Source organism: Lactuca sativa, chromosome 3 (genome assembly GCF_002870075.4).
Source record: "Lactuca sativa cultivar Salinas chromosome 3, Lsat_Salinas_v11, whole genome shotgun sequence".
In the NCBI taxonomy this organism is placed as follows: domain Eukaryota; kingdom Viridiplantae; phylum Streptophyta; class Magnoliopsida; order Asterales; family Asteraceae; genus Lactuca; species Lactuca sativa.
Window position 1 is genome coordinate 45188091 of NC_056625.2, and position 72089 is coordinate 45260179.

At 40.1% G+C, this 72089-nt stretch overlaps 2 protein-coding genes across 6 annotated transcripts; both read right to left on the reverse strand.

Annotated features, from left to right (window-relative positions):
* Positions 1–5640: 5640 nt before the first annotated feature.
* LOC111912356 (DEAD-box ATP-dependent RNA helicase 21) lies at positions 5641–8102 on the reverse strand. The gene has a single exon (XM_023908089.3). The coding sequence runs from the start codon at positions 7939–7941 to the stop codon at positions 5785–5787; it is 2157 nt and encodes a 718-aa protein (XP_023763857.1). The 5' UTR covers positions 7942–8102; the 3' UTR covers positions 5641–5784.
* Positions 8103–28652: 20550 nt separating this feature from the next.
* LOC111912357 (DEAD-box ATP-dependent RNA helicase 21) lies at positions 28653–33739 on the reverse strand. Of its 5 annotated transcripts, none has more exons than XR_006189067.2 (4): positions 31501–33739; positions 31141–31196; positions 30998–31036; positions 28653–29050 (listed from the first exon to the last, which is right to left on the reverse strand). XR_006189067.2 is itself a non-coding variant. In XM_052769234.1 (2 exons), the coding sequence occupies exon 1, from the start codon at positions 33626–33628 to the stop codon at positions 31502–31504; it is 2127 nt and encodes a 708-aa protein (XP_052625194.1). In that variant the 5' UTR covers positions 33629–33738; the 3' UTR covers positions 29098–31196; position 31501. The 5 variants fall into 5 exon arrangements, 1 of the variants encoding a protein (XP_052625194.1); XR_006189066.2 differs by lacking the exon at positions 28653–29050 and adding an exon at positions 29098–30872; XR_006189065.2 differs by lacking the exon at positions 28653–29050 and having other exon boundaries at positions 29098–31036.
* Between the last annotated feature and the right edge of the window lie 38350 nt (positions 33740–72089).

A 72089-nucleotide genomic window follows, 5' to 3' on the forward strand; every position in this document is an offset into this window, starting at 1 on the left:
AATTTCTCAATGATATATGATGCATGAAACAATACATACAAAAGCAATATCAAATTTAGAAATAATTGTATGCAGTCGATATAAGTAAGGGTGCACATACCTAGCAACTCACATCGAATTCTAGCTTCAAAACTCACTATTGCTTCAATGAACATTATCCTCAAACACCGTGTATATGATATAAAGTGAATTACTAAAAATGGCCAAATTGACCATGTGGTTATAAAATTCCCAAACTCTCATAATTTTCATTATTAACCTATTTAGTAACATGGAAGTGAAGTTAGGTCAAACTCATAAGCTAAAACCCATGAATTGTGAAATATTGCATCATCACCCAAGGCATTACATGTCGAGGTGCACGTCATATTCTTCACCACACGTCGCGTTTTAGCCATCTTCCCCTTTTGGGCAGCATACTTTACATTACACGTCGTGTCCTTTTGGGTTTCTTATGAGAGTTTTTACTTCCATTTTACCATTCTCTTTTTCATCTCTACTTCCATTTGACCATTCTCTTTTGCATTTAACCATTGTCTTACAACAAAATACACACTCTTGTTTTTACTTCCATTTGGCATTTATTTTTTGCATCTCTACTTGTGGTTTCTTTTGGAAACATTTTATGCAACCATTATGGTTTCCCAAACATCACTAGAAGGAATTTAAACATTATTAAGAATTTGGCATTAATCCATTAAGTTCATCATAATGATTATATGGTTTCATTGATCATCAAACTCTTTTTGTGGAATTAAGTGCTCAAAATGTACAAAATACATACTAATGAACCATGTAGCCTTTCTAATCAATCCAATATATGATTTGATCATAATTGATTCACTACTCATTATAGATTTGTTCAATTCGTGTAACTCAATTTAATCATTAAATCATTAATTCATCTCTTCTATTCCTATTTTACCCTTATGGGTAAATAATCCCCATAACCGCTTATAGATAAAGTGATCTTTATGTTTTTGAATCCAATTCACTTACAATGTATCAATTCACAATTTAGAACAACATTTAGATATATAGTTACTTGAAATCAAATGAAATACATCATTCTACCATTAAATCCCAAACCCAAAACATTCAAGCCTTGATTCTTTCATTCTTTGAGTTTGTGTATCCATGATGGATTCATTACAACAAAACTTCATCTATGATTATAGTATCATTTAGGAAACAACTTAACATTTTCATGATAATAATTTGAGATTATAGGGTTTGTGGCTAGATTCTTATCCTAAATGCCAAAATCATAAAAGGAATGGTAGAATTGGGTCTAGAACTATATTAACCATCTTAGAAAGGTTAGAAAACAAAACCTTATCCAACAATTCACCATGAAATCAACGTGGGGTTCCATACCAAGCTTCAAATTATAATATAAAGTTAATGAAGGAGAAATTGTGCCTTAAAATCCTAAATTCCTTCCATTCCTAACAACAAATAGTATATGGTTACTTGAAATAAACTGTATAGAGCATTGCACCATGAAATCAACATCTTAATCCTCTTCTATCTTTCCAATATTATTTTGGTTGAAATGAGTTCGATTCATACCCTCACTTCCTCATAATTTGACAATAATGGTCACATTCTACTAATTATAAGTTTTGAGCTTTGGGAGTTAAATCTTTCAGTCCCTCTTTATCCATTTCATGGATTTAATGGTCAAAGAGTCATTTAGGTGAGTCAAATTTATGGTTAAACACACTTTTAGCTCTTAACTTCAAAATGTTGGAATTTCAACATTTAATCTTCTAAACTTTTACATTACTTAAAATATGATTACCTTTTATTATTTAAATTGTTTTATTATATAGTAACCACCTAATTATTTAAAACGAAAATTTATTGTCTTAAATTTGGGATGTCACACTACTATGGCACAAACTTCACTTGGCCTTAATAGACGTGTTTGTGTGAGAATTTATTTTAAACATGTGATATGCTATTTTTTCACATCGAAAAGGATATCACCGTCAAAGAAATTCAAAAAAGCATAAACATGTCCTTCGTTCAACAATCAATCAAAATTTTGAACTAGCGCCTTTTTAATGGTAGTAAATATATGATTCCCTGAAGTTATCATACAAACAAACAAAGAATAAAACATTATAGCAATGCAAACAAAAACAAGAAAACTTGACTACAACAGGTCAATACATTAGCGTCCATTAAAACCATATCAATATTACTCAATTTAAACATAATCAAGTAAACATGATGCTTCCATCTGTGATCATCAACATTGACGTTACTAATGAAATGATATTGTAAGCCCATGTCAAGCACCACCACAGTTCCAACAATTATATCTACAACAACAATATATCTACAATTGATACATCACATGCCTCATTTATACAACAATTATATCTACAACAACAATATATCTACAATTGATACATCACGTCTCATTTATACAGACAATAAACAACAACTAACATACTAGATTAATAAACATACACTTGAGCAATACAACTTATTACAATGCAATTTGAAGGCACAATAAATTGGACGACATGTGAACAGACAAAAACGATCACCATAAGATCAAAACATGCCATCAAAGCTTGAGCAACCCTTATTTACAATTTACAAGATTGATCACCGCTTGAATAGAAGTTAAAGTACCATAATCATAATGTTTTAAAGGAAAGGAATGAAAGTAAATTGTTTTGTACAAAAATTCGAAGGTATGTAAAAAATATTCAAAAGAAAAGAAAATATAATTTTTTTTTCCAGAGAATAGCAATGAATTTGTTTCACTCCTTAGTTGTTAAAAAAATTTGTTTCGCTTGCTGATTTCAATCCCTTTTAAGAATCCAAACTTGTAAATTTTAGCCCATTTATGATCATAATGGTTTTAAATTGAAAGTATAGACACCACTTTGGTGGAATTCACTTTTTGTTGTTAACTTTACATTAACTCCTTGTTTAAATTATTCTAGGTTTTATTATGGTTAAATATGATAGAATAAAAGTAATTAGAAACATAAGAGCAATGCAAGGATTTACTGTAGAGTGGAATTAAGGCAGTCAAATTATAAATCACATAAAAACATAAAAAATATGTTTTACTTGTCTATGAAGACCTAATGTACGTGATGAAACTAGGATGTCGTAGTCAACACATGATTAAGGAAAGTAACGACAATAGGTTTTTTTAATTTATAAATCGTTAAAGTCATCTCCTACATCACCCCACCCCCAAAGAAAAACTATAAATTACACATACATAGGTAAAATATGGTATTTTGGTCAAAGAATGTAAATAATATTTGTAGACTTTGGGTTTATAACTTTATAAACAAATACTTGAAACAGAAAAAGCATACATGAATCAAAATATCAAAGAAGTCAGTTCTATGTATTCTTAAGTGTAAGGAGCATCCATTCCTGACTAGGAAAGAAGTATGCAAGATAAAAGGGAAATTACTAATTATATACAAGATTGAAGCTTGTAAGCATAGCCATTATCAATTCAATTGATAAATTTATGTTGTAATTTCTTGCAATTAACCGAAAGTAAAATGTTTTCAAACATCTTTGAAAGTAAAGCGAGAGATACAAGTACATAGCAATAAATATATATGTATGCTAGCGTCCGTTCATTGGGATTCAGGCATACTATTATCATCAAGGCTTGGCTCGAAAAACAAAGACATTAGTTCCGTATATCTCATCCTACTGTGAATGCATCGTCCATCAACTGTTAAAGTTTCATTAGTACAATTACTCTTCTCTCGACTTTCAACTTACATATTTTTAGTTTATTTCTTATAGTATAACTATAAGTTTATGGAAAAACCATCTCAATGCATAAATATAAAGTATTTATTTGTAGGATATTTATTTTAATTTGGTATTAAATTTAATTTAATAAAAATGACTATTTCAGTAATACAATAAGAGTAAATTACTGAAATCATCCCTATGGTTCGGTCAAAATTACACGTTTGGTCCCTAACATTTTTTTGCACTCGGATCGTCCATGCGGTTTGATTTTATTGCGTTTTTCGTCCCTTATATACATAAAGTTAGGGACCAAACGTACAATTTTGAACAAACCATAGAGACGAAAAACGCAACAAAATCAAACCACAGGGACGATCCGAGTGCAAAAAAAAATGTTAGGGACCAAACGTATAATTTTGACCAAACCGTAGGGACGATTTCAGTAATTTACTCATAAAAATAAATAAATACAAATAATTAAACTTGGTTATAGATTTCTAATAATATAATGTATATAGTTATATTAATAAAAGGTATAGATCAAACTTTTAAAAGCTTAATAACTACAGTGTTGTTTTGGAAAATTATAAAAACTAGATAAATATATATATTTAGAAAATTCTTTAATGGGTCAGAGATACACTATAACTATTATAGGTTTTAATATAAAAGAATCTAGTAGTATTTAGGTTGGAGATCGTTTTAGTATTTAGTAGTCCAATGCAACTCATATTGGTGTTTAAGGCGTCCTCTAATGTTTCATGTCTCTTTGTTTTTATAATATTTCTTTTGAACAACTAAAACACATACATATCCTACTCTTACTTCTTTCATCCCAATGATTGGACTCGAATCCTAACCATAACTATAGTTGAGGGCAATTTTCTACCAACACCCGGAGGATAACACTAGGCTGCAAGCCATTTGGTCTTTGTTTTTTAAGGTGTGTGTGCGTCCCACTCCCATGATTCGTTGTTGTGCAGGAATCAAAACCAGAAAAAATATTTATTTGTTAGTACTAAATTAACAAAAGATGTTTTGGTTACCAAAGAAATTTGCAAATAGGATAAAACATTTCATTTATAACTATAGAGATACAGATGAAGAATAAAATTTTCATATGGGATAGATAAACACAACTAAAATCAATAATAAAAGGATTCCGTCTTTGGGCCAGTAAATTTACAAGGTACCACGTTTTCCATTGCACTAGTATATATTGTTTTTTAGTTCAGCTCTCATATTGTTTACTTTATGTAGAAGATAATCTATAATTTCAGTCCAGTTAGGTTGTTACGCATACAAACTGAAGCGAAACTGATTTTTCGGTGTTGAGAATAAAAAACAGTCAGTTATGGATTTTCATCGTGTGGAAGGTAAAAATTATTACTAGCTAGTTGTGGGACTTGCATGTTACTATAGAAAAGTGATGTTCAGTTGAATATTTAGGGGTACATAAACATTACATGAGTATAATATTTATATGTAACACCCTCAACTTTTGGCAATGTCAATGTGTAATATACCAAGACGAGTCTATGTATTATGTAATGTGATGTCACCAACAAACTTAATACATGGAATGCTGCTAGCTTGGTACCTAAGTACTACTTGACTATTTGAGATGTGTAATGTTCAAGTGTAGGACCAATCCATTTGTGCAAATGCAATACTTACGTGTAAAATCAAGTGATAGCTTCTTATTGCATCGACAGATGAATTTCATGTACAAGGAAGTATATATATATATATATGGATTCAACTGGAACAAATTTCAAGTTTTTGGTTTGTCAATAAGCATGTGGCAATCGTGTCAATGTGGAGAGCTTCATGCATATCAACAAACATACTTTGCAAAATGATATCTGAACCCAGCACAATTATGAATTATCAAGTCCATAAAAACATCTATTAAAACTCATGTTATTAAAAACAGATACCAGGCTAAACATCTTCAAAATTATCAGTGTAAGGCAACATTTAATCTGTAATGTAAAAGAACATGATTATATGCAGCACATGATAATTACCTCAATGAGCAAAAACAGTGTCGTTTCTTCTAGGTGGTCTATCAGGAATGGATCCAGGCTTAAACTTTGAAGCCTCATGCCTAGCAAGTTCAGGAGGAACAGGACTGTTGCTCTGTGTCAGCATCTGCTTCAGATCATAAAAGACTTCAGTATCATGAAGAGTCAAGAATGTTGAAGCTATACCCGTCTTCCCAGCACGACCTGTACGCCCTATTCGATGTGTATACATTTCAATGTTGCTAGGCATATCATAGTTTATCACATAAGCCACATCAGGGATATCAATCCCACGCCCTGCAACATCAGTGGCAACTAACACATTGAATCTTTTTGTCCTAAAACCCTCAAGACTGATTTCCCTCTGCTCCTGTGACTTCCCACCATGCAAAGTTGTCACACGGTAGCCTGACTTTTCCAGTGTCTTTGATACATGGTCAGCGGTTTTTTTAGTGTTAACAAACACAATGGCTGTTTTATCCACAAGTTCATCTAGCAATTTTTGTAGCCTAGGCATTTTCTCTGATTCCTTCACCATGATAACATGCTGTGTAATCAGATCAGTTGCCTTTCCTGCAGTTCCGATTGTAACCACTACTGGGTTCCTTAAGTATTTCCTGGCTAGCCTCTCTACAGCTGGAGGCATGGTGGCACTGAACATATAAGTGGTTCTGTAGATTCTTTTCTCATCAAGTTCTTCATCTTCATTCTCGGGTTTGAAGTTGCTTGATGGCATTGCGTCCAGAACACCTACAACTTGGGGCTCAAAACCCATGTCGATCATACGATCAGCCTCATCAAGAACAACATAGTTACACTGGTTTAGAACAGCATAACGTCTCTCCAGGCAATCGATTAGACGCCCAGGAGTAGCGATGACAACTTCACATCCTTGTCTAATCTTGAATCCTTGCTCTTCAATTGACTGCCCACCAACAATGGAAACAACTTTGATGCCTAAATAATGGGCGAACTTGACAGTTTCTTCCTCAATTTGCTGTGCAAGTTCTCTTGTAGGTGCCATTACAACAGCATAAGGACCTTCGGCCTCATTTTCTTCACTTATAGGAGGGAGTCTGGTTATGTAAGTCAACATAGGAAGAACAAAAGCAGCTGTTTTACCTGAACCAGTCTCGGCAACCCCAATGACATCTCTTTGCTGGAGACCAAGAGGAATGGCAGCCATTTGAATGGGAGATGGGGTCTTGTAACCAGCCCTCTCAACAGCTTTCAATAGCTCATTGCTCAGTTTACTTTCAACCCAACTCCTCATAGGCCTGGGAATTCTGGAACCTTTGTAAGATATGTTGAAATCTTCCCTAAAGATCCTCCAATCTCTCTCTGTCATTTCCTCTAGTTTCTTCTCAGACCAGTGGCGATCCACTCTCATGTCAAATGTATCGTACATGTCAGCAGCCTCTTCCTTGAGTCTCTGAGCAGCAGCCTCTTCTGGCCTTTCCTCAATCCCATCCTTCTTCCTAATCTCGTCTCTCAACTCTTTCTCATTCTTTGCTGCTAACTTTTTCTGCTCTCTGCGATCCATACCAGCGCGGAAGCCTCTTCCAAATAGAAGACGAGCCTCGTGAGGGTTTTGATAGAGAACGTTCATATCACGAGAAGTGTCCTCGGTGTTCTCCCAATCGAAGGAGAAACGGAACTTCTCGCTGGGTTTAATAACCCTTTTCTTAGGCTTCTTTGATCCCAAGTACTGCTCCTTGATAGCATCGAGCTCCTTTTCGCGCTCTCGCTCCGCAAGCTTCTCCAATCGAGCTTTTTCCCTAGCTTTGTGCTCTTCATCACGTTCTCTATCGCGGTTCCGCCGCTCAGAGTCCCGTTCCCTTTCTCTTTCCCTTTCCCTCTCCCTCTCCCGTTCTCTATCCCTGTCTCTATCTCTGTCTCTGTCCCGGCGATCACGGTCACGGTCACGGTCGTAATCACGAGAAGAACGGTGGTTACGGGAAGCGTCATCAGACGACGGAGGGGGTTTAGAGGAGGAAGAATTAGGGTTGCTCTGGAGGAGAAGCTGTTCGGATCGGCGCTTTTGTTCTTCAAATTCATCTTGGCGGCGCTTGAGGGCTAATTGTTCTCGCTCTGCTTTAGTGAGAAATACGGGTTTCTTTGCCTGCAGTTTCTCACCAATGTCATCGGTAGAACGCTTCATGATTTAATCGAAGCTTCGAATGATTATATTCAAGGTTTATTGCTTCGCTTGGATGATTGCAGGGCAGGAGTTAGAGAAGGGAATCGATGCGAATGAAAAACTAGGGTTTGGGCGTCGTAATCCGAATTGGGGATTTGATCGAATGATATGTAGGTTACTATGGTCGAATCAATAAGTAAAGCCATAGGGCAAATTTAAGACCGTAAAATTGTCATTTCACATGTTATATTAATAGTATAACTAAGTATTTGGTTTAGCTTTTCACAGCCAAAAGTTCTTTTTATAAAAAGAAAAAAACAAAAAAATATTTGGTAAACTAGTAACTTTTTGAGTTTTAATACAAGGAAAAGCAACTTTTCGGAAAAGTCAGAAAATCCTGACTTTTTGTAACTTTTTGGAAAAGAACTTTTGAGCTTTTAAAAGCTAAGCCAAACACGCCCTAAATGTCGTACTATATTAAAAGACAGAGAGACCAAGAAGGAGAGAGGAAGAAGAAGAAAATGGTTATTGGTTGATTTATCCAGTTGAGTCATGTTATTGTTACCATATCTTATACCGTATTTTTTTGGAGGTGATGTACATTGTATTATCAATTATGACTAAGTTTGGACCGCCAATTCAACCATAATAACCACGTGATGACCATAACATATGGTTTAATGGATTTTATTTTTAGAAACTAGAAAGGTTTCCCCGCGTTGCGGGGATCGGAAGGTGTATAGTATATTCGTACATTTACAAATGCATAATAATCAAATATGTTCTATTGCAAGATAAACAGGAACTCTTCTACCATTGTAATAACCAACTACCTTTCTTAAGCATATACCAATTCTATATCACTAAATTAATAAAACTATCTTATAAGGATTAACAAATTAGGGATGCAGCAATGTAACGGTGAATGAGGCACAATAACAATGGAGGAAGGAATGTCTTGATAACCAAATGCAAAAAAACGAACATAATCAGGGAAAACGTCCCTCTCTCACACACACATGAGTGTGGAGCCAGCACAATCATGCACACAAGATAACAAAATGACCACTAACAAAATCCCCATGCTCTATTTATTCTTATATTCTCACTCCTCCAACTAATCAGCCACTTTTCTCACTTGACCCTTTTACCCTTCTGGAATATATTTTTTTGGATTTTCATCATTTACAAAAGAGCCAAAGAAATAGGAAAATAACAACTGAAAATGTTAATCAACATACTCCAATGAGCATGCATGCCAACTGTCAAGAACCAACACAATGAAAAGTGGAACCTTCATCCATGGTTTTACTAATCTTGTTAAGCCACCACTGTCCAACAGACCTTCCCTCAAGAAAAACCCACCTGAACTTTGAATGGAAAAATAATTAAAATGAAGATTCGATATATAATCAGCTCAAACGAAGCAAGAATAGCCACAAGTGAATATCCTAGTCAAAATGTTGAGAGCTGTCATGTCTTCTTTGATGACAGCCTCACGACCCACAACTTTCCCACGACTTTTTATCGAGTTCACGGCACAAACAAAAAAATCATTATAAATGTCTAAAAGTATTTAAACGTACAAGAAATAGGCATTGGATTCAAATGAAGGTTCAAACATCAAAAATGAGAAACATGGAAGAAAGCAACAATAATAACCCCTAATCAATTCTAGAGTAGAATCTGTTATCCTTAAATACATTTACAATTTGGTTTTGATTAGCATATCATAGCTGTTTGTGTTTGATCTTGTATGTTGATAGTTAGTTTTGTTTACTTCTTTTTATAGTTTATTTTAGCATATTTCATTCATAATTTAGATAATTTCCATGCATATTTTCCATTTTGTTATTTTATGACTATTTCGGGTACTTTCGAATCTTGTGAGCATAATTGCAGGTTTTCGGGTCTAGCGGAGCGGGAGTGTTCGGGAGTATGGGAAGCGATGAGATTTGATAGGCAAAAAGGATGTTAGGCTTGGTGATTGTGGAGATGGTGCATGGAGCGAGCTTGATGGTTATTTGAAGGTTTGGAGAGAAATAAACTTTAAATTTGCAAGATGCGGGCATACGTAGATTTTTAATCGAGAGAGTGCACGAGCTTTGGAGGATGTGGAGAGGTCAAATTGGGCTTAAAATGAAGAAAAACTTGAAGAAAATGGGCTAGGAGGTGATTGGATTCGATCTGGGCTAGTGGGATATGCTTTGGAGGCCCAAAATCTCAAAGAAGCCCATGTCAGGCACCACCCGCGCAACCCACCCGCGCAGCAGCACGCGGGTCGCGCAAGGTTCTGCAGGGGTAATTTCGGAAATCCATTTGGAAGGCTATTTGAGGAAGGTTGGTGCCCATCTTTTGGAGACTCTTGGACATCCGATTTTTGGAGATTCTCTCTGGAGTTTTGAAGATTTTTGAAGGCCAAGAACACTTGAAGAACATCATATTTTTACCTCTTGATTATTGCTTAATGTTTGGTACAATTTTCTCTAACTTTGTTTCTTTGGGTTTAGCCATGCTTGGCTAAACTAATCTTGGTTGACTTTTGGTTAATCCTTTGAACTTTTGTTGAATGTTGAAGAATTCATGAACATGTTCTTAAATCTTTATGGGAATGTTTTGTGTTTTAACATCTTATCACTACTTGTATGTTTTAGTTCATGAGTTTAAATGTGTTTGTGGTGATTAGTTGGCTAATTTCTTGATTAAGTAAAGGATCCTCAAATTAGCAAGCAACAAATGATTTTTGTATTGTTTTTGCTTCACACAATCATAAAAACATTTCCTCCAACATGGTGGTGAAAGCATTTGACCCCTCTTGGATTTGGTGACTTTTTGGTTCTTAATGCTAGTTGACTTTCACTAATTACATGCTATTTGGAATTAGTGACTTTGACTAAGGAAATTGTTATGAGCTTCTCTAGCCATTTCAACAATTAAGAAAAGTCTAGGTAATCTCAAGCTCCTTGGATTACTATAGCCAAATTAAGGATTTAAATCAAAGTATTGCACCATTGGATTCTAATGATATGTTCATCAAAAGTCAAAGTGAGGAAACTTTAAGTCAACCATCTCTCCCTTATTGATTTTACATCAAACTCTTATTTTTGTTGCATTTGTCTATTTAAATCATAGTTAATTCTAGTTTGTTTCAAGTATTTCAAAACACCAAAACCCCCCCATTTTATTTTTATTATCATTTTACAAGTATTTATACAAAGAGATTTTTCATAGAGTTATAAATTGAACCAATCTCCGTGGATTCGATCCCTTTACCACTATACACTATTTTAGTGTGTAATATTTATGGTTATTATTTGTGTTGGCCTCGACAACCACCATATGTATATGGGAAATGGTGAAAACTCTGAGTCCATACAAAGCAAATATTTCATTTCTTGCCCTCTGGAATATAAATACAAAAGATGCATTAGGATCAAGAAATCTTGTTTACATAGCGTGATTATATTATATATAATATCATTGAAGTTTAAGACCAAAATTATTGAAGGGCAGTTAGTTAAGGACGCGTCACGTAGTATTCAACCACCCGTGTTCGACTCTTTTGGGCTACATATCTCAACCTATTTTTTGTTTTGTAGTAATGAGTATGTATATAAATATATTAATTGGCAGTTTCTTAAGTGTCTCGTATTAAACAAATTGGTGAGAGGGCATAAGCTTTTATGGGGCCTTACCAATTACCATAGTTCGATTCCTACTACCTAGGGCCTTTTTTTTGTTTAATCTTTTCCATTTCTAACATAGTATATAATATTTTGGATTTTTTTATATAAATATATTTTTAGGAAACCTTTTTTTGTGTTCGCACAGGGCCTAAGATTTATCAGGGCCGGCCCTGGTACTATATTAGATTATTATTATCCATTTTAAAACCGATATTAGCAATAAATGTGATTAATTTTGGTCCGCCAGTAACATGTAATAACTCATGAATAAGAAACTGTATTGTTGTAAAAAAATAACTACAAACTAATGGGTAATAAGGGTGTATATGGTTTGTGGATTTCCAAGAAATAAGATAGAGCTGGAATTCGTGATTTCATTCCATGGTGTGTTTGGTTGGCAAATGGAGGTGTAACGACCCAAATTTCACGTCCAAAAATTTTGTTATAACACATTACATAAAAAAAACATTAATAGTTAAAACATTGTTTGATTAAACCATTTCACATCGAAAAGCAAATTGAAAACCAAACAACCAAAATGTCAGAGTGTCAATCCCAGAGTAAGCTAATAACTGCGGAAACAAGAGTGTGTGTGACATGCTGCTACCGTGTCGGCTCCTTCCCCTTGGCTAGAGAGGTACCTGAAACAACAACTGAAAAACGTAAGCACAAAGCTTAGTGAGTTCCCCCACCGTACCACATACCATAATAACCACATAACACACATATATTGTCAGGCATATCTGGGTGCCTGACCTACCCCTTCGGTCCTCTCGACCAGGTATTGCCAAGCATATCTGGGTGCTGGCCTCCCCTTCGGTCCTCTCGACCAGATACTGCCTAGCATATCTGGGTGCTGGCCTCCCCTTCGGTCCTCTCGACCGGATACTGGAGACTATCTATCCCCCTCTACTACTACCACAAAGCACATATCACAATATCATAATCCAACTAGCATGACTGGGTATAACTACCCCTTCGGCCCTATCGACCGGATATCTTGGGGACTATCTCCCCTACCACTACTAACACATAGAATCATATCATATTAGCACATAAACATAGCACAGGTAGTAGTAACCCCTGGATGAGTATCACGGAGACAAACATCTACATACAACTCCTACTGGTGGGCCGACATTGTGGCCGTAGACCCACCGCTACTGGAAGGCAACTCACCTCGAAAAGGCTATTGGTCTGTGTGGGAATTGACTGTCTACTGCTGCTGCTGTAACGCCCGTAGATCAGGGCTAGTCAATTTAGAAACGGTAAGCGTCAAAAATAACTTTTTGATAAAGATTATTTAGAATGGATAATCTTAACTAAGTTGTAGTATATGTTACAAGGATTTCGTACATATAAAGAACGTCCAAATCTGACTTCGTATGAAGAAGTTATGATTTATCGGATTTTCGGCTTAGCGGTATGCAGCCTGAAATACTCGATTTGAGATCGAGCGGTTTTTAGCCAAAACAATCTAAACGAGAATCGAAGATTTCGTTGTTGGTATCGAAGCGATGAAAAGTTAGGCGAGAATGGACGTCAAACGAATAAGTTATGATTTTATAACGAAGTTTTCCTGTCCGGGCCTACTAAAAATAAATAATAAAAATAAAGTCAAAATTAGTCGACGAAGTCTAAACGAAAGTTGTAGAGCGTAGTCTCACCTACGCGTGGATATAAAGAACGTCGAAAACGGAGTTCGTATGAAGAAGATATGAATTTTCGAAGTTTATTAAATAATTAATAATTAAATTTAATTATTAAATCCCGGTATTATCCGAAGGGGGAGTCACCGGGCATATCCGAAGTACGCCCAGCGTACTGTTGTACACCCCGCGTACAGCGAAGCATGACGACCTTCGCACTCGAGTTCTTCGGATGACGAACGCAATGACGATTTCGGACCAGTACGTCCCACGTACTCCGAGGCTCCAACCTCCTATAAATAGAATGCGAGGGCAGCCGACTCAATTGCTCTTTTTTCTCTCTTCTCTCTCCCGTTTTGCATCGTTTTGCGTGCCAGAAGTACCCCGAAGCCCCGGTAATATTCTCGAGCCCCGAAACAAGTCCCGAGATCCCGAAGATCCCGAGAAGTACGATTCCCAAGCCGAAGCTCTGCCCGCGAGAAGTTTGATTTTTGTAGAGATCTTCCAGATCTGCTGAGGATTACTACTTCTGCAAGTTGTAGTGCTGTCCGATCATCTTCTGATCAAGTGAGTGTATAATATATTTCATAAACACAATAATAATACAAGTATGGTTTGAGTGTATTAAGTATATTGTTTATATATGTGTGAGTGTGTAGTTACTTTCTTCTAACACATAAATATGAAGTATTTGCTATGAAATACGTGCTATGTGTTTATATATTATTTGTCTATTTGAGATGGGCATGGAAATTGGAGTTTTATACAGGTGTTAAATGATTTAAACTGTGTAAGTATTTATATCTACAAAATTGTTGGGTAGAACATAGGTAGATGGAATAGTTGGTGACTATGGAGTTAGCGCCTATTGTATAAACCTTGGCGACGATGTGACTTCGTGCCTATTTGATGAACCTTGGCGACTATGGAGTTAGCGCTTGTTGAGTAAACCTTGGCGACTATGGAGTTAACGTTTGTTGAGTAAACCTTGGCGACTATGGAGTTAGCGCTTGTTAAGTGAACCTTGGTGACTATGGAGTTAGCGCCTGATAACTATGGATTTAGTACTTGATAAATAAACTTTGGCAGCAATGGAATTCGTGCCAATTCCTTACGAATAAACGAATGAAGGATAGTTGGTTCTTAGGGTAAAACCATAAGAAGATAATGGGGATGGGTAATTGGGTTGATTGTTTGCTGATTAAATGTAATAATTATATTATTGTGGGTTGAAAACCCTATATGCTCATCAGGCTCCCAAGTCTGACCCACTCAGTTTTCTTTTCATTACAGGTAATGGCACAAGGGTATAAGTTGGTGGACTTGACGAGAGATTTTGGATTATAGATCAGTAGTTAAATAACTATTGTAAAGTTTATTTTATATTGTTTATGCTTTTGGTCTGTATCGAATATGACATCCCAAGGTTTTATTATTTAATGAAAATACATTCTCTTTGAGAAATGTTTGGATAAATGGTTATCATATTTTTGTTTTTGGGAACAAATTCGGCAATAGTTTTCTTTAAGCGATTACTCTGATTTTAAAAACAAAGCATAAACAAATCGGTGTTTTCTGGCCGTGAAATTGGGGATGTCACAACTGTTGTTGCTCCGGACGTCCCCCGGCTATAATTCCCACAAAACGATTAGTCAACCACCGCTAGATGTTCTTAGGGTAAAATGACCCTTTTTACCCCTTACCAAGTCAAGTCCAGGTCAAAGTCAACTTCCAGTTGACTGGACTCGCCGAGTCCATCCCTCACTGATCCGGTCCCACTCACCAGGTCCCTCCCCCACTCACTGAGTCACCCCTGACTTGCTACTCGGGACTATGGGGCCGACTCGAGTCCCAACTCGCCGAGTTCCTCGAGCAACTCGCCGAGTTCCTCGAGCAGATCCCCTGCTCGCTTTCAATCCACACTAGAACACCCCATACAAGGGTTTGGGTTTCGGGACTACGCTACACAGCTAATTCCGCGCACAGGTACGAAGGGTTGAGCCTTCGATGCTTAAACCCCTCGTGATCTGTGGATGTTCATATGACTCACCGAGTTTGAGGAACTACTCGGCGCGCTCCAGGCAATCTTCATAGAACTCGCCGAGTTCCACTTTGGGACTCGCCGATTCCTTCGACCCATTCCCTGAGTAGGCCAGATCTGGGACATGCACTTCACAACCACAGATCCAAGGTCCTAGGGCTCATTTACCACGTAAAGTTGCAAAATTTACGTGCATGTATGGCCCTATGAGCTCAAACATGCAATTCCAAGCTCTTCAAGGGGTCCTATACTCAATGGGGACCTCAAACACCTCAACCACAGAGACTTTATGCTACTAGGATGACCAAAAGGTCCAAATCCGAAGTCCTTGCAGATCATTAACCATAGACACATAGAGATTTAGGTTCTTAGGGCTTAAAACCTCTTTTTTAAGGACAAAAAGGGGACTCAATGAACTAAAGATCAAGGTAGGAACTTTTCTACCTGAATAGAAGCCCTTCACAGAGTAGATTCCGGATCTTCTTCCTTTCTTGCACTCTTCAACCTTCTCCTTCTTTTCCCAAGCTCCAAACCACCTTCAAAATGCTAAAAATCACCCACAAGGACACAAAAGGGGCTAGGGTTTCGTTCTACAGATCTCTGGGAGTGCTAGGGGAAATGGAGGCTGGGTTAGATCGTTTAAATAGGGTGCAAACACCCGGGTTAGGGTTTAAGTCCAGACAGGGTCTACTCGCCGAGTAGACCGAGCAGATCCCGCGTCTAGTCCCGCTTCTACTCGGCGAGTTAGTCCTTCAACTTGCCGAGTCCAAGGTTAATTATGCAATATAAGGAGATTTAATAACCAAGAATACATACCAGGAACCAGGTGCTACAAATCTCCCCCACTTATTTTAGACTTCGTCCTCGAAGTCTGTTGCTCGATCCTGAAACAGCTCGGGATAATGCTCCATCATCTCGTCCACCAGCTCCCAAGTCCATTCCGAACCCTTGAGGTGCTGCCATTGCACCTTCACTAGCTCCATCCTCTTGTTTCTCAAATCCTTCGACTTTCGGTCGAGGATTGCGACTGGGCGCTCAATGTAGTTCAGGCTGTCATCAACCTGAATATCCTCTAAAGGCACTACTGCTGAATCATCCACTAGGCACTTCCGCAGCTGAGAAACATGGAAAGTGTTGTGGATCTGGCTAAGCTCGACTGGCAGATCCAGTCTATACGCCACCTTGCCCACCCGGGCTACAACCCTGAATGGTCCGATGAATCTCGGGCCCAACTTGCCCCGCTTCCTGAATCGAATGACGCCTTTCCAAGGCGACACCTTCAGGAGAACCATATCCCCGAATTGGAACTCCAAGTCGGATCGACGCTTGTCGGCGTAACTCTTCTGTCGACTCTGAGCAGTCTGAAGCCTGCTCCGAACCTGCTGGATTTTCTCAGTCGTCTTGAGCACCACTTCGGTGCTCCCCATGACTCTCTGGCCAACTTCACCCCAGCATATCGGGGTCCTGCACCTCCGTCCATACAACATCTCGAATGGAGGGCGGTCGATACTCGCGTGGTAGCTGTTGTTGTAGGAGAACTCGGCCAAGGGAAGATAGGTATCCCGGCTACCACCGAAGTCTAACATGCCCGCCCGCAACATATCCTCCAAGGTCTGGATGGTCCGCTCGCTCTGACCATCCGTCTGCGGGTGAAAGGCGGTGCTAAAATGCAAACGAGTGCCCAACTTTTCATGAAATCTCTTCCAAAATATGGAAGTAAAACGCACATCCCTGTCCGAGATAACCGATACTGGCATCCCGTGCCGCGCCACGATTTCCCTGATATAGATGTCAGCCAATTTCTCGGTCGATATGCTCTCATGAATCGGGATAAAGTGAGCACTCTTGGTCAATCGATCCACGATGACCCAAATCGAATCCACTCCACGCGTGGTCCTGGGAAGTTTCGTGATAAAATCCATCGTGATATCTTCCCATTTCCACAGTGGAATATCCAACGGCTGCATCTTGCCATGCGGTCCCTGATGTTCGGCCTTGACCTTCCTGCAGGTCAAGCACCGCTCAACGTACCATGCCACATCCCGCTTCATGCAGGGCCACCAATAATCTAGACGAAGATCCCTATACATCTTTGTCGCCCCGGGATGAATAGAGAATCGGGACTTGTGCGCCTCTTCCATCAAAATCTGGCGCACGCCTCCGTGATACGGCACCCACACCCTACGGTGTAGCGTCAATAGTCCTCGGCTATCATAATCGAAGGAGGAAACCTGACCCACCACACGCTCGCTCTTCCGATGCTCCTCCTTTATAGCCTCCTGTTGAGCCTCCCGAATTCACTCCAACAGGGGAGTCACCACGGTCATCCTCATGCATACGTCCCTGATCGGCGCCGCCTTACGGCTAAGCGCATCGGCCACCACATTGGCCTTCCCCGGGTGGTAGAGGATCTCGCAATCATAATCCTTCACCACGTCCAACCATCGATGCTGCCTCATGTTCAGATTCGGCTGATCCATGAGGTACCTCAAACTATTGTATTCCGTGTAAATGGTACATTGAACCCCGTAGAGGTAATGTCGCCAAATCTTAAGGGCAAAAACAACCGCCCCCAACTCCAAATCATGCGTCGGGTAGTTCGCCTCGTGAGGCTTGAGCTGCCTCGAGGCGTAGGCAATGACATGCCCCCTCTGCATCAATACTGCGCCCAACCCTGAAATGGACGCGTCACAATAAACCACAAAATCCTCTACGCCTTCTAGCAGGGCTAAGATCGGCGCCTCGCACAATCTCTGTCTCAGTGTCTCAAATGCAGCATGTTGTTCGGGTCCCCACCGAAAGATCACGGCTTTCTTCGTCAGCCACGTCAGGGGTACGACTATCTTGGAGAAATCCTGAATAAACCTCCGATAGTAGCCTGCTAGTCCTAGGAAACTCCGAATCTCAGATGGAGACTTCGGAACCTCCCATCTCATCACACCCTCGACCTTGGCCGGATTGACTAGAATCCCGTTCTGGTTGATGAGGTGTCCGAGAAATTGCACCTCGCGCAACCAAAACTCACACTTGGAGAACTTGGCATACAAGCTCTCCCTCCTCAGGGTCACCAACACCTCTCTCAGATGCTCCTCATGCTCCTCCTGGGTCTTGGAATAAACCAAGATGTCATCGATAAAGACTATCACAGACCGATCCAACATCGGTCTGCATACGCGGTTCATGAGGTCCATGAACGCGGCAGGAGCATTGGTGAGCCCAAACGGCATCACCACGAACTCATAGTGGCCATAGCGCGTCCGAAACGCGGTCTTCGGCGCATCCTCCTCCCTGACCCTCATCTGATGGTATCCCGAACGCAAATCGATCTTGTAAAACCAAGATGCTCTCTGAAGCTGGTCAAAGAGATCATCAATCCTCGGGAGTGGGTAACAGTTCTTCACCGTTACCTTATTCAGCTCCCGATAGTCTATGCACATCCGGTGCGACCCATCCTTCTTCTTCACAAACAGGATCGGGGCTCCCCAGGGTGAACTACTCGTACAAATAAATCCCTTGTCTAGCAGCTCCTGCAGCTGCGTAGACAACTCCTCCATCTCGGGAGGAGCCAACCGATACGGTGCCTTGGCTATCGGAGTCGCACCAGGAACGAGGTCAATCCTGAACTCCACCTGTCGCTCCGGAGGTATCCCAGAAAGCTCCTCCGGGAAAACATCTGCAAAATCTCGAACCACCGGAACCTCGCTCACTGTCGTCTTACCCGCCTCCTGGGTATCCATCACATACGCGACGTATCCTGTGCATCCCTGCTAAAGATAGCGCCTAGCCCTCGCTGCTGAACATACAGTGGGTCCGCCATGTGGCCTCTTGCCATGAATCACTAACTCTCCTCTTCCTGGGGTCCTGACTCGCACTAGCTGTTGCGCGCAATCTATCACTGCCCCATTAGGGATCAACCAATCCATGCCTATAATCACCTTGTTCCCACGCAGCGGAATGGGAACCAAGTCTACCAAGTAATGCTCCTCGAACAAACGCAATACGCAATCTCGAAATACCATCGATGCCCGCACCGATCGATCATCAACAATCTCTACCTCTAAAGGGAAATCTAACTCGCCCGAAGACTCCTGAAACTTCTTGCTAAGCGCAAGGGAAACAAATGATCGGGATGCACCTGAGTCGAACAACACCTGAATTGGTATGTCGTTCACATGGAACGATCCTAGTGTATACATATACATACGGAGCGCATATCAACATCATAACGTTATAAAAATATAAGAGAGGGAAATAATCATACCCGTCACCACATCGGGTGCAGCGCGTGCCTCCTCGGTAGTCAGCTGAAACGCTCGGCTCCTCACCACTGGAGCCTCTGCCTTGCACTGCCGGCCATCCGTGATCCGCAGGGTCGCTGGAGTTGGCGTCTTCACCGGTGCTGAAACTGTCAACTGGGGGCAATTGGCCTTCTTGTGGCCCCTCTGGTTGCAGTGGAGCAGGAGCAGTGCAATCCCTGCTAAAGTACCCAGACTTTCCACACTTGTAGCAGCCTGATGATCCCAACCTGCACGCCCCCTTGTGTGCCTTGCCGCATTTCCTGCAGCGTTCCCGTCCCTGTTGGCCTTTCGGCCCCGCATCTAGTCCCTTGGGCTTCTTCCCTGAAGCCCCTCCTGACTGACCCTCTTCTGCCTTCCGTTTCCGGATGTGTTCCAAATCTATCTCCCTCTCCCTCGCCCTGGCAATCATGGAGTCCAGGGTAGGGCAAGCCGAAAAGCTAACATGCTACCGGATGTCAGATCGTAGCATATCATGATAACGGGTCCTCCTCATATCCTCGTCACCAGCATACTGGGGAACCAACAAGGCCCTCTCCCGGAACTTGGCGATGATCTCCGCCACAGTCTCCGTCGTCTGTCTCATGTCTAGAAACTTCTTGGCTAGCTGCTGAAGCTCGACAGTCGGCGCAAACTCTGCCCTGAACTTGGTCACAAAGTCCGACCAGGTCATAGCCTCGATAGCTGAGGCTCCCAACGAGTCACCCACTGACTCCCACCAATCACGAGCTCGGTCTCGCAAGCACCCTGCTGCATACCTCACCTTCGACCCCTCGGGGCAGAAGCTAGTCAACTATGCAGACTCGATGTCTGCAATCCATCGCCTGGCAGCAATAGGGTCTTTTACCCCGTGGAAATCTGGCGCACCACTGCCCCTGAAGTCCTTAAAGGACATTGTGCGAGGACCCGACTGGCCAGATGCCATGTCGCTCCTGAACGCCCTGAGGCGATCCTCCATCAACTCGATGATCCCTTCCTTGATCGACCCGAAGATAATGGGAGTCGACTCAAGGATACCCCTGGTGATCTCTGATGCGATGAACTCGCGTAGTCCCTCATCTACCTGCTCGGAACCTGATCCCGAACCTGACCCCTCTCTTAAACCGCCATCTATCGGCCTCGATCGAAGTACCGCCATTCTGCAATACATAATAACACACATTAGTGATACTGATACTTCCTGAGGGATCTCAACTACTGACAAGTTCCTTGGTCTGATCTTGGCCTCCCTTGGTTTGGGTGCGGATCCTCTGCTTTCAGTAGTACGGGCCCATACTACCTTCCACATCTATCCGTACCTTCTTCAAGGACTGCCTCGACTCCACCAAATCCCTTCCACTACGGCTGATCACTACTATACTCATCCTAGGCTTGCCCTAGGAAAATCTCAGACTCCACCCTACCAGGTTCTCAGCTGCTGAAGGCCTCTTAGTAGTGCCAATTAACCATTACCTGAACACCATCACATGTGGTGAGGCTCGGATAATCCTTCGAGTGACAGGCTCACCCCTACAACGGTTAGACTCAAACGAGAGTTGCGCAATAGGGCTAAATCCAACACTCTAAGATTATTCAACCCTGGTCACATGTGACGTGACGTATTCACCTAATGGATAACTCCCACCACTCAGGGTCCCACAAAGCACAAAGCAAGCAGCATTCAAGCCAAGGGAACAATCTCATTCAACTCAGGAACTGTACTAGCATGCAATGTTAAGCTCATACCATCAGGCATAACCTAAACAGGCTATCCTACTTGCTGTCTACTCAATACTAGCATGCAATTCTCATACAGCTGAGACACATAAAGCAGGCACATAAGACATCACTCCTAGATCCTTAGTCCTATTCTAGCATGTTGTTCTACAAAAGCTGATAAACATAACATAAACTTGTATGCGTACTTTGGGGAATACTTACTTGAGCTCGGCCGGTCGCGCACATCACACACTTCGTTCTTTCTCAAAACTCTTTTATCAATTTTTAGAAAATATTTTTATTTAGAAAATCTTTTAATCCCTCGATTTGAGTTCAGACACCCCGAAGGTGTGTCCGAATCCCTCAAACCAGGGCTCTGATACCAACTTGTAACGACCCAAATTTCACGTCCAAAATTTTTGTTATAACACATTACATAAAAAAAACATTAATAGTTAAAACATTGTTTGATTAAACCATTTCACATCGAAAAGAAAATTGAAAACCAAACAACCAAAATGTCAGAGTGTCAATCCCAGAGTAAGCTAATAACTGCGGAAACAAGAGTGTGTGTGACATACTGCTACCGTGCCGGCTCCTTCCCCTTGACTAGAGAGGTACCTGAAACAACAACTGGAAAACGTAAGCACAAAGCTTAGTGAGTTCCCCCACCGTACCACATACCATAATAACCACATAACACACATATATTGTCAGGCATATCCGGGTGCCTGACCTACCCTTTCGGTCCTCTCGACCGGGTATTGCCAAGCATATCTGGGTGCTGGCCTCCCCTTCGGTCCTCTCGACCGGATACTGCCTAGCATATCTGGGTGCTGGCCTCCCCTTCGGTCCTCTCGACCGGATACTGCCTAGCATTTCTGGGTGTTGGCCTCCCCTTCGGTCCTCTCGACCGGATACTGGAGACTATCTCTCCCCCTCTACTACTACCACAAAGCACATATCACAATATCAGAATCCAACTAGCATGACTGGGTATAACTACCCCTTCGTCCCTATCGACTGGATATCTTGGGGACTATCTCCCCTACCACTACTAACACATAGAATCATATCATATTAGCACATTAACATAGCACATGTAGTAGTAACCCCTAGATGAGTATCATGGAGACAAACATCTACATACAACTCCTACTGGTGGGCCGGCATTGTGGCCGTAGACCCACCGCTACTGGAAGGCAACTCACCTCGAAAAGGCTGTTGGTCTGTGTGGGAATTGACTGTCTACTGCTGCTGTTGCTGCTGCTGCTCCGGACGTCCCCCGACTATAATTCCCACAAAACAATTAGTCAACCACCGCTAGATATTCTTAGGGTAAAATGACCCTTTTTACCCCTTACCAAGTCAAGTCCAGGTCAAAGTCAACTTCCAGTTGACTGGACTCGCCGAGTCCATCCCTCACTGATCCGGTCCCACTCACCAGGTCCCTCCCCCACTCACTGAGTCACCCCTGACTTGCTACCCGGGACTATGGGGCCGACTCAAGTCCCAACTCGCCGAGTTCCTCGAGCAACTCGCCGAGTTCCTCGAGCAGATCCCCTGCTCGCTTTCAATCCACACTAAAACACCCCATACAAGGGTTTGGGTTTCGGGACTACGCTACACAGTTAATTCCGCGCACATGTACGAAGGGTTGAGCCTTCGATGCTTAAACCCCTCGTGATCTGTGGATGTTCATATGACTCGCTGAGTTTGAGGAACTACTCGGCAAGCTCGAGGCAATCTTCATAGTACTCGCCGAGTTGTTCTTCAAACTCGCCGAGTCGACGACCATCTTCATAGAACTCGCCGAGTTCCACTTTGGGACTCGCCGAGTCCTTCGACCCATTCCCTGAGTAGGCCAGATCTGGGACATGCAACACTTCACAACCACAAATCCAAGGTCCTAGGGCTCATTTACCACGTAAAGTTGCAAACTTTACGTGCATGCATGGCCCTATTAGCTCAAACATGCAATTCCAAGCTCTTCAAGGGGTCCTATACTCAATGGGGACCTCAAACACCTCAACCACAAAGACTTTATGCTACTAGGATGACCAAAAGGTCCAAATCCGAAGTCCTTGCAGATCATTAACCATAGACACATAGAGATTTAGGTTCTTAGGGCTTAAAACCTCTTTTTAGGGACAAAAAGGGGACTCAATGAACTAAAGATCAAGGTAGGAACTTTTCTACCTGAATAGAAGCCCTTCACAGAGTAGATTCCGGATCTTCTTCCCTTCTTGCACTCTTCAACCTTCTCCTTCTTTTCCCAAGCTCCAAACCACCTTCAAAATGCTAAAAATCACCCACAAGGACACAAAGGGGCTAGGGTTTCGTTCTACAGATCTCTGGGAGTGCTAGGGGAAATGGAGGCTGGGTTAGATCGTTTAAATAGGGTGCAAACACCCGGGTTAGGGTTTAAGTCCAGACAGGGTCTACTCGCCGAGTCCCTCGGACATACTCGCCGAGTAGACTGAGTAGATCCCGCGTCTAGTCCCGCTTCTACTCGGCGAGTTAGTCCTTCAACTCGTCGAGTCCAAGGTTAATCATGCAATATAAGGAGATTTAATAACCAAGAATACATACCAGGAACCAGGTGCTACAGGAAGGTAGTTCAGTTTTTTCAAATTTTGTATTTGATGGATCTCACCATTCCTAGGAAGGGTGGAAGGAATTTGATTCCATACTTCATTTTTTTATTAGAAGACCAAAATACCCTCATTAAATATATTGAAATAAGCAAAAATATTTATAAAAAAATGGATTATATGTGAAACTAAAAAAAAGCAAAAAAAAAAATAGATTTTATTATTCATGTCCATTCCAATTCCACCCTAACCGAGGCATGACGGATTATGATTACAGTTTCCTCCAACTGATTCACTGTAATTATATTTATTTTAATATATGTTGCGAGGGTATCTTGGTTCTTAATAAAAAAGGAAGAGATTAATTGAATTCCTTCCACCCTGTCCAAAAAATGGAGAAATCCATCAAACATGGAAATTGAAGGATTTGGACGGAATTAAATTCCATCCATTGGGCATGGAAGGGTAAATTCGTAAAGAGTTAAGAGCTAATGGGGGAAACCTCACCGTTCAATCTAAGGAACATTGTGGGCATTGTAAAATATGTTCACCTTCATCCAAAGTACACCTAAATAATAAAATATACTGATTTAGTAACTGTACTAATATTTGTTTGTGTTCAGGCATTTAATCTAACACCTGAGATGCCAAAAAAAATTAAGTCTAAGTAAATGGTAAATTTAAAGAATATGACTAACCTGATAGTCATGTTCTCCAATTCCAAAATTCTCAGCATCTTACTCTTAGTTATGCTATTCCCACCACCACGTTTCGTCATATTTCTCTTCTCAGCCTCATGTAACACCATTTCATACAACAATGAGCGTCCATTACATATGTAGCAATAGCTGACGCAATCTGAAGAGGAAGCAAGTTAATTCAGATTTTGAAATACAAACAGAGGGTGGGGATGGACTCACACCAATTGAGCAAAAACAACAAATAATCAACAACAAAAACATTAATTGGCACCACTCACCTTAACTAAATAAGGTAACACTACTTATTGACCATCACAATCCAAAATATGTATGGATTTAAGATTAGATTTTGCCATTGTAAATATACGTTGGGTTTTTTAAACATAATGTATTAATTGCCACCCTTGTAAAAGAGAAAAGATCCACATGATGATTTTGAATCTATCAATTGACTACAATGATGAGCATGAAGTTGACAGTAGTAACTTTTGACTGTAAAAAGGAAATACCGCAACTTCTATTGAAATAACTTAATGTGTTTTGAGATGAATCCTTGAAGTGGTGAAATGAAGTTCTTTGTACACGGTTAAGCATATGTTTTGGCCGGGACATACACCAAAAAAAATAAAAAATAAAAAAGAACCTTGGCATTTTAACAAACACCTGGGGTGCGACTACAATAGCAGCAAAACACCGGAATCAGCAGATGCATCAAAGGCTGCTGGTTTTGCAGATTTGAAAATTGTTGATCTTTAACCATGTGTATCACTCTGTAACAATCCCCTGGGCATGCCTATGCCTGTTGTCATCCGATAAAAAAAATAGAAAGTTCATGATTCAGAGCTTTGTTCTAAAACCAAACAAAACAAAGGGGCGTGAATGTAACTATGGATGTAAGTCAAATATAAGATGGAATTATCTAACGGTAATTACTCTGTAGTTGACTTAATTTAATCCCTACAAAAATAGAGCAATATATTCTAACATGTTTATCACTCTGTAACAATCCCCTAGGCATGCCTATGCCTGTTGTCATCCGATAAAAAAAATAGAAAGTTCATGATTCAGAGCTTTGTTCTAAAACTAAACAAAACAAAGGGGCATGAATGTAACTATGGATGTAAGTCAAATATAAGATGGAATTACCTAACGGTAATCACTCTGTAGTTGACTTAATTTAATCCCTACAAAAATAGAGCAATATATTCTAACATGTTTACATGTATCTTAGAAGATGGAATTACCTAAAACTAGTGATATCAACGAATCAGAAATCCTCAAAGGCAATTACTGAACCACTGAAATAATTAACACTCACATCATATCGAAAACGCTTCCATCCTCAGTGCACACTGCGTCTTCGAATGGAGTAAATATAAGGCTGCAAATTTCACGAAAGTGATGTAGTCAATCTTCAACTCGCATATGTAGAGGAAGCATACATAAAGATAGAATTTCAGAAATTTGAACTAAAAGAGAAAGATGAAGAACGTGAGTATGCGCAACAATAGAAGGGAAGACATTTAAAAGGTGTGCGGAGCTCTTTGGACTTGGCACCACCCCACTCGGTGGCCCACTCTGTCTTTGTAAGGTACATCTGGTCTTTGCTTTGTTGTTTCTTCCCCATCTTTCTTCAAAATTTCTGAACTTGGACCAAATTAGGGTTTACAGGAGAGTTTGCCGAGAATAATAAGTGTATTCGGGCAAATAGATCTCTCTATTCTCTTTCTTATCCCATCAATGGAGAAACGATGTCGGAAATCGCGACTGTTGGATCTGATACAATGGTCGCTAATGCGTAAAAAGTCCGTCGAGCCGGCTTAATTCTACGATGGTTGTCTGAAGTCTGAAGCATTGATTCTTCTTCGATGTAGATGCATTTAGAGAGAGGTTCGTTGGTGATGTTGCAGACGAAATCGAAAGACATAAGTGGGAGATTTAGGCGGTGGTGAGAAGGTGAAGAAGAATCGAGAATAGGTAGTCAAAGCGGTGGAGTTGGTAACCTTGTGGTAACCCGATCATGAGTGTGACACGAATGGGTGGTGGGTGAGACGTGGACAAAACACGTATCACTTCCTGAAAGAAGCGGTGGATTACACCTGTTAGCCCTGGTGGACAGCCAACCTGATAAAGAACACGTGTGAACCAACAATTAAAGAATGACATAAAAGACTCAAGGCAAAGAAAAAAATGGATTTGAACATACATAAATAGATAGGGGACTAATTTTGCCAATTACCTAACAAATTTACTGTAGCTAAGAACACACAATTTTAATATATAGTATAATTACAAAACGTTAGGGATGTTTGGGATTGCTTTTTCAACATTGAAAACTATTGTGTAAAAATGTTTGTTGATTTATGGTGATAGTAAAATAATTTTTTTTTAAAAAAATATTCAATAAATTTTTAAGACAATAAAAATTAATAAGACAGTAAGTTAAAAAATATTTAATTTAAACTAATTGTAATTTTTTTTATTTATTGTTAGCGAGAATGGTTTTAAATATGGTTAGGTTTTACATGGCTTTTTATAACTTTTTTTAAAGCTAATAAAAAAATTATTCTAAAAATGTTTTTGAGTTTGCCAAATATTTTTTTGATTTATTATTTTTTTTTAAAAGCCAATAAATCAATAAATTATTTTGAAGAACAATTTCAAACACTCCTTTACTTTAACTTATTGGTTTTTTAAAAAGTTAATAAATCAATAAAGCGTTTCGAGAAACAATTCCAAACACTCCTTCAACATAAACGCGTTAATTAGTAGGAGTATAATTTTTAATTTGGAGTCATCATTTTTATTTCATTCCTTTTAGGGTTTATCTTTCAAATTAGCTTAATAACTTGCTTAGGAAGGTAATTTTTGATATCCTAGTCAAATTATATTTTCTCTTCTTTAAATAAGGCATCCTTTTGTTTATGGTGTTTTCTCAAGCATTAGTGTTTTTCCCTCTCGTAACATTGTTATACCCTTAATTTAAAGGGTTTATCGTAATCCATAATTGTCTATCATATAATTGTTTGCTACATCAAAGTTTCCTTAAATTCGATTATTTTTCTTAAAAGCTATAAAAAGGACTATGAGAACGCATGAAATAAAAGAAACTAAGGTATGATGCTATGATTTGGTTATTTTTTTTTAAATATCATGACTTGATATAAAAAAAATGAGATTACAGTGCTTCAATAGAAATAAATGGGAGTATAATGCCATTATAACATCTTTTATCATTTCTTTTTGTCGAAACAACGATCTTCCGGTTTTTCTTTCTCAAAGACAACAAAAAATATGAGAGAATATGAAAAAAAGGAAATTAAAGTAGGATGCTACGATTTGGTTAAATTTTCAAAGTATAATGTCATAATAAGAGAAAAAAAGTAAAACAACAAGGCATTAATATAAATAAATGGAAGTTGAATGCTTTATATATATTTATCCATTAGAGCAACGTAAGTACTCTTGTTTTTTCTTAAAACTAATTTAACAAACAATTTCAAGCATATCTTTTATTTTCGTTTTTATAAAGTTTTTTACCTCTTGGATTTTTAAGGGACATAAGATGTGGAAACTTGATTGGATGTCTAAAGTCGGTTGTAGTTCCTCAAGTTTCTGGACACGGTATTATATGCCCAAAAACTAGGATTATTTTCAGGATTTTCTAAAGAGTTGGTTCGGATTTTTCAATTGGAACCACTGAGGGAGGAGGACTTCAACCTCTTAGGGAAATGGATTGTTATAGTTGAAAGCTTGAATAAAGAGGCATTGAGACCTATCTTAAAACTAAAGGATGTTGGATTCGCAAGTGTAGTTTCTTCATTTCTTTTCCCATTTTATAGCGAACTCACCAACTTTAGTTTTCATTTACATATGATAGAAAAGTCCCACCTTGAAATGGCAACTATCAAACCTCTTGCAAATTAAAAAAATGTAAACCATTGCATTATTTCATTAAGAAAACAACAACATAATATTCATAAATGGTTAAGTAAAGTTGGGTGTAGTTGATTCCCTTGAAAACCATTAATTTTTAGTCGATCTCCCTTGAAAATTCTCTCATGGAAAGTAGTAAAAGTTAGGCTAAATGCAAGAAAGTATGTTGTCATTTATGGAATCAATCCATCGAGATCAACAAATTCCATTTTGTCGTGATGTGAAGTGATAGTTTTTTTCAACAAAATACTTTTTTTTTATAGTGGGCTAATTACCCATCAATAAATAAAGTTTCTTTCAACTAATAGTTTTCTTTCGGTAAATAACTTTTCTTTCAAAAATAAGTCATTGAAATCAAAGTATCAAAGTGGAAGATGCAGGAAATCAAATCCTCTTCCCTTAGACATTGAGTGTACCCATGCACAAACTTAAACAAACCCAACTTCCAGCTACGATGGTTGTGGATTTCGTCCTTCAATTTTTGATTTTCCATCTTTAAAGAAACACGTAAGGCCTGTTTTGGAGTTTAACTGTAAAGTCTTACAATTATTATTCATAAAACATCGAAAAGTATACTAATTTGATCAAAATTGGAGTTGTATACCATGTGTTTTAGGTGAAGTAAAAGTAATCAATGTTATTATTATTAGATAGATATGATGTTCAATATACAACACAATATGCATAGAGTACAAGTATTGGTGTGTTGATGTGGTGTGACGATGATGTGACTAACATTTTTAGTGCGGTGCTGTGGGGTACAAATAATGCATCAACACAAACCATTTAAAAGGCCAGCAATTTATTATAGGACCTAATGTTAAATCAATGACTTGTTTTCTGGTCAAAAGTTCATAAATCCTTTTAATATCTAGTACTAGTAGTAATAGCAATCGACATAATAAACGCACTCTAGTAAGGCTTCACATTTATTCCTACATAATAATGCCTGTCATGTCATGTCCTCATGACTCAAGTAGATACAAGTTGTTGTCTGCCTTCAACTTTAGCAAGACCGAAATCAGAAAGCTTTGCATTGTATTATTCCTGATAAATTAAATCATACATACAAGAGACCAAACGCCTATACATGCAAATATTAACATCCCCACAATAGCATTTGTTGCTTTGTTTATTCTAGCACCAAACTTCAATTTCTTCCTTTATAACATTATTCTTTGAAATTTTTATCTAAATACAAAACAAATTTTTCATAGCTATAACCGGATAGATTGTTCAAAGTAAAAAGGTTAGAATAAAAAGATTTAGAAACTACAGTTCTATAATTACATAGACGTTTTAAAGTATAATTCCCTGCATTTAGGGGTGCAAAACAAGGATGGAAAGTTACTCAACATTTTATTCTTAGTTAAATAAAGATGGGAATAATTTTTTGAAACTAATTCAAATTGTTTTTAATAACACACAGTCTTGAATGTGTAACATTGTCCAGCAAAGTTGGTAAAGTATGAGAATCTGGTTTCCTAGCATTATTAAGTATATAGGTAAATGACTATAAACAAACTTCCTTCATATTTGTTTAATTTCCTCCTGTAATAGCATTGTACATTTACCCAATTATAGCAAAAATTATACAAATACCAAAAAAAAAAAAAATCTGGTTATTGTACCTTGGGAGAGGCTAGACTCTCGAATTTCTAGCAAAGTATCAGGGTTTTATTGTGTTCTCTTGGTATTTTGAGTGAATCATTGATAAGCCCCAACTTTAACTGGTTTATAGCCTAAGGGTATAAGGGTAGAATTGTCCTTTTAATTAAGTATCCATAGGTTGTTATCTGTGAGTGGGAGAGGAATTGTGGGGGGCAACATTTTGTTGTCTGTTGTGTCCTTGGGTCCTTCTGTCTCGGTCTAGGTATGTAGTAGTAGAAGGTATATGTTATAGAACTTTGTTCTTCATGGAATTATCTTAATATTATCAACTATTTCTTTTAGTGTGAGTGTTAGAATGTTTGAGTTATCTGATAGATTCAACAAGGGTCTATCGATCATTGAATATAGCGAAGCTTTTGTATATCTGTTCTTGTTTTGTTGATTTCATTCTATAAGTGAATCCATACCAATTGGTATCTCTCAAAAGTCAAAATCAACGTCAAGATGGGTGAGAACCTCCTTGATTGCTATTGTTTTTTGTTGATGCAATTGGAGAGAACAACGAAAGATAGTTTGTTGAAGGCTGAAGAGGTTGAATCGATGCTTATCATCTTGAATCAATCAGAAGAAAGTGTTTTATGGGTGGTCAACTATCAGTTCTCTTAATTTTGCAATGACGCCTAATGGGGCTTAACTTTAGGTCTATTTTCCCTGTTCTCAATGGATGCAGAAACCAACAACCTTGGGAGATTGGGATGTGAGAAGAAAAGGGTTACTTGTAACTTTTCTTCAATCTCACATATTTTATATTAATATTATATAGATAGAGTAGAAAGAAGGAGTCAGAGAAAGGGTTCTGGGATTACCCAATCAACTCATTTCTTTATGCTCTTCCCAGCTTTACCCTACACCAAAATAAATTTGTTAGAAAATTGATTCTCTAACTATATACCAAAAAAACCATAAATAAAAAGATTTGATGAAAGAAAGGTAAGTAGGTAGGGAGAACGTTGATTCTTCTTCTCCTTCATAGCTTCAAGTCTTTGCTGCTCTTCCCATTATATCCTAAAAAAATAGATTTGATACAAGCTTAACTACATATCTTTTTATGTTGATTGAAGAGAGGTTGCAATTTCATAATATGTGGAGCTTTCATGCATATTAACATACTTTGCAAAACGAAATTCTACACCCAACACAATTAGCAAGTCCATAAAACATCTATTAAAATTCATGTCATTAAATAAACAAAATGATAAACAACAGATACCAGCCTGAACATCTTCAAAATCAGTGTAAAGGCAACATCATTGAAACCCAAAATTTAATGTCTAAAGTAACAAAAAATCTTTAAGCGCATCACACTTACCTCAATGAGTAAAAACAGTGTTGTTCCATCTAGTTGGTTTATCAGGAATGGATCCAGGCTTGAACTTTGAAGCCTCATGCCTAGCAAGTTCAGGAGGCACATAACTGTTGCTCTGTGTCAGCATCTGCTTCAAATCATAAAACACATCAGTATCATGAAGAGTCAAGAATGTTGTAGCTATACCTGTCTTCCCTGCACGACCTGTACGCCCTATACGATGTGTATACATTTCAATTTTACCAGGCATATCATAGTTTATGACATGAGCCACATCAGGTATATCAATCCCACGCCCTGCAACATCTGTAGCAACTAATACATTGAATCTTTTTGTCCTAAAACCTTCAAGACTCGTTTCCCTCTGTTCTTGTGACTTGCCACCTCGCAACGTTGTCACACAGTAACCTGAAATTTCCAGTTTCTTGGATACATGGTCAGCGGTTATTTTAGTGTTAACAAACACAATGGCTTTCTTATCCACAACTTCATCAAGCAATTCTTGCAGCCTAGGCATTTTCTCTGATTCCTTTACCATCATAACATGTTGTGTAATGAGATCGTTTGCCTTTCCTGCAGTTCCAACTGTAACCATAACAGGGTTCCTCAAGTATTTCCTGGCTAGTCTCTCCACAGCTGGAGGCATGGTGGCACTGAACATATAAGTGGTTCTGTATATTCTTTTCTCATCAAGTTCTTCATCTTCATTCTCGGGTTTGAAGTTGCTTGATGGCATTGCATCCAGAACCTCTACAACTTCGGGTTCCATACCCAGGTCGATCATTCGGTCAGCCTCATCAAGAACAATATAGTTACACTGGTTTAGAACAGCATATTGGTTCTTCAGGCAATCTTTAAGTCGCCCAGGTGTAGCAATGAAAACTTCACACCCTTGGCTAATCTCAAATGCTTGTTCTTTAATTGGGCGTCCACCAACAATGGAAACAACTTTGATGCCTAGATAATGGGCGAACTTGTTAGTCTCATCCTCGATTTGCTGTGCAAGTTCTCTGGTAGGTGCCATGACAAGTGCGTATGGTCCCTCACCCTTGTTTTCTTCACTTATAGGAGGGAGTCTGGTGATGTAACTCAACATTGGAAGAACAAAAGCAGCTGTTTTACCTGAACCAGTCTCGGCAACCCCAATGACATCTCTTTGCTGGAGACCAAGAGGAATGGCAGCCATTTGAATGGGAGATGGGGTCTTGTAACCAGCCCTCTCAACAGCTTTCAACAGCTCAGTGCTCAGTTTACTTTCAACCCAACTCCTCATAGGCCTGGGAATTTTGGAACCTTTGTAAGATATGTTGAAATCTTCCCTAAAGATCCTCCAATCTCTCTCTGTCATTTCCTCTAGTTTCTTCTCAGACCAGTGGCGATCCACTCTCATGTCAAATGTATCGTATATGTCAGCAGCCTCTTCCTTGAGTCTGTGAGCAGCAGCCTCTTCTGGCCTTTCCTCAATCCCACACTTCTTCCTAATCTTGTCTCTCAACTCTTTCTCGTTCTTTGCGGCTAATTTTTTCTGCTCCCTGCGATCCATGCCAGCGCGGAAACCTCTTCCAAACAGAAGACGAGCCTCGTGAGAGTTTTGATAGAGAATGTTCATATCACGAGAAGTGTCCTCGGTGTTCTCCCAATCGAAGGAAAAACGGAACTTATCGCTGGGTTTAATAACCCTTTTCTTAGGTTTCTTCGATCCCAAGTACTGCTCCTTGATGGCATCGAGCTCCTTCTCGCGCTCTCGCTCTGCAAGCTTCTCTAAACAAGCTCTTTCCCTAGCCTTGTTCTCTTCATCACGTTCTCTATCGCGGTTCCGCCGCTCAGAATCGCGTTCCCTTTCCCTCTCCCGTTCCCTGTCCCTATCTATATCTCTGTCACGGCGATAACAGTCACGATCGTAATCACGAGAGAACCGGTTGTTACGGGAAGCGTCGTCGGACGATGGAGGGGGTTTAGAGGAGGAAGAGTTACGGTTGTTCTGGAGGAGAAGCTGGCCGGATTGGCGCTTCCGTTCTTCAAATTCATCTTGGCGACGCTTGAGGGCTAATTGTTCTCGCTCTGATTTACTGAGAAATACGGGTTTCTTTGCCTGCAGTTTCTCACCTATGTCACCGATAGAACGCTTCATGGTTTAACCGAAGCTTAGAATGATTATATTCGAGAGCTATTACTTCGCTTTGCAGGGCAGGAAGTAGAGAAGGGGGGAATTTGGGCTACTAATACGTGACGGTTAGTCGGTTAGGTTTCGTGTGGGTCAATGCTGACAAGGTTTCGTGTGGGCCAAGAAAAACTATTAAAAATATCCAAAATAAATAAATGACAAAATTGCATAAATAGTCAAATTTAGTTAGTTGAAAATTGTATTTTGAGTAACAAGGTAGATTTAAACTTTTCATTTTATTGAGAGTTTGGTCGAATGTACTTTGAATTTTTTTAAAATGATCGATTTGTCCTTATTATTTTCATTTTCTATTTTTTTTTATTTTGTTATATTTCTGATTTAAAATTAAACAAAATAAAAAAAATAATCGTGTTATCATCCATTCACCACCCACCCCATCTTTTTTCCCTCTAGTAAACATGAACACCACCACCACCGGTTTTCGTCTTCACCGTAGCTCGCCGCCTCCACATCTCTCATTCTCAAGTTTGAATTCTGAAAATGTCTTGTAACCTAACCTACAGTGGCTATTCCAGATGAAGATAAAGAGGGGGAGTGAAAGGGAAAGACTAATATTATAAAGCCTAAATTTTTAACGTTTAATTGGAAAAAGTCATAATATTTTTTTTTATTATTGCTATGGCCACAACTTTCTTGCATAATTACCACTTTAGCCTACTTAACGAGTTTCATGGTTAACTTGGTTAATTTTTTTGCAAAATCAGTCCTAAAACGTTCAAATTTGGTCCCTCGGGTTTGCAAAAAATTACACAACATGGTTTTTTAACTTTATTTTTCATTTTGTGTAAACTTTATTTATTTTCATTTTTTTTTATAAATATATATACATTTTTTATTTCTTTTTTAACAATTTGTTTTTTTTACCTTTTTTTTTTTTTTTTTTTTTTTTTCTATTTTAGTTATTTATGGCTTTTCTAATATTTTTATTTATTTTGATTCAAGTAAACGAACTTAAATTCAACTTAATTACTATAACAATTTTTTTTATAGAGACCGACTATTACTATATTTTTTGTTCTTTCTTTTAGTTTATTATCAAATTGAAAAATATTATCTTTAATTTAAACTATTGATATCACATATAGAAAAATGATTTAATTTGCAAGTTATATAACACACTGAAATACTAATTCTCAATAAACAAGCTAATTTTTTTTTAATTTTTATTTTTCGTAACATAAATATAATAGCACTAAAGAAAAAAAGAACAAAAAGATAATAAACTGGACCGAAATTACAAATATCATAATAAATATTATATTTACTTGGATAAAAATAAAATTGTTACAAAAACTATAAATTATCAAAATTATAATATACTATAATATATTAATACATTTTACATTTTTTGAAAAAGGTCAATAAAAAGTTAAAAATACAAAAAAAAAAAACAAATAATTGGAAAACCAAATTAGATAAAAATAAAAAATAAATAAAAAAGATGAAAAAAATTAAAAGTATAATATGAAAAGAAAAATGAAGGAGTGAGAAACCCTTGCCGATCCACCACAGACGTCGGCGACAGTGGGTTTTCGACGAAGAAGAAGGATGACAAGGACAGAGGGTTTCCGACGTAGAAGAAGAAAGATCGTCATTTGAGAGACCCTAACTCGTTTGATACTCGTTATTTTGAAACCCCAACTCGTCGGATATGAGAATCCTAACCAGTCGCTGCCCTTAGTTAGCCAAATATTTGGTATGTGACAGTCTTCACGTTCGATGGAGAAAGATAGAGAGATACGAGGATCGATAGAGACGGAGGCGGAGGTGGCGCTTGTGGCTCGAGTTTCCAGACAGAGCGACGTTTACAGATTTGGACAGAGGCGATGAGATCGAAGATTGGAGACGATATGTTGAAGATTTACCATGGTACTAGAGGGTATGGTTGAGGTGGGTTTTCTGGTGATAGATTTGAAAATCGAGCTACAGATGGAGAAGATAAACTGAAAGGGGGGTGGTGTTGTAAACCGATCCTGACTATGATGGAGAACACAAACAGATCTGGAAACAGATGGAAAAGACGAACATCTCTAAAAACAGATGGATAAGACTAACCCTAGATATGATTTCTCCTTCTATTTTCTCCATCTCCATTGATAATCGATGAGTTCAACAATTTGTTACGGGTGTTTTTTGGTTCATCTAGACTGATTTTCAGGAAGAAAAAGAAGATGGGTACGTATAGAGAGAGAGAGAGAGGGTGTAACGACGTGAAAATTTAAAACAATTTTTCATTTTTAAAATGCATACTCTTAATAAAATATCGTATAAAAATCTCTTTTATTCAATTACAAAGCACAACTCCATTATTAATCCATGATCCTCTTCACTCTTTCTCTGGTGTGTACAATCAAGCCGGTGCCGTCCCACAATCCTGAGAAGAAAATCTGAAACACATAACACATAACACGGTAAGCATAAAGCTCAGTGAGTTCCCTAAAATACCATATATAGCACATAATAGCCACTCGAGGCTATAACTCTGTGGACCCTCCGGTCCTAACTCTGTGGACCCTCTGGTCCTAACTCTGTGAACCTTCCGGTTCTAACTTTGTAAACTCCGAAACATACACGGCATGAATCACATAGAGATAATGCAGTGTATCACAATCACATAAATAACATACAAGATGCTCTGTCATATAACTCTAATTACCACTCTAGGTAAAGTATAGTGAGAAGACTTACCTCGGGTGAAGAACAACTCCTATAAACACTGCAGCTACGCACCGGCCTCTAACTCTGTGCTAAACCCACAATTATCTCAATTAGGAGCTAAGTCCAACCTCTCTCTTATTGGGTACAAAGATAGACCACTTGCCAGCTAAGGGTGTGCAAAAAAACCGCAAAACCGAAAAACCGAGCCGAACCGGTCAATCCGTAACTGAAAAAACCAAAACTGAAACCGAAGAATCCGGATATCAACGGGTCGGTTGTTGGTTTTAGGTATCTGTGGATACCCGAACCGAACCGTTTGATTATATATATATATATATATAAAGTAAAAAAAAATTATTTCATTAGTATTGTTTTGATGGATCTACAAGTCCAATAACCAAAACAAAAATCGATATCGACAACTCCAATTTTTTAATTCTAAATTCATTTGGTTTTCTTGTTATTTTTATTATTGTATTATACAACTTATAATATATGATATTTGAACTTCATTACGTTTTTTAAACTTCATTATGTTTTTTTAAACTTTTTGACTTACTAATTTTAAGAAAGAGATAACTAAAATGGAGTTTGTAGTTTCAATTGAATTTTATTATATTTTCCCGGGTACCCATGAACCGAACCGTGGTTACCCGCTTTCATACGGTTCTGTTCGGTTCGGTTTTTGTCAATACGGTTCGGTTTCGGTTAGTGCGCATGAGGTACCCGCCCCGTGGTCACGGTTCACAATTTTATTACTATCAGAACCGAACCGTCCCGTGAACACCCCTACGTACCAGCCCATTAATGCCCTAATCCACTGGGCCCACCAAGGCCCATTAATAAATGGGCCCACACACAGCCCAATTCCCAAACAAAAAGGCAAGCCCAACCTAAGGGCCCCAAAGCATATATACACTTCTCTGGTCCAAGACTCTAACTCATGAATCCCAAATTCCAGGCCCAACACTCAAGGCACTACACAAAACATAACTCAAAAGCCCACAGAAGGAGTTACGCGGGGCGTACCTCCTTGGTACGCTCAGCGTACTCAAGTGCGCCTGAAACTGATCGGGGACCTCAACCTACTACGCCGCGCGTTCCGAGACTTACGCCCAGCGTAAGTCCCTGACTTATCCTTCCTTTATTTTCGGTCTAAACAGGTTAAGTCATGGGCTCATATCACAGATCTAGGCTCTTTACTGCCTATTAAGTCATAAAGTTGAAACCTTTAAGCCTTTGCATGGCTATAAATGTCACTAACCACTTCAAACATATAACATCTTTCCCCATTAAGCCCTAATCTCATGCATGACTTAGTCTCAACATCCAAGATAGGATTTTTATGAACCCACAACGCATAATACACTGAAATAAGGCAGATTCTAGCTTACGGAGGCCATTTGCTCATAAAGTCTCCATCTTGGGACCAAAAACCCTAAAAGTTGGTCAATCAAGCACAAAACAAAAATGATAAGGAAAGCTCTGAGCTTTTTACCTCTAAGTGAAACTCCACCCTCTTTAGAACTCAGATCCAAGCTTGTACTCTAACTTCTAGCCTCCACAAGAACCTCCTCTTCTTCTTCACTATCACACAAAGGCACTCTCTAGCTCAAAACACGCACACACACACACTTTAGAGCGATGATGATGCTCTCTTAGGGTTTCTCTCTATGAAATGGTGGCTAAGGAAGAGACCATATCATTACTTTTATAGTCCTCTAGTCCCATTTAGGGTTTTTCATCTAGGCCAGTTACGCCCAACGTAACTTTGGTACGCCCAACTTACTTCACGGAGTCTGCGTTTATTATAAGCGAATGAGTACGCGCAGCGTACTCTTCAGTACGCCCAACGTACTCCTTTGCAACATTTTCCATTTAGGGGCTAATCTTGACAATTTGGAGAAGAGGAAGGGTTAAATAGATATACCCAAATTCCCGGATGTTACAATTATCCCCCACTTGAATTAGATTTCGCCCTCGAAATCGCTCCTTACCAGACATCGATCGGACCCAACAAACCGTTGCGGTACCCAAATATGAATCCCCATAACTGGAGAAACTCTTGCGGTCTAATTCCTTGCCAGACCATCCTCGAAACATTATTCTGTTAACCGCCCACCGACTAATAGACTCTAAGAACACCCTACCAACCCTGATTCCCAGATCAATCCCGATCGCAACTCAAAAGGGCATAAAGGTCATAACCTCCCTCTCTCTCCAGGACCCACTGCAAGGGCAATCATCAGGATCCATTAGAGAGGAAGAACCCAAAGATAAGGAAAAGATCTTGCCCGCCTGGGAATATTCTCTGACCTTTATAAACCCAATAGATGAACCTCAAGCTCTCCCATCCCATAACCAAAAAGGTTTCATCGATTCCCATCTTATAATAACTGTCTCAACTCTTAGTGACGCACAAGTCACGTCATTCGTTTTCCCTCAAGCAAACGCTACAACTCTACTGAAGATTGAATCACCCCTGAACTCTGTTGATTACTGCCCAAAAGTTCCGTGCATCGCGCTGCACCTCCCGAACCACGGCCTTGACCTTCCCAGGTCTGAGACATCAGATGACAAACACTACCCCTCACATGGAACCCACCTCTGATTCCAGATTCTCATCTCGTCAATCCAACACACCACCAAGACTCAACTCAACTCAAGAGTTTGGTCCGACCCGAAGTTGGAACCACTCGTCCCAATGAACCATTCAACTCATGACTCGTGACCCGCAACCCATGCGTACTTCACTTATCCAATTCCTTCGGGTTGTGATGTCCACACCTTACTCATAATATAATGATTCCCGATCATTGAGGAGACCCCGGTCTCGCCCCTGGTCCGACCACCAGGCTCCCAAAAACTCATAAATTAGGGCTATTCAAGCCTAAAACTCTTTTGTGTCATGCTCTGTGTAACAGCCCAAAATCTCAAGTATTGTTAAATTGCATTTTGGGGTGTTTTAAAGGGGAGACTCGGCGAGTTGGAGCCAGACTCGCCGAGTAGGGTCGCAGAGTTGGTCGCGGGTTCGCGACTGGACTCGACGAGTCCAGGTATGGACTCGGCGAGTCGACGCTGTTCAGCAGAAACCCTATCCGTTTCGTATTGGGTCGTATTTAAGGGTTGTTATGTCGTCATTTCACGTCTTTTGGCCGATTGTGGAGAACCCTAGACGACTGTGGCATCTGGAGCAAAACTTGAAGGCCATTATTGACTTTGAAGGAATTGTGGTGCAAGAAGAGGAAGGATTTTGGCCAAAGGAAGAGCAAGGGGGTCGAGTTCTGAGGTTTGGGGACACAGAGAGTATGTTTTCAGGTAAGGTTTTGGATCATTCCTGTTATTTTGATGTGTACACGAATTTAGGGTTTATGAAACCCATTTGGAGATTTGATGGATTATTATGTTGTTATACAAAGGTTTCTACCCTAGTAATAGGATGATTAGAGGTCCAGAAGTCCCATGAGTGTGTATCTCGGGAAAAACGTATCTCAGGAAGCAGTTGGATCGACTGCATGGCATGGACTCGCCGAGTCGGATGATCAGACTCGGCGAGTAGCTTGAAGATTTACTAGGACTCGCCGAGTTGTTCTTCAGACTCGGCGAGTGGAGTCGGGGTGGCCCCGCGATTCTTCCAGGAGTGACTCGTCGAGTCAATGAGGATACTCGACGAGTAGAAGGGGAATCTTAGAGGATTGAAGGACGACCAGACTCGCCGAGTCGCCAGGGAACTCGCCGAGTCCAGTCGAGCTGACAATGGACTGTTGACCAGAATTGACCTGTGTGTAACGTTGTAGGGTCAGTTAGCGTGGGAGATAGAAGTATTAAAAAGAGATATATGATGAGACAGGGAGCTTGTAGCTCGGAGGATCAAGTGCAAGAGATTTCAGGAGTTGCTATCTTCCCGTGTCCGCGAGGTGAGTCTTCTCACTATACCTCACCCGGAAGGGTTTGATTGTGTGACCGGAAGGTCAAGTATGTTATGTGTTATGTTTATATGCTATAAATGGAAAGTTAGCTGCTACGCGTGATATACATGTTTATATATGGGCCGGAAGGCAAGGTATTATGTGACAGAAAGGTCAGGTATGATATATGATATATGTGCTTTATGTGTTAGAGTATTTGTATTATGTGTTATATATGTGTATGGGCCGGAAGGCGAATATGTTATGGGCCGGAAGGCGATATGATGTGTGATGGACCGGAAGGTCGGCGTGGGTAAGGCCGGAAGGTTTACCCAGCAGGGACGGAAGTCCCCTGAGACACATGGACCGGAAGGTCGGGCCGGAAGGCAATGTTATGTGGATCGAAAGATCCGGGCCGGAAGGCAATGTTATGTGGACCGAAAGGTCCGGGCCGGAAGGCGTATGTGCGTAAGGTATATTGGGGAACTCACTAAGCTTCGTGCTTACGTTGTTTATGTTATGTTGTTTCAGGTTCTTACAGTAACGCGGGATGGCAACGGTTCGATTGTACACACCAAAGGAAGAAATGTGTTTTGGAGGATCCTGGTCTTCTATTATAATGAAAATGAAACTATGTTTTGTAATTCGAATGTGAATAAGATTTTAAAACAAGTGTTTTTAATATTAAATTGATTATTTAAATGAAAATTTTGTTTTTTTGGAAATCTTGGTGTTACAAATTGGTATCAGAGCCTTGGTTTGAGGGATTCGGACGCACCTACGGGTAAATCTGGACTCAAACTGAGGAAGTAAGAAAAAGTTTTCCAAATAAATGGTTTTCTAAAAGTGAATAAGAGTTCAAAGAGAAAGCAAGAAAGAGCAGTGTGTACAATCAGCCAGAGCCAAACGGTGATTTCCCAAAATACCCTTACTTTTGTATTATGAAATATCTATTATGCACTTTATGAGACATTATTGCATGCTAGAGACAGGCTAGGTAATTCGCATCTTAGGACTAGAGTGGCCTGATTTGTGATGCCTTAGTCTAGGGTTTGCTGTTATATGTGCGTTATGCTTTTGTGTGTATGTGATGAGTGAGAGTATCTAGCTAGAACGCACAAGGGGTAAAGCTACGGGGTACAGAGGTACTTCCGAGGATGAGCCGAGAAGGTGGAGCTACCACAGATGGGGAGTCCTATGTATACTTCAATGCTCGAATGCTGCTTGCTTTGTGCTTTGTGGAGTTGTCGATGATGGGAGTCAGCTACTAAGTGAGTATGACGATACTCAGGAGGTAGAGGGCTGGCATCATTAGGAACTCTTCAGCAGCTGATAGCAAAGAAGTGGGAGGACAGCGGAAGGGACTAAGGAGTAAACCTAGCCAAATGAGTGCGCTGGTAGAGTAGAGGATTTCGCTGAAAAGCGAGCACGCCCGATGAGATGGGTGAAAGAGCAGGTATATCAGTTACTTAGGAACTCTGGGATGGTCCGTGTGGAAAGTATGGGTAGATGTGGCAGGTAGTATGGGCCCGTACTACTGAAAGCAGAGGACCCATACTTGATACAGGGGGCATCCTGAAGGTCCTAAGGAACAGATTGAGGAGTGATGTTATGGTTCGAATACCATACATCGGAGCGGATACAGAGTGATGTTATGGTCAGGGCACCATACATCGGAACAGTTTGAGATAGATGTTGTGGTTCGAGTGCTATACATTGGAGCAGATTGAGGAGTGGTGCTATAATTCAGGTACCATACACCGAAGCATGTTGAGGAGGGATGTCATGGGATGAGTACCATGGTTCGTAATGGATGATGCTTGTGGCTATCTTGTTATCCGGTTATCGATCGGACGAGCACGAGCGAGCGGGATGCGGGGATTCGCGAGATCCGGCGTGATGAGGTTGCTGCATTGTTGCGGGTTGAGTCGCCAGAATTGTTTGGGTCGATCAGGACCACTATGATTGAAGTAGTTTGATGAGCGATATGCGGCTTTCGCAGAGACGGCTGCCGCGGCGGTTACAGCGGCTGTAGCCACGGCAAAGAAAGGGGCTAGTCGGGGTTTTCAGTATCGGGACTTCTATTATGCGAAGCCTCCCACATTCGATGGAGTTCAGGACTCGATTGTTGTTATGAGATGGTTATCAGACATGGAGGGGTGTTTCTCCACGAGTTTAGGCCCTGCTGATCAGAGGGTGGGGTGTGCTCTGAACCTGTTGAGGCTCGGGGCGAAGGATTGGTGGAGCTTGACCACGATGTCATTTTCCGATGCGCAGAGGGCTGCGGTTTTATGGGATCAATTCATAAAGATGTTCAGTACTCGCTATGTTCTGCGAGATGAAAAGGAGAGATTGGCTCGGGAATTCCTTGAGCTGAAGCAGGATTTGGAGTCGGTGACTGAGATCACCAGGATGTTTATTGGGAGGGCGATGTTTCGCCCTGAGTTTGCTTCGGAGCAGGCTCAGATGCCCCGATATCCGAGTATGCTCAAGGGGGTATCAGACAGTTCGTGTCTGCGCGGAGGTGCGAGACCCTGTTGGAATTGCAGAAGGCCGCCATGTGGCGTGATTTAGAGGTTGAGTTGCAGTCGCGTGAGCTGAGGCAGGCCCCGATGCAGTCGCAGTCGGCGCCGAAACAGTTCAGGACCGTAGACGTTGGAATAGGGAATCGGAGCGGCCACACTTGTGGAAAGTGTGGGAGGAGTCACACCGGAGTTGCTGGTCCGGTGGTGCATGCTGCAAGTGCGGGAAAGAGGGGCACTATGCGCGGGATTGTCGGCAGTCAGTGCCGATTCGGGATTTGAGGATTTGTCGTCATTGTCGACAGGTTGGACATTTGAGGGTCAACTGTCCACAGCTTTTTGCAGGATCGGTGCAGGCTCTAGCACCGGCCACCTTGAGGAGTTCAGGAGGAGGACAGGATGGAGTAGAGCCCAAGGGCTCAGGGTTGTGCTTATCGGCTTGCGGCAGAGGGAGACGGAGCAGTGCCGGAGGCAGCTGCGGGTATGATGCTCTCTTGATGTCTTGAGTAGCTTGCGTTGATTGTGGCGTATTGTTTGTGCTGGTGTCTGGTGTGGATTCGATGCGGTATTCATTGTTTCGCGGGATTGGCATGGTTATGGATTGGTGCTTCAGGTTTCGCTTTGGCATTCGTTGTTCCCTGATGGTTTGGTATGGTTATAGTCTGGTGTTTTAGTGCCGGTAGCTTTGTGCGGTTTTCGAGGTGGTATTCAATCTTTGGCAGGTGGTGGGTTTGGTTATGGGTTATTGCTTGGGAATTCCGTTGGTCAACGTTCGTGAGGGTTGTTAGTGGAGATGCGGCACTGGGTTGAATGTCAGGTAGCATCTGCAATCGTGGAGTGGATGGTTGAAAGATCGGATTCTTTTGAGCGGATTGATCAGGGAGGAGATGTGTTTTGCTGAGGGATGCTTATGCTTGTGGGAAGCAGTCAGTGGGTAAATGTTCTCTTTGTGCAGGATTGTTCTGAGAGGTCGTTAATGACGATCGGTGGCAGTTAGTCAGTACTTTAGTGGGGGAGAATTAGAAAATTCTCCGGGAGATCGATGAGGATGTGAGGGTGCTTAGCTGCCGGGATTCAGCAGTGTTTGTCAGCGCAGAGTATAGGCCGACGAGAGCGAGTGTCGGGTATGCGGGGCGGGATACAGACCTAGGGCATTCGATTTTGGAGGCTTGAGAGAAGGTCGGGATCAAGCTTGAGTAAGTAATCGGAATTTTGCGATCAGAGTATTGGTACGTTGAGGTACGTGATGGGTTGTACTGCATTAATCTCACGGGATTATGTTGTGCATGTTTCTAGAGCTGGAACCGGAAGGTTCCCAGAGTTAGAACCTGAGGGTTCGCAGAGTTTGGGTGTACGGACCCACAGAGATATAGCCTCGAGTGGCTAGTATGTGTTATGAGAGTCGGTCCAGTCATACTGGAGACTCTGTTGGTATTGCTGGATTAGTTGAGATTTGCGGATCGCGTATGTGCAGTGTTATTGCATTGGAAGGTCTGGCCCCGGGTTAGTGATCTTGTTTAGCTGAGGCAGTGATTCTGATGAGTGGAGAGAGTGCATGGGAGTGAGAGCCCCTGCAATGGGAACCAGAGTATGTGGATAGCGGTTACACGAAAAGGGTGGTGTCGCTTGGGGCGAGCACCGTGGCACAGGGTGGAGTGGCATTATGGCCAAGAGGGTTCCTTGGAAAAAGGAAAAGAGGAAGGTGTAACTCCGAAGGGGTGCTAGTTCACGAAAGTGAAAGCTGCAGGGCAGAGTTATGGTTAGAGTATTTCAAATATGGTTCGAGCATCGTGTTTGCGGCAGTGAAGTAGGAACCCATCCGGGTTGGGATGACTGGCGAGACTCAGAAAGGATGCAAGGGAATAGAGAATCTTGAATTCTCAGTGTGATTCTGATCAGGGTATAGGACGGATATTGGTGGTTCGTCTTAGGAGATGTTCGAGGATATCATCAGTGAATCGGGTTTTTTTTCAACCTGCGAGTGTTGGGACTAGTTCAGTATGTGTATGTGAGGGCAAGAGGGAATTTGTGAGAGTTGATCTGAGAGGGAGAATGGATCTCTCAGTCGGTCCGGAATGGGCAAAGTGGGCTTTGGATCGGGGATCCGGTGGTTCAGGGTTTCCTAACCCTTATGGGTTGAGTGATCGTAGAGATTTGGAGCAGAGTGCATCTTGGGTAATTTCCGATTATAGAGAGTGATGAGCAGTTCAGAGTTCGTACTTTAGTTGGCAAAGCAGACTCGGCAGGTTAAAGAGAGTTAGTGATCGTCTAGAGTTAACAGGAAAGTTATGCAGGTAGACGCCGTTACGAGTATGTGATTCAGGTCAGCGACTTCGTATTTCTGATGGGGTGTTTCGATTTAGGAAGAGGGGTAAATGGGGGGCCCCGGTATGTTGGGTCTTTTCGTGAAGGTGCGAAGGTAGGAAGGGTGGCCTATCGTTTGGAGCTGTCAACGGAATTGGGACGGATCCAGGACACTGGTATGTGTCGCAGTTGAAGAGGTGTATAGCGGATGGGTCAGCAGTGGTTCTGCTGGAGAACGATTGGGTGGATGCGAGCCTGTGTTACGTCGAGAGGCCAGTGGCCGTCGGAGATCGGAAGATCGAGGTTCTGAGGAGCAAGGGGATACCCCTGGTGTTAGTTCAGGTGGCAGCATCCGGAGCTAATTTCAGAGTGAGACTTCGAGGGCGAAGTCTAATTCTAGTGGGGGAGAATTGTAACAGCCCAAAATCTCAAGTATTGTTAAATTGCATTTTGGGGTGTTTTAAAGGGGAGACTCGGCGAGTTGGAGCCAGACTCGCCGAGTAGGGTCGCAGAGTTGGTCGCGGGTTCGCGACTGGACTCGACGAGTCCAGGTATGGACTCGGCGAGTCGACGCTGTTCAGCAGAAACCCTAGCCGTTTCGTATTGGGTCGTATTTAAGGGTTGTTATGTCGTCATTTCACGTCTTTTGGCCGATTGTGGAGAACCCTAGACGACTGTGGCATCTGGAGCAAAACTTGAAGGCCATTATTGACTTTGAAGGAATTGTGGTGCAAGAAGAGGAAGGATTTTGGCCAAAGGAAGAGCAAGGGGGTCGAGTTCTGAGGTTTGGGGACACAGAGAGTATGTTTTCAGGTAAGGTTTCGGATCATTCCTGTTATTTTGATGTGTACACGAATTTAGGGTTTATGAAACCCATTTGGAGATTTGATGGATTATTATGTTGTTATACAAAGGTTTCTACCCTAGTAATAGGATGATTAGAGGTCCAGAAGTCCCATGAGTGTGTATCTCGGGAAAAACGTATCTCAGGAAGCAGTTGGATCGACTGCATGGCATGGACTCGCCGAGTCGGATGATCAGACTCGGCGAGTAGCTTGAAGATTTACTGGGACTCGCCGAGTTGTTCTTCAGACTCGGCGAGTGGAGTCGGGGTGGCCCCGCGATTCTTCCAGGAGTGACTCGTCGAGTCAATGAGGATACTCGACGAGTAGAAGGGGAATCTTAGAGGATTGAAGGACGACCAGACTCGCCGAGTCGCCAGGGAACTCGCCGAGTCCAGTCGAGCTGACAATGGACTGTTGACCAGAATTGACCTGTGTGTAACGTTGTAGGGTCAGTTAGCGTGGGAGATAGAAGTATTAAAAAGAGATATATGATGAGACAGGGAGCTTGTAGCTCGGAGGATCAAGTGCAAGAGATTTCAGGAGTTGCTATCTTCCCGTGTCCGCGAGGTGAGTCTTCTCACTATACCTCACCCGGAAGGGTTTGATTGTGTGACCGGAAGGTCAAGTATGTTATGTGTTATGTTTATATGCTATAAATGGAAAGTTAGCTGCTACGCGTGATATACATGTTTATATATGGGCCGGAAGGCAAGGTATTATGTGACAGAAAGGTCAGGTATGATATATGATATATGTGCTTTATGTGTTAGAGTATTTGTATTATGTGTTATATATGTGTATGGGCCGGAAGGCGAATATGTTATGGGCCGGAAGGCGATATGATGTGTGATGGACCGGAAGGTCGGCGTGGGTAAGGCCGGAAGGTTTACCCAGCAGGGACGGAAGTCCCCTGAGACACATGGACCGGAAGGTCGGGCCGGAAGGCAATGTTATGTGGATCGAAAGATCCGGGCCGGAAGGCAATGTTATGTGGACCGAAAGGTCCGGGCCGGAAGGCGTATGTGCGTAAGGTATATTGGGGAACTCACTAAGCTTCGTGCTTACGTTGTTTATGTTATGTTGTTTCAGGTTCTTACAGTAACGCGGGATGGCAACGGTTCGATTGTACACACCAAAGGAAGAAATGTGTTTTGGAGGATCCTGGTCTTCTATTATAATGAAAATGAAACTATGTTTTGTAATTCGAATGTGAATAAGATTTTAAAACAAGTGTTTTTAATATTAAATTGATTATTTAAATGAAAATTTTGTTTTTTTGGAAATCTTGGTGTTACACTCTGAACAATAGTGCTTCATCATACCAGCCTCTCGCTAACTAGTGCGCACTACGGATCCCCATAGCATCACAACAACCTCCTACTGACTAGTGAGTGCTACGGTTCCCTGTAGCGTCACAACACCCTCTCCCTGACTAGTGAGTACTACGACTCCCCGTAGCATCACAACACCCTCTCTCTGACTATTGAGTACTACAGCTCCCTGTAGCATCACAACAACCTCCTACTGACTAGTGAGTACTACGGATCCCTGTAGCATCACAACACCCTCTCTCTGACTAGTGAGTACCACGGCTCCCCGTAGCATCACAACACCCTCTCTCTGACTAGTGAGTACTACAGCTCCCTATAGCATCACAACAACCTCCTACTGACTAGTGAGTACTACGGCTCCCCGTAGCATCACAACACCCTCTCTCTGACTAGTGAGTACAACGGCTCCCCGTAGCATCACAACACCCTCTCTCTGACTAGTGAGTACTACAACTCCTTGTAGCATCACAACAACCTCCCTCTGACTAGTGAGTATTACAGCTCCATGTAGCATCACAATAACCTCCCTCTGACTAGTGAGTACTATAGCTCCCTGTAACATCACAACAACCTCTGACTAGTGAGTACTACGGCTCCCCGTAGCATCGCAACACCCTTTTGCACTAACCCATTGAACTGCAACTCTCCGTAGTCTCACCTCACTAGTTCTTACCACTTCACAAACTCATCCTCAGATTGACGCCACACTGTGATCATTAACTCATGCACTACGGACCATTCATAGATAGGTGCACGCACCTACCCGAATTATGCACCACTATAACTAACGACAATCATCATAACACAACACCTTCCCTTGCGGCAATCCATTTCCTTAAATAATCCACTTTCCGTCATTAACCGAAAGGGATCCCACTGGAATCATAAATGCTTGACACACCACCATAGAACCTCACGATGTTTTGCCTCAGCCACTGATCTTCCTGTTACACAATCCGGAACTGGCAACAAGGAGGGATTTTTAATGACCCATAACACGTTGACGACAATCCGAAACTCCTTCCTACAATGCTCAAATCCATGCCAGAATACTCATAACGACCATAGAATTAGTCGCCAGAATCAACTTCTGCCCTTCCCCAACTTCATAACAGCCCAAACATTTGAACCATAATTCTTCCACCGCCGAACTAACCCTACGAGCCAACCACCTCGAAGAATTCCTATCTATTACAAGGTCTCCGACCGATGGCCACTTGTAGTGGAGACATTCAACCTTTACCAAACATATACCACATGCATTATCTCGCTCTGTACCTCGCTTCAAACACCAATAACCCTGATCACATGAATCCATACCGTAGGTCTCTATATCCAGATCTCTAACCGACCTCGAACAGATCTCTGATCCTCTCAACAAAATACCTGGTCCTCCCCTACTTAGGGTTCAAACCATCACCAATTGGTGCACCAACACTTTATCCCACAGACTGTCTCCACCATTAACGTTGCACCCAATCCTGTAAGGTGCTACGCAACATTCGATGATCTCCCTGACAAAGATCAAACAACTCCAAATACCCGAATCTCATAGGAAATCCTCAGAACTTACCATCATGACTGCCTCTAGTCATTCAAAATCTCACATCACACCATCACTGGACCTCCCAAATGTCCAGTATTAACCCTGACTCCTAATCTGGAAATAATGAACTATCATACTCCTCATCCTTGACTCCTCGCCCAACGCTCCGACACGTCACTTATCATAAGAGCAAAAACCACATTTCCACTCTCTATACCCATCAAAGACAATAAGAGTCACCACCCTGATATACTCCTCTTGATCGCCCAACGTTGCAGCTAACACATGCCCTACTATACTCAAATAGGGTGTATCCTGGTCCTTGACCATCTCAGTCCCCACTGTCAACCTGCTCAATCTATATCATTCCCTCGCGACAGACCTACTGCCAGATACTCTGATTGAAGATCACCATCAGCGCAATCCCACAGGGCTCACCCCTAACTCAGAAACCGAAATCTCAACACCTTTTACGCCTCCCTCAGGAAACGAAAATAGCACCACCCGGGTCACAGAAGGTGACATTTCTACTGTCGGCCGGTTACCTGACTCATGCCGTATTCTCCCATAACGCACCGTCCCTGCTCTACTCTGAGTCTTGTGACTTTACTGGCATATCACCAACAATCCCTCGGAGCTAACTCGATTTCCCTATCAAGGGATGCTCCACCGAAACTCGTTCATCCTGGCCTTCTGGACCCATACTCTTTCACATCTGACCTTGGTCTAGATAATCACTGCGGAATAACTGGTAAAACCAGAAGCACTAACCGCCACATATCATGGTAATCGAACCATGTCCTCTCTTCTCAACCTGCCTCAAATCATGGTGCTCGAACCATGACATCACCTCTCGATCTGCTACCAATCATGGTACTCGAACCATGACATCACCTCTCGATCTTCTACCAATCATGGTACTCGAACCATGACATCACCTCTCGATCCGCTACCAATCATGGTACTCAAACCATGACATCACCTCTCTATTTGCTACCAATTATGGTACTCAAACCATGACATCACCTCTCGATCTGCTACTTAGAACCTCTGGAATACGCCCTGCATCGAGTATGGGTCCTCTGCTTTCAGTAGTACGGGCCCATACTACCTGCCACATCTACCCATACTCTCTACACGGACCATCCCAGATTCCTTAAGTACCTGCTCAACCTTCTCATCACCAATCTTAACACGCGTGCTTGCTCCCCAACAAAATGCTCTACTATGTCAGCATACTTATCCGACTAAGGTCACTTCCTAGGCTCTTCCTAAGTCATCACACTTCTCCGCCGTCATCGGGAGCTCCACAAAGCACGAAGCAAGCAACATTCGGGCGTCGAATAAACACATATAACCCGCTCTAGGTGATAACTCCACTAGCTCTACTCATACTCAAAAGATATCACTGAACTCTGCAACTCTACCCCCGCGGGTATCTAGCTACTCTCTCGGTAGGCTTCACAAATTCCCATCTAGGTATCTCTCCTAGATTATTCCTCTACCCAAATCCCTCTCTACATAGGATCCCTGCTGGATACTCTTACTCAGCACATACTCGAAAGTGTATCACAGATAACAACTCCTAGGCTAAGGCATCACAAATCAGGCCACTCTAGTCCTATAATATGAAATACCTACCCTATCTCTAGCATTCATAATATCTCATAACATATTTCATAACACAAAAGTAATGGTATTTTGGGAAATCACCGTTCGGGCTCTGGCGATTGTACACACTGCTCCTTCCCACTTCCTCTTAGAAACTCTTGCTTGTTTTAGAAAAATCATTTATTTTGAAAATTTTCCTCACTTCCTCAGTTTGAGTCCAGACATACCCGAAGGTACATCCGAATCCCTCAAACCAAGGCTCTGATACCAACTTGTAACGACGTGAAAATTTAAAACAAATTTTCATTTTTAAAATGCATACTCTTCATAAAATATCGTATAAAAACCTCTTTTATTCAATTACAAAGAACAACTCCATTATTAATCCATGATCCTCTTAACTCTTTCTCTGGTGTGTACAATCAAGCCGGTGTCGTCCCGCAATCCTGAGAAGAAAACCTGAAACGCATAACACATCACACGGTAAGCACGAAGGTTAGCGAGTTCCCCAAAATACCACATATAACACATAATAGCCACTCGAGGCTATAACTCTTTGGACCCTCCGGTCCTAACTTTGTGGACCCTCTGGTCCTAACTCTGTGAACCTTCCGGCTCTGACTCTGTGAACCTTCCGGTTCTAACTCTGTAAACTCTGGAACATACACGACATGAATCACATAGAAATAATGCATTGTATCACAATCACATAAATAACATACAAGATACTATGTCATATAACTCTAATTACCACTCTAGGTAAAGTATAGTGAGAAGACTCACCTAGGGTGAAGAACAAATCCTATAAACACTGCAGCTACGCACCGACCTCTAACTCTGTGCCAAACCCACAATTATCTCAATTAGGAGCTAAGACCAACCTCTCACTTATTGGGTCCAAAGATAGACCACCTACCAGTCCATTAATGCCCTAACCCATCGGGCCCACCAAGGCCCAATAATAAATTGGCCCACATACGGCCTAATTCCCAAACAAAAAGGCAAGCCCAATCCAAGGGCCCCAAAGCATATATACACTTCTCTGGTCCAAGACTCTAATGAATGAATCCTAAACTCCAGGCCCAACACTCAAGGCCCAACACAAAACATAACTCAAAAGCCCATAGAAGGAGTTATGCGGGGCGTACCTCCGTGGTGCTAGTCCAAACCTTTTTGGACAAAAGTGGCAATTTTCAGCTAACCACAGGGACCATCTGTGCAGTTTAAGAGTAAATTACACATTTGGTCCATGTGGTTTTCCTTAATTCCAAATATTGGTAGTAGTATTGATTTTGTAACATAATAGGTCCTTATGGTTTGTTTTCATTGCATTGGATGTCCCTTAACCCAATTCTCATTTATTTCCACCGTTCAAGAGAGGCATGTAGCCCTCAAGTGAGTGCAAAACAATCATTTCCTTTTGGGACCATCTTAAGTATAATTACAAGGCATATAGAAGCTTCCTTACCTATCCTCTTCATCTCTTTCTTCCTTTGTCTCTCTTTATAACTGCTTCAAGAAGCTATTTCAAGGTTCCTTAGGTTCATGAATGACCAACAAGCAGTTGCGAATGCTAAAATAATGCAAGTATTTGTGCATTGGTTCTTGGGTTTTCTTCATTGTTGCATGGTTATGTAACCTCCCAAAAATACGAAGTAAAAATTTCATTTTAAATAAGTCAATATCATTCATACATTGTTCCAAAAGGTGATCAGAGTCAAAGTATTCTCAAAACATCGGAGTAAAATCATAAACAATCAATGTGGAATAAATCTCCATGGGATGCAGTACGATCAAGCCATACCCTTCATTTTGAAACTAGAAGTACCTGAAAAACATTTTAAACATAAACCATAAACATAAAATTTACTGAGTTTCCCACAATACCACATACCATAAAAATGGGCCCATCCCAACATATAAATAAATGGGCCCATCCAAACATACATAAATGGGCCAAACCCAACATAGCAATGGGTCCAGTCCAACATAAAAATAGGTCCAACCCAACATATAAATTGGACCAACCAAACATACCAATAAGCCCAATCCAACATACAAAATGGGTCCAACCCAACATAAACATACAAGAGTAACAAAGATAACTAACACAATCCAATGAGTCAACATCGGTGCCTTCTACCTATGAGTATAGTGAGAAGACTCACTTGAACTACTCAATAGAAGCTCAATAGCTACCTCAACAACAGAACAACCAATCCAAGACACCTAACACCAAACCGAGACCAATCCTTAGTTAAATACTCAATTCTTCCTAAGTTTGACCAAAAGTCAAAATGGTCAAAAAGTCAACGATCAAAAATCCCACAGCCGGACGCCACGTCGTGACCAAGCTTTTGTCACGTCGTGGTGGCCTCAAGACAAAACAGTCGTTGAGACCGCCCCTTCCTCACATCGTGAAGGCAAATCCCTCACGTCGTGAGAACAACTTTGGCCTTCTTAATGCATTAATCTCTTAATCCTTTAACCCACTTATCCATACTTTCCAGAAGGCTCTCATACACCCAAATGTAACATAAAAATCCTTACTTTATGATCATGCATGTCCAATACATGTCCTTTCCAAAACTAGGTCAAAAAGGGGTAGGAAATGGGTTAAAATCTCATGCATGTCATCAAAACTACTTGTGAGTCCAGATTTGAAACATACAATGTTTGTAGGACCTTGGAGAGTAATAAAGTTGAAAAATTTATTCCCAACTTTCACTCAAAACTCATTAAGATGGGCCAAAATACCAAAAACACTTAGATCCAAAGATGAAATGCAATACATATTGGAACTTTACAACTTACAAATGTCTAGAAGGTAGATGAAAGTTGAGATCTTCAATTGCCAAGATTCAATGATCAATCTTGCATGAAAGAGGCTATGGTTTCTGTGAAAAGGCTTTAGGTATGATGGAGGATGGAAAAATATCCCAAAAACACAGAATCACCCTTTAAATACCTAGAAAACCCTGAAATTCGTAGGCTTGGGTTGCCCGGTTCTCACCACGTGACTACGGGTTTTCACCCAATTCTATTCCAACTTCAAAACAATCATAACTTCTTCATTTCAACTCCGTTTTCGCAATCTTTATATGCACGGTAATGTATTGATGATCCCAACAACCTTATCTAATTAATTTTGACTTAATACATTATGAACTTATATGTATTTATAGTTGTTGAATTCATATGGGTAATATGTTGTCGTGGTGTTTATGAAAAGTAACGAAGCAGTGATTGTATTATGAACAAAAACATGATAAGTTTAAGCATTTTGTTAATAATGTATACATTAGGTAGTAAATTGACCATTCTATAAATTAGTCAAAAACTTGTCAACAGTTTCATGTTCTATGACCATATTGGTAGTAACATGAGTATACCGATGTAAACCATGAAAAAGTAAAAAATGTAAGCTGCAACAATATTGTGAAAAAGACAAGCATACAATATATAGATAATTTTGTTAAACATTTAGCTAAAAAAGGATAGTTTTAACCTCGTTAACAAAGGAATCCATAAGTTAGTTATCCTATCAAACCAAAAGACTATAGTTTATGACATAACTGTAACATCCCAAAAATCATAAGTAAATATTTTATTTTTAATTCAACCAAAAAACCATCAAATATTCATATCAAACCATCCATAAGTATGTCAAGTAAAAAAAGTTATCATAGTACAATCTCAAAATCATAAAAGTGATGAAACATGGGTGGATGCACTCAGATCAAGCCGGGCTCCTCCCCTTCGAACCGGAAGTACCTGAAACATAAACTTAAACCGTAAGCACAAGGCTTAGTGAGCTTACCCAAAATACCACATAATATACATACAATGGACCTCGCCCGACATTGGTCCCCGCCCAATACATATCTTTTTGTAACATGCGATAGGCCCCAACCAACACACTTGTAACACTCCAACAGCCAAACAAATTTAAAATTTTCAAAATCAACCATCAACCAACATTGTTCACAAAAGAGTCATTGTTTCAAAAGCATTCTTTTAAAATCAGAGTTTTCCCAAGATCCATTTGACACCCCATATTTCACAGCCAAAAAAGACCGTTTTGTTTATGCTTTATTTTAAAATCAGAGTATCTTTTTAAAGAAATATATTGCGGAATTTGTTCCCAGAAAACACGATAAGTATATTATCAAAGCATTTCCGAAGAAATGTATTTTATTCATATTAAAACATTTGGGATGTCATGGTCAATACAAAAACATAAGCATAAACAGACCTTATTTACACTAGTAATTTATATCTCCTTTAATCTCTCAGTGTAATATAGTTTCGTATCGATACCTGTGATACAAATGTATTGAGTAGGTTGGGTTTGGAAACCTAGTGAGCACATAGGGTTTTCAACCCACAATAATATAATTATTATGTTTAATCATCAAACAATTAATACCCATCCCCATTATCTTCATTTAATCTTCCCTATAGATTTTATCCTAAGGGTCATCTCATATATCATATGTTTCTTCGAATGAGTATCTAACTCTTGGACTTCTTGATTGCAAGTGGTGGTCAATCTTGCATCCGCTCTTTATCCTATATTTGGAATTTCAATTGTAACCTTCGAGTTACAAAATCGATCCTTATAGGAGACTCCTTCTTCTTCTTAAACATACTAATCTTAAGAGAAGTTCTTTACTTCATTATCATAACGGATCGATGGTTCATGTTCTAATGACCTCTCATCGTATGATGCAACGCTTAGACTCAGGTCTCTTAGAGTCAAATTCCAGAATGAAATATCCCTTCCTTCATGTTCTAATGTGATATAATCACATTTTAGCATGTAGCATTTCTAGCTATTGGCTCCTTACTTAAACAATGGTCGCGATACTTCTATTGATCGCTTCGATTATCTTTCACTTCAATCTTCTAGCTTAAGTCGGATGTTACATCGATCTAGGTTCTCTGAATCATGTAACATACTCCCCTTAGTTGAACTCGATTTGATATGGCCACTAGGGTCGGAATAACAATCATATTCTTAGTCATTACCGAAACGATGGTAACGACATACATGAATAAAAATGGAATCAATTACTAGCTTCCTGGTAACCTTGTGGCTTTCCCTGATCCAAGTGTGAGTCCTGTGCTTCTGGTAGTATAGGCCTCTACCACCATTCACACCTACTCATACTTGTCCCAAGTATTATCTCGCGGTTTTCCAAGTCACCATTCAAAAATTTCAAATAACCACATAACACACTAGATAACAAAATGAAGGTTTATATTATCTCTTGAAACGATTACAAAGATGTTATAGTTTAACCTACACTATGCCTATTATAATAGGCTACACTACATGATTTTATTCATATGGCTACTTTTTTTTTCCTGATGATAGGACATATAGATCCTCACTCTTGATCTCCTGCATTGCCACCTGCTTCATCGAGGATCATCTGGAATGCTCTCGCCTTTGGCTTTGGCGACGCATTTTGCCTTGCAGCTTCGTTCTTCTTTGGGAAGTTCTTCCAAATATGCCCACCATCTCCACATCCATAACACTTCCTGTTGTCGAATGTACAATCTATGGAATAGTGATTGGTCCTATCACACTTATAGCATGTCACTTCTCCATCGCATCTTCCGAAGTGCTTCTTCTTGCACTTTTCACACCACTTGGCTCCATACATATGGGCATCCATGTTAGGCTTTGAGAATTTCTCTTTCTTATCGGATCTCGAGGATCCTTCAAGCTTCCTCTTTTCGCCAACTTTGGCTCTCTCCAAACCCTTTTCCCTTATCTGGGTCTCAACATTCCTTGCTGCCCAGATGGCGGATTTCAAAGTTGTCGCTTGCTTGACCTTCGGACCAAAGTTTGCTGACAATCCGTTAGCAAACTTGTTGACCTTTGAGAGTTCAGTTGGAACCAAATAAGGAACAAGCTTCATTTTCTCTGTGAAACTCGCAACATACTCGGTGACACTCATCGTTCCCTTCTTCAAGTTCTGGAACTCATTGTTGATCTCCATAAGATCGTGCTGAGAGCAGTACTGCATTTTCCGTTGCACCAAAAAGTCATCCCAAGACATTTTGCCAGCTTCTCCTTTGGGCATCGTATCAGCTAGTAGCTTCCACCAGCTTAGTACTCCAGATTTCAACAGAAGAATTGCAAGAGCGGTCTTCTGTCAGTTTCTACACTCGCAACTCTTAAACAATATATCCATTCCATAGATCCAGTTCATAACTTCCACCGGTGTTGGGCTTCCAGAAAGGCACAGTGGTTTGGATGCCATGAAGTCCTTGTATTTGCATCCACGTTCGTCATTTCCTCCATTGGGTTGGTTTCTCCCATCCACCTGCGGTTCAACTTGACTAAAAGTCATACTGTAATTCCCTTCTTCTGACTATCTGTCATTCAGCTCAGGCTGTTCAATAGGTATCGTAGGTTCATCCCTATTCTGTTGAAGTAAACGCCTTGTCTCCTCCATCTGGCGATCCAACATCATCTGGATCATTGCTTGTGCCCCGACCATAGTCATTGGCTCAGGTGTAGCTACTACCACTGGTACTTGCTCAATCACTTGGGGTTGAGGCTGTTGATTGTCATTTACATTGGCATTTCCGACTCCACTTCGGGTTCTTGCCATGCCGGTCTATACACCGAATCAAATGTTCAGTGTGTAGTGACGAGAATTAAGATAGGAAAACTTTATTTACGATAGACGTATAAATTTCCTTATCACTCCAACAAGTTACATGCCATTTCTAATATCGTAATTAAACATTTAGAATCCTGAACACATAAGGTTTCCAGATCCGGTCGGCAATAGACCATAGATCCAAACAAATAATAACATATAAGGTAACTTTAGCACATAAAACATTTTAGGCATCCTTCCTAAAATAAACTAGTACTCGTGTCTAAAATATAGCAGACACTCATCTCATAATCATTGCTTAGCATTCTCAGTTTAAGTCAAGAAATCCTACAAATTCCTAGTTCGCTTAAACTAATGCTCTAATACCAACCGTGACATCCCCAAATTTCACGGCCAGAAAAGACCGATTTGTTTATGCTTTATTTTAAAATCATAGTATATTTTTAAATAAATATATTGCGTAATTTGTTCCTAGAAAACATGATAAGTGTATTATCAAATCATTTCCGAAGAAATGTATTTTATTCATGTTAAAACATTTGGGATGTCATGGTCAATACAAAAACATAAGCATAAACAGACCTTATTTACACTAGTGATTTATATCTCCTTTAAAACAAATATTCAAGAGTTAGTGTATCTTTTATTAAAACAAAACACTTCATAACTTTGGTCCTAGTTGGTCTATGTCTTATCCAAGACATCACAACTTTCTACAATTGATGAATATTATAAACCTTACTTTTTCACTCGATGTCACAATCTTAACTTTAAGACTTGTTATTGGAACGAAGTATGATTGACTTATTGATTTAACCATTTCTTCAATTCTTGATTCCTCTTCTTAGACATACAATTGTACTAAGACTCATTTAGAGGATCAATTGAGATATAGTTCTTAATCATTAAGACCTATCATAAAGCATAAAAGGTACTCTCCCTTCTTCTTAGAATGGAGAAACTTTTATCTTTCTGCCTACTTGATTCTTCTTATTCGTTCTGCTATTGATCTAAACCCTTTAATCAATTCAAACTTACACTTAATCTCATATTTACTAAACCTTTAGTAAATCATGACGAATATCTTTGTTACTCTTATGGTGGACTTGATCAACACGCAACTTTGTGTATTCAATCTCCAAGTCCTTCACTTGACACTTTGTCAATGAATTAGTCTAATTTCCAAATATGAAATTTCTCATTCATCGTGCAACCAAGTTGCATGATTCCAAATTTATGTCCAATTGAAACTTGGGCGATGAGAAACTCTCCCTATTTGGTAAATTCTCGACTTTTCCATAAACACCATAAATAAGAATCATATCCATTTGTTGTAGAAATATGCAAACACCAATTTTCATAACGATTTCATTGCAAGGAAATAAACAAATAAATAAATAAGTCAAACGAAAATTTATTTTATTTATAAAAGCAGCGGAAAACATTTGTCCTTACAATGCAAAATCCATTGATAACTATGAATTTCAAAAGAAAATTTTCTAACAACTCTATCATAACTATCTAAGCTCAAAATCTAATCTTCAAGTCCATGCGATCAAGATCCATTCCTTGTGATTAGATTCATCTTGCTCTTTCACCAAACTTCCTTTCTTTTTACCGATCCTGTAAAACATTCAAATGCAATCTTATTACATTATGTATTACGAATTAATGAATAGGAACTTAATGGAGTTAGTGGATTTTACCTGAAGCGCAACCATACTCTTTGACTCTCCCATCTTCTGGACTCTTCAGGCTCTTTGGGCAGACTTGTATCCAACGCCCTTTCTTTTGGCAGCAAACGTAGGTCGGTTCTCCTAGAACGTCCTCGAAAGCATGGTCGGTTGACTTTCCCAACAAATACGCTCCATTGCTTCGCCAAATCATTTCTGATTCAACAGCAATGAGCATGTAAGTTAGGTCAATGAGGTTGTCGTCATGATCCATCATATAATACTTTCTTTTGAACTCATTATATGATTCAGGAAGTGACTGCAAAACCCAATTCACAGCCAACTCATCTGGGAATGACACACCCAACATTATCAACCTATCAATGTGTGATTTCATTCCTAGAACGTGGGCACACACGGGTTTACCATCTTCATGTTTCATTTCCAATAGGGCTTGAGTGATCTTAAACTTTTCAAGCCTTCGAACTTGTGGGTTAGGGAGAATAATCGGAGGAGGAGGAGGAAGTGAAGTATGATCTCTTGTTCCTCGATCGAATCGTGGAATATCATCTTCATGTGGAATGCTTGTTCCACGGGATTTGAGAAGACCATAGTTGTCAAACTTTGACATCTACAAAACGGGAGAAAACGAATTCAAGTTAGTTGATTGATTGAGTCCTTAGTAAATCACCAAAATGAGATACTAAGGCTAGGACCCAACACAATATTCTACAACTCGGGAGAGGGATGCCGTAACCCTAATTGCAGAATATTTGAAGGTAAGTGAATGACGATTCACTAATTTCCACCACGAAAAACGAAAAAGAAATTTTAAGTTTTAAATCTATGAAAATTCCTAGATCCTTTGAGATTCATTGAACTTTTAATGGCATGTTTAAATCTCGATATGCCCCTCTTGTTTGTGACTGGGATGCCGAGGATCACAAAGCGGGTGTGAATAACCATGCAAACTTACATGGTGCCCTCACATGTTACAGTCACCTATTCGATGTGCCGGTAAACCACACACGCTCCACCGAACTATGACAAACATTGAGTCACCCTTTGCTACCTTTGCTTAGAACCATTTAGTGTGCCGGTAAACCACACACGCTCCACTAACGTCTTTGCAAGGGCACAAAGTGTAATTTCATGGAATTGCATCAATTCACTTTTGCCTAAGTAACTAAGATTGGGAATTTTATGAAAACATTTAGTTACTTTAATAATTTATTATACTTATAATGGAAGGTTTCGTCCTATCCTACCCGTTCGGCTAACGACCCTCCACTAGTCAATAGTGCGGTGGGTAAGAGTGGATACCCATTCAATCGCCATTTTATAGGCAATTTCCTTAAACACCCCTTATAGACCAGCTTCGTGAATGAGGCCTACTAACGGTAAGACTGACTTTTACTCATACATATATATAATGTTAGACTTTTAATGTTATATATAGTATAGGGTGTATTTTATACTTTCAAAATACTAGGTGGTCTAATTTAACAATTATACCTTTAATTCAATTAAATTGTAAACCTAAACTTTTATGGATTTATTAAACTTCTTTTAATTATACACCTTAATTAATTAACAAAACCATAAGGGTGTGATTTGAACTTTTTCAAAACTATGCTAGGGTTTTAGAATTCAACATTCCTAATTAAACTTTTAATCAACTTTTAAATTCCAAAACTTGAGGGCAAGTTTTGAAACCTTTTTCAAAACATTAGGGTTTCAACTATTTAAATTTCAAAACAACAAAACTTTTGGGTTCAAATTTAAACTATAAAACCTAAAGGGCAAAATATGAAACTTTTCATAACAACAAGGATCAAATAACAAATAATTCAAATTAACATTTAATCACATAATTATCCATATTTGATTTATTTAATGATTTCTTGCAAAACAATTTATCAATTTACTCAAAATAATTAATCAATTATCTTATAAGGAAACAATTATCTTATTAATTGATAAATATCTTTAATTAGATCAAAATTATAGTCAAATATATCATATAATCGGATTAATAATGATCTAACATGATAAGGTAACTATCCCAATGCAAAAACAGCAAGAAATCCCGAGATAAGCTGTATCTGACGAGTTGACTCGTCGAGTTAAGCCTGGACTCGTCGAGTCACCTTGGACTCGGCGAGTTCAGCTATGGGCTCGGCGAGTCCAGCCTCCAAAACACCAAAAATCGAATTTTTTAGATATACAATGCATCAATACAATTGAAACCAAGCTAGTCTCTGATACCACTGATGGGTTTTGGTCATAAGACATCCTATGTGCTCATACAAACCCTAATGCTTGGATCTAGGTTTCTCTATTGTACATGCTTTGAATCCAAGACTATAAACCCTAATTCTAGCATATGGAAATCGATATTAACATATAATTAGGTTTAAGGTATTACCTTGATTGTTATGTAGTAATAACAATCCCAATTCCTCCTTGAATTGACTTTGGAAGGCTTAGAGTCACAAGTGTCACTCCTCTAATGGCTCACAAACACCATAAGCAAGAGGATGAAGAGGAGAGAGGTTAGAGGCTGCCCAAAAGATGTGAAAACCCTAGCAAGAAGCTTAGCCACGTTTTTTGGTCCTTAAGGGATCTATATATAGTGAGGCTATTAGGGTTATCTAACAAGGAAACCCTAATTTGGTTGCTTAAGCCCTAAGCAACCCATAGACTCCTTTAATCAAGCCCTTGGATGATTTCCTTATGGGCTTCCCATAAGAATTCGTCCACCTCTTGATTTAAGACAATCCATGGCCCAAATTGCAATTATCTTATAATTACAATTCCAGTCCCTTAAGTTTAATTAATCACTTTTAGTCACAAAACTAATTACCAATTAATTATTGACTAACATTAATTAAACAATATGATTTCTCCTTTAATATATTATTCCCATAATATATTAATAAATCATATTTAATCCTTTCTCTCCATAATTCATCCTATCAAGTTGCTTTGGTGAAGGCAACCCAAAAGGACCATGCACCATCGGGTCAAGTACATACCAAAATAGTTATGGACTTAGACACTAATCCAACAATATTTGCCTCTCATATCCTTCTATCTCATTTCCTTATATGTTTGTTCCTAAGGACTTTTCCTAAGGATCATCGCCTACATCACATAGACAATACTAATTCGGGGATTACTCCCTCAATACGTGTCTAGTAAGGGTTAGAGTATCATCGCATGAATACGTAGTTACAACATCGCCTGAACTCGTAATTTATAAAAGGGGTTAGAGTATCATCGCATGAATACGTAATTACAACATCGCTTGAACTCGTAATTAATCACCTACAGGTTATAAGCCTGCTGGTGTTTCCACATGATTGTCTAGAATAGTCCGTGGTCACCATCTATGCTCTGGTAGATAACTACATCGCCACATCGCCGGTAAAGGTTATAATATCTCCTCTCATCTCACATCACCTATTTATCATCACATATCTATCATCATCTAATTATCACCACATTTCTATCATCACCTAATTATCATCACCTTTCTATCATCACCTATCTCTTATCGACTAATTATCATCACTTATATCTCATCACCCGTTGCTACCCAATATATATTTATAAGTATAAAAATACGTATACAGTTTAAATCACGTAAACTTGTATAAATTGTTCATCTAACATAGATATCAAGAACACTTATAATATGCACACATAACACATAATTTATATTACATACTTCATATCTATGCGTAAGATGAAAGTAACTATGCACTCACCTTATTAACGTTAGTTAATAGAACGCAACTAAAAACGGTCAGCGGTTCGTGGTTGTTGGGCTCGGGATGCGAAACGCCTTCAGCAAATGAGAGAGAGAGAGAGAGAGAAAATAAATGGTGTAAGAAGTGAATGAGGTCGAACTTGATATTTATAGGCTGATTTCGGCCCATTCACGCCGTGAGAATTCATTGCTCATGTTGTGAGCCATGGCTGAATCACCTCGTAGCTTCGACATCTGCGTTCTAGGCTTGAATAGTGTCCATTTGACTCCTCACGTCGTGAGAATTCATTGCTCACGTCGTGATCTTTTGAGTTATCGTTTCCGTAGACTTCTAGCTTCGAAATATGGCATTTTGACTCCTCATGTCGTGAGAAAAAGAGGCTCATGTCGTGAGTCCAGTCAGATTAGGGTTTCTGACACGTGTCATGCTCTCAAACAGCTGTATCTTCTCAAGGTGATAACTTTTGCATACGAGCTCCGTTTTTGACGTTCTTTATATCCACGCGTAGGTGGAGACGTACTCTACAACTTTCATTTAGACCCCTAAGGCTAAAAAGTAATTTATCATCTCACTTTTTATGATTCTCAGTGTCGTGTCGGTTTTGTCGCGAAACTTCGATAAGTCATAACTTCTTCGTTATAACTCGGATTTCAGCGTTCTTTATATGTACGAAAACCTTGTGAAATATACTACGACTTAGTTGAGATTATTTATTCTAAATAATCCACTATAAAAAAAGTCATTTTTGACGCTCGTCGTCTCTAAATTGACTAGCCCGAATCTGCGGGCGTTACACCCAGTGACATAAAACAGAAAGATGTGCACGATCATGCCTTTTCTTTCCCATGATCCTTAGAAGTACCTGAAACAATAAACTAAAAACTATAATCCAAAGATTAGTGAGTTCCCTTAAAGTACCTACACACCACATAATAAACAAGCATACAAATATGAGCAACCAACCTGAATGGACCGCCTCGCAGGGCCTATAGTCTATCCGTACCGCTCTACGAGCCTTTGACATGACTGGACTGCCTCGCAGAGCCTACAACCTATCCAGACCGCTCTACGGGCTGTCAGTCCAACTGGACCGCCTGACAGGGCGTACAACCTATCCGATCATCCCCGAGTGTCTTGGTTTACAACACAAAGCAGGACCGCCTCAACCCGAACACAATATGTCGACATATGTAATAGATAAACATAAACACAAAGCCAATAAATACATATAATCATATGGAGGTTGCTAAAACGACCTAAAATCCATAACAAGGCCTTTAAATACGATTTAAACCCAAATTTTATGGGCTTAAGCTGCACAACTCACCATGCCATGTGATGGGCTTCACTTAATCCATTTCAACTTCAAGCAATCATAACTTCTTCATTCCAAGTCCGTTTTTAGTGATCATTATAAGCACATGAAGGTATGAACAAGCCCACAAATTCTTTCAAATTTCTTTTGACTTAATATATACCAATCTAAATCCATTAATTCATGCAAGAATCCAAAAATATCACGCTTCCCCATTCTAACCTTTTGGCTCCAAAGCACAATTCAAAGGCTTAAGTCATTCAACCAATATTATTAACATCTAATAAGTTCTAAACTTTATTCCCTTAAAGCCCAGACATTTACCCGATTAGATTAGGGCTCGCTATCCCGAAATTAGAAACAATCCAAAACTGGACGTTACAACTCTCTAATGTCGTTTAGTAAATTATATGTATGTGGTCTCCCTGATATTTTTGAAAGCATAATAAAACAAAGTTTAAATTATAAGTTTATCCATTTCTTAAAGAATTTGGAATTGAAAGCTTCACAAATGTTGTTTAGCAAATTATATGTATGTGGTATCCCTGATATTTTTGAAAGCATAATAAACCAAACCATGTAATCAATTTCCACATGTTTGAAATGTAAAGTAAGAGTGTTTGATAAACTAATATGAAGAGAATTGGTTTATACCAAAGGACTGGCTCTTAGCATAGTGCTTTAGTGGTATCTTTTTCAACTATTCATGAGATTGCAAGGTTTAATCTCTTAAGTTCCTCCATAGCATTTGTAAAGTAGGAAATAGTCATTGCAGTGACACACCTCTACAACGGTCTTATAATTCCTTTCCCTTCCATTGCAGCTTCATATTATCATGGATGTGTTTAAGGCAAACCTTGTACTCAACACATGCGGACACTTTATAAATGACTAGTAAAACACCCTACATAAACAAGATTTGGATTTTGCAACTGGTATTTTTTCCCGAAGTTCTTATCTCAAAGCAAGAATATGGATATTTGGATTTGTACAAACTTGGTGTTTGGTTTGTAAGATAACCATATGCGCACTTTTAATAATCCTGCTTGGGAAGCATGTATGTTGGTCAATAAATGTTTTCACCGATGTACGATTTTAATAATCCTGTCTGGGAAGCATGGAGTTGGTTAATAGATGTTTTCACCATCCAATCAGCATCATACTTACCATAGATACATGAAGGGGATAGAAGCATTTATTTACCACTAAATTGCCACTTATGCCCTTCCCTTTGTCATTACTCCCATTTGATGGACCATATGTCCATGGGTAAATCCTTTATACTTTTCTTTCACTCTAACTTTATCATTATAGCCAGCCTTATATTCTTCTTGTAACATCCATAAATTTTACGCCAAATTTAAACTTTTTTAGTCATAAATAAAAATCATATAACATTGTTTACAAAAATGTTTTCAAATCATTATCCATCAGAGTGTCCCAAAATCATAACATAAGGATGAGGAGCAGTACGGTCACGCCTTCGCCTTGCCATGACCTCCTGAAGTACCTGAAACAATAAACTGAAAACTGTAAGCCCGTGGGCTTAGTGAGCTACCCCCAAAATACCAATACCACCGTGACAATACCATATCAGTAATAATCAATCAATCAATCAATCAATCAACATGCATACTGGTCCATCGGCCTGACTGGACCGCCCTACAAGGCCTACAGTCTATCTGGATCTATCCCGAGCCTTCGGCATGACTGGTCCGCCACGTGGGCCTACAGTCTCCCCAGACCGCTCATAGGGTATGTTGGCCTTCAGCACAAAGCAGGACCGCCTCAACCCAACCAATCAAGCAAATAACCATGTGCGCATAACTATCATATACCAGCATATACAAACACCAAACATGTCTATCTCACTGATAATCAGTCATATAATTCTCTAGTAACTAGAGCACCGACTAGCAGGTCACTAACATACAAATCCCTACGGATCACAAGAGCATAACATACTGTCTACCCTGATTCTGATCTAACAGATCATAACCACATGTATCATACCATAACAAAAACAACTAAAGGGCCGGACTTGGTGTCGTAGACCCTATCGATATAGTGAGGATAACTCACATCGCAGATGTCGACTCGGACGGTAAACTCCAACTCTCGGATCACTTGAAACAAGCTCCACCACATATTATCATAGTACAATACACTCGTAAGTCCTTAACCTTATAAGGTACTCCATAACCCACTAGTCAACCCCTGATCAAAGTCAAAGTCCTCAGTCAAGGTCAACGGTCCATGTTGACCTCGACTCGCCGAGTACCCTCGGCTACTCGCCGAGTTCCTTGAAGCACATTCCAACTCGCCGAGTCATCGGGGTGACTCGTCGAGTTCCTTCGATTCTCGATCAAACTTTAAGGCCACCCGTCGAGTTTCCTCCTTGCAACTCAACGGATACACACACATACATATCCTGGAGAAAACTCATCCGACTCGCCGAGTTGTTCTTCAACTCGTCGAGTCTATGGCAATCATCATCGGACTCGCCGAGTTGTTCCTCCAACTCGTCGAGTTCACGACCATCTTCCTGTGACTCGCCGAGTCAACCTTGCGACTCGCCGAGTCCATTCAGTCCTTTTTCCATACAGACCTATTTTTGAGCCATGCAGCGGCTCCAAATCACAGATCCAAGCTTCTAGGGCATGCTTTTCACGTAAAGTTGCAAACTTTACATGCATGCATAGCTACAAAGGTTCTAAATGCCAAATCTAACCTCTTAATGGGGTCTCATGCCCAAGGAGGGCCTCATTCACGACCAATACAACAACTTTATCTTTCTAAAACTTAAGGATGGTCCAGACCTGAAGTTACAACTTTAGATCTAGCCCATAGCCCACCTTATCAACCTCAAAATCCATAAAAACACCCAAAACTCAACAAAAGGAAAAAGGGAAGTAAGGATGGCAACTTGATACCTCCAAAGGATGCTAGCTGAGGTAAATTCTGCTTCCCACACCTTCCTTGCTCTAATTCCTTTACACTTCTAGCTTTTCTCTTCTAGCCAACCTTCTTTCCAAGCTTAAGACACACCACAATGGAATACCACACGAATTAGGGTTTTAAGGAGCTCTCAAAGACTATAAAGAGGCCAACGGAGGCTGAGGTTCCTTTAAATAGGGGTGCAAACCCCAGGATTTAGGGTTTCATCTGCCAACTCCTACTCGCCGAGTCCCAATATGGACTCGTTGTAAGTCCCTAATATGCCCATGTATCAGCCAGATCCGTTTGATGGTGCGGAATCCCAATCAAACGGATGATGTCAGATAAAGAAAGAAGAGAAGGAGAAGAAGAATATTATGAATCTTGAATGTATTAATGATATGAATGAAATTCCTTACACAAGATTTAACACACAAACGTTCCTTTCTCTCTAGCCGTAAACTCTCTAGGGTTCATCAACCATCATCAATCTCTACTCCTCACCCTAACACCTCTATTTATACATGTTGGATATGGGCCGAAAACAAATGGGCCGTAAATGAGTTTACGGTCGTAAGGTGTTTACGGCCGTAAACTAGGGATGAAAGTGGGTACAAACCCGGACCCGATGGACCCGGACCCAGAAAACCCGGAACCGGTTAACGGGATTTTATAGAACCAGAAACCGGACCGGTATATAGGAACCGGTTCCGGGTATGGTTCCGGGTAAAGTGGGTCTAGAACCAGAAAACTCGGAAACATCAAAGTGGGTAGGTTGGAACCGGATAAAGTGGGTTTAGACCCGGAAAACCCGAAAAAACCGGAATTTTTTGGTAATTACTAACACTTTAGTGGGTTGAACTTTGAAAATTTTCATATTGATATCCCCACTTTGGGGGGCTGTAACTTATTGAATACGAAACCACAATTAACAAAATTAGAGTCTAAAATCATGTACAAACTCTAAAATACACTCTGGAAAAACCTGCATGTCAATCCGAATTTAAACGAATGAGATATACTTGTGTTAATATTTTCACATAATACAAAGTACAAAAAACAAATAGTTGAAAAGTTGAAAATTTTCAGTTTTGATATCCTGACTTCGGAGGACTGTAAATCATTGAATGTTAAACCGAAAATGACAAAATTATAGTCTAAACTCATGTACAAACTGTAAACTAGAAGTTGGAAAAAACCACATGTCAATCCGACTTCAAACGAATTAGATATGCATGCTTTAAAACTTTCACCGAATACAAAAAAACTAAAAAACTAAAAACTTTCAGCTTTGGTATCTCAACTTTTGAGGATTGTAAGTCAATGAATATAAAACTAAAAATGAAAAATTTATAGTCTAGAATCATGTATAAACTCTAAACTACATGTTGGAAAAAACCGTATGTCAATTGGAGTTGAAACGAATAAGATATGCATCTTGTAAACGTTTCACAAAAAGTGGTTCCGGCCCTAAAAGTGGTTCCGGTTCCAAAAATCGGTTCCGGATTTTAGACCCGGTTTACCCGGACCCAATGGACCCAAACCCGGATTACCCGGAACCCGCATAAAGCTAATTTTTAAACCCGGAACCGGACCCGGTTCTATATATTCCGGTTCTAACGGGTCCGGTTCCGGTTCGGTTCCGGTTCCAGTCCGGTTTTCCGGTTCTAAATCTCATCCCTACCGTAAACTCAGCCGTAAACATGACCTAAAACTCCATAATTATTACACAAAAATATAATTGCCCAGAAAAGTAAAGTATAAACCATATTTTGACCCAACAATCTCCCCCTTGGTTTATAGCTTTCTTTTCTTAATGACCCAACAAGCTCCCCCTAAAAAGTAGCTGACTCTTCTTGTTGATCTTCAATGAGAGCTTGGCTTCAGCTTTTATCTTCAATTTCTTCACAACATCAGGATGAACATATGAATCTTCAATAATTGACTTCATCTTGAGCAGTTTGGGCATTTCTTCAGAATTTGGCATTGATCGCACATTGGGTGAGGAGGCTTGATGTACTGATTCTTGAAAGATAGCGCTTTCAGCTTGAGAATCTTCAGAGAGAACATCAGAGAAAACTAAATCTTCTGGATCACTTTAGCAGGTACAAAGATAGCAGCAGACTGATTGAGGAGGCTTCAATGCAATCCGTTACATAATCTTCAATTGCGGCTTCACCTTGCTTCTGGAGTTGAAAAATTGAATGTTGAAACAATAATCTTCATTTCTTGCTCCTTTGAATGAGAATTCTTCGATGCTCACGGACGAGGCTTTGGCTCAGAAATCTTCAACACAAACTCCATGAGTCTTATCTATACCTGAAATCACTTTTCAAGACAAAACAAAACTAAAAGAAAACTTAGCACACAAATTAAAACAGAAAGAAAAATATTTTTTTGGATTTTTGATTTTTCTGAACAAGAAATAAAACAAAAATAACACTATTTTTTTTGTTTTTTGTTTTTTTTAATTTTTTCTGATTTTTTTTCATTATTTTAATTTTTAATTCTCCCATAATATTTAAATTAGAAGAAACTATGACAAATTTAACAAAAATAAAATTGATATCTAACTTTACGAGTGATTTGGGATCAAAGTTTTTAGACAGCCTTTAACTACTTGTCGGTACCTTCCATATTCACATATTTGTCTGGTCGATCGTCGGTATTGTTGTCCACATAAACACGAAAAATTGTGACTGATTTAGGACATATTATTTGATACAAGACAAGGTGAACTTAAGTTCCTAAAAATTATATATGATCCTAATTCCTTAGATACTATATCTCAAGTACCATTCATCTGACGACGACCAGGGATATTGTTGTCCACCTAAATTGAGCAGCGAGATCTATAGACAATCTTTGAGTGTTCAATTTTAAGTGTACTGGAACGTGTTTCCCGCTTCCTGATATGCCCCAGCCATCAAGAACTTCCAGAGTACTTCAGAGGGGTTGAGAAGAAGAAGGTTACATATGCTATGTACCAGGTCGGATTAGAAGTCGCGCAAAGGAGACAACATATGGCTAACATATGAGAAGTATTTCACACATATATTTCACACACACACACACACACATATATATATATATATATATATATATATATATATATATATATATATATATATATATATATATATCCTGCATAGAAATAGAGTTGCATATGTTGTGTACCAGGTCGGATTATAAGTCACGCAAAGGAGACAACATATGACTAACAGACAGAAAGAAAGAAAACGATTTTCTACAGACCTAATTTATCGAAATTTACCAGTCGTCCCATCCAACCGAAATTAAGGACAGAATCCGCACATCGAGGAAAAGTTAAGCCATGGTTCCAAGTACGGGTTCAATTAATGTGACGAGTAGATTCCCATATATATCTCCATGCTCAACCTATCCGAGCGGCGTATTGTCAGGCTGAACGTATCTAACTAGGTCAAGATTTGTCAAGTCTATAAATTTCCTAAGTTCAACTCTCCCTAGTCAAGTCCATTTAAAATTTTCCGTGCCTACCGACGCATCAAACCAGAGCATAGACCCTTCAACTTCGGGTACGTTACGCAAACTTAGGTTGCCTGTTATCACTTGATAATATCACTTCCCAAAACATCTCCTTCAAGCACATTTCATAACCAACAATTTTTTTTAATTTTTTTTAATTTTTTTTATTTCTCCTCCTAAATTTGTGCATTGGAGAGAAACGAAAATAAATGCGCAAATTTAAACTATCCTAAAACAAAAATTAATCTTTAAAGCGAATCAGGTTAAGAAAAACTTAGGAGTATTAGAGAAGAAAATGCAAACCGTAAGTCACCGATTGAATTTGCATCCAGAAGGTCTGAGAACAGCACGCGTAATCTCAGAACAAATCCGAAAATTCTTCATGTCATTAAGCACAAGCCCCATGCGATCCCTTCTTTTCTTCCTTTCCCGCAAAAGGATACATGCTCTCAAACAATGTTCTGAGTGTTGTACAGTTGAGAGATGTCCCCAATCATATGCCAGGAGCAGCCACTACCAACAAACCGAAGTCTGATGATATGCCTCCATAGCTGCTCCAGCACAGAGCGGGATCAGTTGGTCTTTGGAACCCAGTCCATTTTGAAACTGGGTCGACCTTTGTCATCAACACACAATACTTTCTCCCATGACATATCCTGCTTATCACAAACAGAAGATGTAGAAACATTAGAGTCGTTAGTTGATTTGGGAGATTGAGCCTTTGGAACCCATTTGTAGTTGGGTTTAACCCATTTCTTTTTCGATCCGATGGGTGCCTCAACACTTGATTTGGAACTTGATGTTGGCCGTTGAGATGACTTTGATTTTGGCTGCACGGGAGCATCTCTTGGATTGGACTTCTTGGCCGACATTCCCTTCTTGCCCTTGGGATTTAGATTCTTGGCCTTGTGGGATTGATTCTTGGCCTTCTGCGCATTCCAGTCACCATTGTCTGAGCGTGACCTGGAAGGGTTTCTTTTGAAGCATCTCCCACTTGGCGCGTTTTTCCAGCCTTGTGCGTAGTAGGGAACATATGCGTGATTAGGACAATTTCTGGCAATGTGTCCAGGTGTTCCATAGTGAAAACATGTCCTTTTCTTCACTGTGAAGTTGTTTCTTCCTGCCCCTGGTGGCGTATCCTTGCCTTGTCTCTTGTTGTTCCCACATGTACACTTACAACAGGCACTTTGTTGCGCTGGAATTGGAGTCCTATATTTACTAACGACAGGTTGATTAGAAGCAACATATTTAGAGTTCAAGGGGTCGTTTGTTTGTTCTGAAGAACTCTCCTTGTTCTCATCCTCTGCTTCTTTACCTGCACATGAAGTAGCAACATTAGTATCTTCACAATTAATAACTCCTCCTAACACAAATCCAGCTGGTTTTCCGTATTTAAGATGTGCCTCCCTGTCAATTTCTTCTTGTTTCATAGGGATGGATGTGTAGTTATGATTGTAAGGAGGAGGTACACTATCATACCCTAGACCCTTGCTTTGATTTTCTTTGAATTTTAACTGGGTCTCATATAAGGACTCGACTGTCTGACTTGACGCAACATAATTTTTGAAACTGACATCAGTTTTTCCACACTTAATTTTTAAAGCGTCAAGTTCTTCAGTTACAGCAGCAAGTTGACTCTTAACATAATCATAATTTTCACACTTGTTGCTGTACTCTTCCTGAAGTTTCCTAAAGTCCTTGGTTTTAGCTTCTAATTCAGCCTTCAAGGGTTTTTGTCATTTCCTGAGTTGATATCCTTCATATCTCAGGTCCTCAACTTCTCTTTTAAATATATCAATTTGTTCCCGAAGAAATTTAATCGTGGCTTCACAA

What these genes read in the sequence shown, in the direction of transcription:
- LOC111912356 (XM_023908089.3), bottom strand. Translation starts at nt 7,941, where the DNA reads ATGAAGCGTTCTACCGATGACATTGGTGAGAAACTGCAGGCAAAGAAA.
- LOC111912357 (XM_052769234.1), bottom strand. Translation starts at nt 33,628, where the DNA reads ATGAAGCGTTCTATCGGTGACATAGGTGAGAAACTGCAGGCAAAGAAA.